Source organism: Physcomitrium patens, chromosome 20 (assembly GCF_059467195.1).
Source record: "Physcomitrium patens ecotype Gransden chromosome 20, ASM5946719v1, whole genome shotgun sequence".
In the NCBI taxonomy this organism is placed as follows: Eukaryota; Viridiplantae; Streptophyta; class Bryopsida; order Funariales; family Funariaceae; genus Physcomitrium; species Physcomitrium patens.
In genome coordinates, this window is record NC_143429.1 from 7,530,314 (window position 1) to 7,602,402 (window position 72,089).

The 72,089-nt window shown below is 34.8% G+C and overlaps 4 protein-coding genes and 1 long non-coding RNA gene across 11 annotated transcripts; 2 read left to right on the forward strand and 3 right to left on the reverse strand.

The window, feature by feature from the left end:
* The first annotated feature begins 2,616 nt into the window (after window positions 1-2,616).
* Window positions 2,617-6,315, forward strand: LOC112273475 (uncharacterized). Of its 2 annotated transcripts, none has more exons than XM_024502322.3 (4): window positions 2,617-2,856; window positions 3,579-4,526; window positions 4,904-5,126; window positions 5,301-6,315. In XM_024502322.3, the coding sequence occupies exons 2-4, from the start codon at window positions 4,128-4,130 to the stop codon at window positions 5,810-5,812; spliced, it is 1,134 nt and encodes a 377-aa protein (XP_024358090.1). In that variant the 5' UTR covers window positions 2,617-2,856; window positions 3,579-4,127; the 3' UTR covers window positions 5,813-6,315. The 2 variants fall into 2 exon arrangements, with proteins under 2 accessions (XP_024358090.1, XP_090101275.1); XM_090245149.1 differs by having other exon boundaries at window positions 2,661-3,276.
* A 13,800-nt stretch (window positions 6,316-20,115) lies between these two features.
* Window positions 20,116-22,427, reverse strand: LOC112273621 (putative prolyl 4-hydroxylase 6). Of its 2 annotated transcripts, none has more exons than XM_024502584.2 (2): window positions 22,260-22,427; window positions 20,116-21,268 (listed from the first exon to the last, which is right to left on the reverse strand). In XM_024502584.2, the coding sequence occupies exons 1-2, from the start codon at window positions 22,386-22,388 to the stop codon at window positions 20,306-20,308; spliced, it is 1,092 nt and encodes a 363-aa protein (XP_024358352.1). In that variant the 5' UTR covers window positions 22,389-22,427; the 3' UTR covers window positions 20,116-20,305. The 2 variants fall into 2 exon arrangements, with proteins under 2 accessions (XP_024358352.1, XP_024358353.2); XM_024502585.3 differs by having other exon boundaries at window positions 22,302-22,379.
* Window positions 22,428-22,548: 121 nt separating this feature from the next.
* LOC112273194 (uncharacterized) lies at window positions 22,549-27,354 on the forward strand. Its single transcript, XR_016499127.1, has 3 exons — window positions 22,549-25,669; window positions 25,914-26,073; window positions 26,443-27,354. It is a non-coding gene; the product is annotated as an uncharacterized LOC112273194 (long non-coding RNA).
* Window positions 26,945-33,490, reverse strand: LOC112273121 (cilia- and flagella-associated protein 73). 3 transcript variants are annotated; one of them, XM_073529608.2, is made up of 10 exons: window positions 33,349-33,490; window positions 33,074-33,102; window positions 32,364-32,883; window positions 32,059-32,200; window positions 30,667-30,844; window positions 30,171-30,264; window positions 29,941-30,009; window positions 28,800-28,960; window positions 27,677-27,929; window positions 26,945-27,394 (listed from the first exon to the last, which is right to left on the reverse strand). In XM_073529608.2, the coding sequence occupies exons 4-10, from the start codon at window positions 32,072-32,074 to the stop codon at window positions 27,215-27,217; spliced, it is 951 nt and encodes a 316-aa protein (XP_073385709.1). In that variant the 5' UTR covers window positions 32,075-32,200; window positions 32,364-32,883; window positions 33,074-33,102; window positions 33,349-33,490; the 3' UTR covers window positions 26,945-27,214. The 3 variants fall into 3 exon arrangements, with proteins under 3 accessions (XP_073385709.1, XP_073385708.1, XP_024357306.1); XM_073529607.2 differs by lacking the exons at window positions 32,059-32,200; window positions 32,364-32,883; window positions 33,074-33,102; window positions 33,349-33,490 and adding an exon at window positions 31,990-32,048; XM_024501538.3 differs by lacking the exons at window positions 32,059-32,200; window positions 32,364-32,883; window positions 33,074-33,102; window positions 33,349-33,490 and having other exon boundaries at window positions 30,667-32,052.
* On the reverse strand, window positions 33,305-43,439 carry LOC112273120 (dual specificity protein kinase YAK1 homolog). 3 transcript variants are annotated; one of them, XM_090245483.1, is made up of 18 exons: window positions 42,848-43,438; window positions 41,215-41,681; window positions 40,787-40,986; window positions 40,359-40,512; window positions 39,440-39,549; window positions 39,065-39,134; window positions 38,712-38,791; window positions 38,382-38,460; window positions 38,056-38,219; window positions 37,574-37,721; window positions 37,341-37,449; window positions 37,077-37,159; window positions 36,806-36,883; window positions 36,524-36,598; window positions 35,884-36,289; window positions 35,080-35,548; window positions 34,097-34,854; window positions 33,305-33,878 (listed from the first exon to the last, which is right to left on the reverse strand). In XM_090245483.1, exons 2-18 carry the CDS (start codon window positions 41,392-41,394, stop codon window positions 33,796-33,798), a joined length of 3,246 nt encoding a protein of 1,081 aa, XP_090101609.1. In that variant the 5' UTR covers window positions 41,395-41,681; window positions 42,848-43,438; the 3' UTR covers window positions 33,305-33,795. The 3 variants fall into 3 exon arrangements, with proteins under 3 accessions (XP_090101609.1, XP_024357303.1, XP_024357299.1); XM_024501535.3 differs by having other exon boundaries at window positions 41,215-41,701; XM_024501531.3 differs by having other exon boundaries at window positions 33,452-33,881; window positions 41,215-41,701; window positions 42,848-43,439.
* Between the last annotated feature and the right edge of the window lie 28,650 nt (window positions 43,440-72,089).

The window sequence follows — 72,089 nt, forward strand, 5'->3', positions numbered from 1 at the left end:
GTAGAATTGAGTGTTATTTCCTATATAATTATAACAAAAAAACGCACTATAAATAGTGTTCTTCGGATAACATAATGTGAAATATTCAAATGTTCCAATCATCACTTTTTGCAGAATTTTATTTAGCAATTCTACTGGTGTATTTAACTGAATATTGAACAACAATTTTCCATTTCATGTGAATGCGATTGTTGTTTGTTTTGGCCAACAAAACTCATTTTGTCCACACCATATTCAGGCATTGAACTGTTTCATTCAGCTTTTTCATCATCCATAGAATAGAACGTTGGATTCGTTTATTCATTGGTTGCAATTGTTTTTGTTGTAAAACTTTCACGAAGAAATTACATTCATTAACTACTGTGCATATCAAGTTGTAGAGTTCAAAAATGATGAATGTGCTATATATTAGTCTAGACAGTTATTGTCTCACTTGGTCACCCTTAAAAGTCTCATGATTTACTCCATACAAATAAAAATGAAATAAATAGAAAGTCCCAATAAAATAAAGTAAAATAAATTTAAATAGATTGTAACATACACACAAACAAATAATCCCACCAAAGTATGTTGGTAAGAGCATAGTAGTACAAAACATCAATATGATGGCTACAACCACAAACATAATACAATCATATCATACTTTTTAAAAACATGTTTCATTTAAAAACACCTAATCAATTGCTGAAATTTAATTAAATAACTTGTCAAATGCTTGATATGAACCAAGTATGGAAAAGCTTTGAATGTGAGCATGACATCTTTTCTGTAGTGCTCATGTTGGTATTTTTATTTTCTGTTTTTAATTTTTTGTATAAGCTATTTACAAGTTAGCAAATAATTATGAATTTAAATAAAAAACAAAAACAAAAAACAAAAACAAAAAACAAACAAAAACAACAACAACTATTAACAATTTATCACATATTGCAAAAGCCATGCACAAGCACTTAGAGTTTAACATAATTTGTAAAGAACTCAAGCTGTGTAACAAAACAGCATCAAATTTTGTTAAACAAATAAAACATATGAATTTAGGATGGTGTGATATATGACAATTATATTATAGTATTCTGTAACTGAAACCAAATCTTACATTGTGACATCTTACTACTGAAATTTACAGCAAACTTATGACACAATGATCAAAATAAAAGTAAAATATGAAAAGAATAAAAAAAAATCAAGAACTTACAGTCACTGAACAACAATCTGTTTGTGCATTTGTATGCGTTTGGGTTTGTTTTAAGAATAAAGTTTGAATGGAAAATTACCACATTGATTCCCTCTCTATAAATACACGAGTTACTGGTAATATATATTCTATAATGCGAATGTAATAATTTTAGTTCTGTAAGACAAATTCGTGAAACTCTTATACGACTGGTGTAGATTCGCAAATGTTTTTTGTTACCTAATTTTTCATGAACAAAATATCGTGGCAGAGGAAGTGCAGGCCATGATTGCAAAATAAAAAAATAAAAAATAAATACACTGTGTCACGCAGCTATGTCATTTTATCAACTATTTCAGTGTCTCATTCATCATAGTCAATGGTATAAGAAACTCTAAATTCCTCATAATAGTATAAAAAAAGAAAAAAGAAAAAAGAAGTGGTCAAATTAAATAAAACCCGAATCATTACAACATGTCTTCTACAATGGCAATAAACTATTTTTCAACAAAAAGATATAAACTATAGTAATTAGAATTGTTTCATATCATTATATATATATATACGGAATTGTTAAATTAATCCACCCACCATCATTGGTTGCCGATCCAACCATTTTTTCATTGATTTTCAACCAATATGGATCCAACAATGGATATTTTTTTGGCAATAGTTAGGTTGGGCGAGTCGATTTAGTAAATGCCTTAGATATTGAAAAATTGGTCTAATCCTACAATGCAAGTATTTCGATTCATTGGATAATTAATGATTCTAGGTGATATTTTACATTACAGTTTTAAAGTCAAGGCTGTAAAGTGCAGTACTGGATACAAGGATGTCTGTAGAACAAAATAAGGAACAGAGATACCTTTTCTAGCCGACAAAAATGGTGAATCGCCCCACAGAGATTGCCACCCTTCATTTTTATTTATTTATTTTTTTCATTATGGCTGTGAAACGTTGACACCTGCCCCACTTGCAACCTAAATTATTAGTGGACATCGTTCAGACAAATAGCTGAGGTGAAACAAAATCAAATATTCTAAAAGAACCAAATATTATGATTCGCTTTCCAAGGAGAGCATAATGGAAACCCCCGGGCAGGAGTCCAAACTCAGCGGGAGCCGTTCTGGTCCGCGTACCGCTTGAGAAAAACTGACCGCGGGCAGTTTCCGCCACCTGTCAGAAATTTGAGATGATCGAGCTGACGTGGAACCGAAATTATAATGGACATGTAGGGTTGACTAGAACATTCCAATTAGCGCTCAACTAGCATCCAATTATCATCCAGTTAGCTCTGCGGAGTGGCATAGGGTGGCGACTGGTGAGGAAGTACTCGGCGACGAGAGTGTGTTATCATCTGTCTACTCCGTGGGGAGAACATTCGTTCGTTCGGGGAACACGGGTGGGAACTCAAAGCCTATGGCTAGCTTCACTTCGGGTCTTTTTCTCAGGGCTATCTCTACAATTGCCTGGCTCCGCCATCGCTCCTCTGCCTCTCTCTACAAGCACACTCTCGTGTCACGTCTCGTTGTGCTCGTTAGCGAAATTTTCATTTCGGTGCAACTGCGGCTCGAATTCTGCGCGTCGCGTGTTCCCGAGGTTATGCTGCTGAAGCTTTTCGCGGAGTTTGACTCAGTTTCTGTTGCATTTTGTCGAGCTGTCAAGAGTTTTGCGCGTTGGTAAGTAATGGCCGTGGAAAGGGGCGGGGAGCGAGCCAGAGAGGGAGAGAGAGAGGGAGAGGGAGTGAAACAGTACTGTGCGGCGACCTTGTTTTGGTGGTGTAGTATCGAATTTTATAGTTGCGTTTGGTTGGCATGCAGTTGCTTTTAGCGGAGGCGAGGTAGGTAGGTTTCGCGGAGGCTCCACTTCAGTGGTCATTAGTGGAATTCGAAAGGGCGTCTAGTTTCATAGTTTCGGAATCTCGTGGGGGCGTGGTCGTTAGGTGACGGATTTTGCGTTTTTACCTGCGAGGAAGGTTTTGTAAGGAGCGTTTTTTTTTTTTTTGAGTTGCGGAAGTCATCTTCATCGAACGTCTGGAGTGGTAGGTGGCGTCGTCAAGCGAAATGTTTCTGAGATGGTACGGTCGGAGTGAGAGCCAGGTGCGCCAAGGATAGATCTTAGTATAGCTGCGTTGGCTGGGAATGACGTATGTATCTGCATACAGGCTTGGTACTCAAGCATTATGTCTGGCCTTTATGCATGTCCGATTCGAAAGCGTTTGTGTGTGTGTGTGTGTTATTTTCCTCTCCCCCCTACTCAAGTATGGAGGGAGTTAGCGCTGAAGATGTTAGCAGAATCCTTCACTAGGAAGACAATGTTGAGGTTTAGTGCAATGTGTCTGGGAAGTATATGTCGTACGCACGAGCCCTCGAACTGAATGTTTTCTTGTTTTGAAGTGCAGAACCATACTTTCAGGACAAAAAGGGCTTGATTTCTTTCTTTTCTACCTGGGGTGTTTCTACCTTGAAACGATTGCAAATGCCGCAGCGCAACTGTTTTGCTGAGTGAAATACAGGATTTTCAGCATAGCTTTTCAGGGCGAAGCATATATCCTGTGTCGGAAGCGTGACTCCCGAAAGATGACACATACTCTGTTCCTTACTATTGATCAATTGCCTGCTTGAACCTGTAATCTATGCTCATAGGCCGCAGTGAACCCGATCCTCTCTCACAGGGCGTGGTTTTAGTCTCAGTACATTCTGTTACATATACATCCATTTCTTGGATATATTTGCACCCGGTGCACGGATCTGGATATTGGTCTCCTTTGTATAGTTTCGAAGAAGAATTCCCCCCTTTTATTTTCAGAAGCCTTACAGTATACCGGCTAATCATATATATATATATATATATATATACATATATTGTCAAGTAATTTCCACACATACAAGGGCTTCGCTAAGCCATTATCTCAAAAGAGTTCGACAAAATTGCGACACCATCTGTAAGAATGCCTGGACTGCGTTGCCCCGAGCCGACGACAACTACACCTCATGGAAGCTTCAATGGTCGAACGCCTACCGACTACGACGCTACATGGGATCCTGTAGACGTTCACTCTTTGCATTTTCCAGCTGTGGAATCAGTGCCCTTTGTCCCTATCAAGCACAAAGCATGCCGTCCGCCTCAGTGGATGAAAGGCAAATCGGGTTCTGCTTTCAACGTCTTCACCAGCACAGGTTGCCCTTTGAGTGTCAGTGTACCTGCACAAGGCAGCAGTTACAATGATAGTGACGACCTTGCAGCGATGGTGCACGATTTTATTGAGAGCGACTCTCCTGCTCTCCTCGACGGAAACGAAAGCGACAGCGGACCTCCCAGCGTTTTCAAGCGTGGTGACGCCTTGCAGGTACACCGAACTCAAAGTTTCCGTAGGTACACCGAAAATAGAAAAAATATGTGTTTCATGGCACACTAGAGAATTTGCCGTTATTTCGCACTGCATAAAGCAAAGCATGGTCGTTGGGAGAAGGTCGAATATCGTCTAAAATGTTTGAGTAATATCATCATACGTACTTACAGTCGTCTTGGTTCCTTGCCATGTGGAAGTTTTTGTTTTTTCTATGTAATCTATTTCGTTACATCCATTCCCGATGCATGGAAGTAAGTTCTGTGATGGTAAACGGGTGGTTCCGAAGCGATCCGGGTTGTGATCAAGTTATCTTGCTGTGCGAACGTCTGTACTTGAAAACATGCCAGATTCTCATGTTCTGGTTGGTGGTGCAGGTGCTGACATCTTCGTATGGAGGAATTGAAGGAGAGCTACTGAACGTCGTTCGCAAGCTAGTTTTAGCCATCGACGTTGACACAGATTTAATTTGCAACTCCGAAGGTACCGACTGCCGGGGTGGATGCATCAAACGCCTGGTTGTCAACCAGTTACGTGCTGCAGGTTTTGATGCGGCTGTTTGCAAATCAAAGTGGGAAGGTTCTGGACTTGTGCTCAGAGGTAATTAGCAGCCTCCTCTTTTAATGTTAGGCGACGGGTCACGTTGTATTTTGAAGCAAGACCTCCTTGGAGATTCTTCTTTGGTATAACTGGAGCTGTTTCATGCTACTTATGTGCTGTATTTCTGTATGAGTCTGATTACACATTACTGAGGTTCTCTGTTGCCTTTTACAGGTACGTTGCACATGGGTGAGTACGAGTATATCGATGTGGAGGGGTATGGAGAGCGTTTGATAGTGGATGTGGATTTTCAGGAGCAATTTGTACTGGCGAGAGCGACTCCTGAATACCTCACTACACTGAAGCTCCTGCCCACTGTTTTTGTGGGCACGACGAAGAGGTTGGAGCAGATTCTTCAAATTATGTCGGAAGCGGTGAAAGTGTCTCTGAAGCAAAATTCCATGCCGCTTCCGCCTTGGCGCACTCTTGGTTTCATGAGCTCCAAGTGGCTTTCGCCTCATGAACGCGTTGTAAATAGGTCGTGGTCATGTGTGCCTGGAGGTTCTCCGAGCTTATCTTTGAAAGGAAGGCTTGCATGCATGCCTGAGACCAGGCCATGTGATGTCCATTTACAACGTATTAAAGATTCCCTCCTTTCGGATATGGATGGCTCAACGCTGAACATCCTGGGACCAAGTAGAACTCGACAATACTCAAAGCCGCGTGCGAAGCGAAGCATCCTGTGAGTCTGCATGTCAACAGGGCTGGATATTGTTCGGAGTGCAACAACGAGTTACAGATTTTACATGCGGCAACCTTGGTTGGGGTGACAACTTGGACTCAAAACTGCCAGTTAGTTTCTTAGAAGAGGGTTATTTTCTAGACCTCACGGCATCCTGGCTTAATCTAATATATTGAGCCCCTTAACATTTTCCTAGCCACAGTAAAGATGTGAGGATTTGGAGGCTACGGACAGTCGAAGACAGCGCGTCTGGCGGGTTCTGTATCTGCGATGTCGCTTTGTATCGACTCTATGTAAGAGAGGAACCAATCAGATGTACCAAGTGAAGAGTTTTATTACGCTTTTTGTATGACGAGGTAACGATGTGTACAGGCACCAACCCATGATCCTATGAAAGTGTTTCCATCCATAACTGGAGTTTGATAAGGTCGTGAGAAGTTACTCAACAACTGTGTTTTCCTGCCGGATGCTATAATTCGATACCTTCACCCCCATATATTTCACTTTTATGCATTGTGTGGGTTCGCAACCAGCTTGTAGTGCTGTAAAACCACAGCATTGTGAATGCTTTTTTATGCTGATGGGTGTTTGGGGCATGTGAACTTTGTATTCATCCAACTTCACTGCTGAGTCTGCTTCATCACATATTACTTGCCATCTCATGTGGGTTTGATTGGTACGTCATCATAATTGCAGGCTAAGTACACTCTTGAGCGACACCATCTTCATGACATGACAGTTGGTTTGAAAGGAGGACAACAACATGATGGGAGGAACCCTAAGCCCTAAACCTTGTCCTCAGGCATGTCGAGGCCCTTTGGAAGCTTCCTCTTGCTACTTTTGGTTAAATTCGAGGGTAAGACCTAGCATCGAAGGGAGGGCAGAATCCAACTCCAGCCAAGCAAGGCTCTTGCGTTGTGCGCGAGACATGGGCCTCACTCTCCCCATTTTTGTTTTGGTTCCTTGCTTGCTGTTGCCCAGCGCTTTGCTTGCTTCCAACAATACAGTTGCTTCGTGCAGCACGTGAAAGACACTATTGTGAGAGACTTAATTTAAGTCTTATCGGGTCCCCAAAAGATGGGAAGCAATCTCACTTTATTGCAGCTTTTTCTCACCAAAGTGGCCACTATTCATACTTCCAGAACATTCTGTAATGTCTGTAATCAAACGCCTTCTGACCCTAAAACTGGTCAGTAGATGGCAGCTCGCCACTGGAGCAGTTTTCTCCAGGCTTTTACTCAAAATCTTAAAACAGAGTTGGTGGTGATGATTGAATCAGACCAAGCATAAACTGCTCACCTCCAGACTCTGCAATGATATTAAGAAAATTAAATGCATAAATTTTCATTTTAAACTAAAAATAGTAAACATTATACACACATAGACATATACATTTGAATTTTGAATGATGAAAATTTATAATATCAAAATATTATATAGAGAACAGATTGCAAAATTTGCTGTGAGTGTTGTCTCCAATTATATCCGCATGTACTTTATTGATCTTATGGACAGTTCAATGCCTTAATTATCTATCTATCTATCTATCTATATATATATATATATATATTCATTGATATCTATATACATATATATACATATGTATAATTTGAAAGTATAAAATTAATTTTATTATATTTTAAAAAATAAAATTAGCCTTAAATCTTGAAAAATTAAACTATACAATCAAGTAATTCAAACAGCAACATACTAATATTTATGTAAAAGTTAAAGCAAGATTTTACATAATCTATATGTATTTTTGAATACATATTTTTTATTTTTTTTATTTTTAAAATTAAAATTATTAAAGATCTATTTATTTTATTTGAAGTTATGAATATAGTATATTTTATTTATTATTTAATGATAAATTTTATTTGATTATTTTTATAATAAATATTTGCATAAAAGCCATAGCAACATTTTTTTTTTAAAAATGAAACAAATGAATTAGTCTATAATAAATTGTAAACTTAATTATGAAATTTTAATAAAATATACAATAAAATAGAAAATAGAATATTTGTTGAAACCATTTAATTCCACAATGTTAAATAAAAAAAAATCAAGAAAGACCAAATAATAGATACAGTATTAGGATTATATCTTGCTTTATAAATAAAGTGGATTATCCTTTCAAAGTAGCAAATCACCTTCTTTAAATTAATGTTGCTTTCACAATAAATAAATAAATAAATATATATATATATATATATATATATATATATAGAAATATCTAAATTCTTATAATTATAAATTTGTTTAGTAGAAAAAAAAATTAGCATAGTACATATGTGGAAATTTACAAGGGATTTTATGCTTGCTATGCATCAAAAAAGTTTTATAGCCTCAACCAATATTGAGAGTAATATTCTACAATCATAAGTAATTTATGTGAATACAATTGTAGTAACTAGAGAACCAAAAATTTTATTTTCGTAGAAATTTAATAGTATTAGATAAAATTTTTAAGTATTAATCAACTAAATAGAATTTATTTTATCCAACCTCTCAATAATCAAATCTAAATATCTCAAGTTAAATTTAACTTTACTCAAAGGATCAATTCTTTTCAATTCTTAGCTTTTTTAAAACAACAAGTTCTTGTATAAGACAACTTAGATGTATTTTTGGTAGAATTTTTATTTATATATAGAAAACATGTTGCAATTTGTATATCAACAAATAAAAATAGAGTTTTATAACAAAGAAATTAATTCATGTTAACAAATGTATTACAATTTTAAGAACTAGTAATTGATGTCAAACAAGATAACATTGTACTTATTAATTAATGTTTTTAGGGATTACATCATGATGTAAAGAAATTATTGGTGAACTTGATTGATTTGTAAACATTCAATTAAATAATTTATTTTGCTATTAAATGTAACAATTAACTTTTTAAATTCTTATCAAAAGATTATATACTAGCACTTTAATACTACTATACAATTTTTTTTCAAATTCTACCAATCAAGATATATAATTATATATGGAAGATATGCAAATTGGTACTACACATTTTAAATATCTCACTACATAAAAATTAATCCATGTCAATAAAAACCAATGTGCCTACTTCTTAATTTATCTAACGAAAGATCAAAAACAAAAATAATTTCTTGTATCTAGAAAATCCAAACCTCTATTAGTTGGTTCTAAAGCATTTATATAAGCTACAAAAAAAAGAGATTCATTTGTTATTAATATAGGACCAAGTCTTCATTCAAGTAGAGATTATTTCAAAATTTTAGAGTAGTGTAAAGAATATTAAGATTTTTCTTAAAGGATAAATGCTAATAACTAGCTAGATTATTAACTATGTGATTGAAAAATTAATCTTTAAAAAATAATTCAACTACCATTTAGACCAAGTTATAACTTGTTACAAAATGACCTAATTGTGTTGAAGAAATTAATAAACGAAAATATCTCAAGAAATTTTCTTCAATATTTAAAATTATTTAAAAATATATCAATTGTATTTGTAAAGAAAAAAAAATTATATAGTAGTATAAATATGTAATTTATTATAAATTCAATATACTAACTATTAAATTATTTTTATCCTTTATCTTTGAAATTGAAGCTTCTTAATTAATTGAGAGAAGTAAAAGTTAATATCAAAATATATTTATAAGAAGCATTTAATCTACTACATATCTTATAAGGGTATAAATAAAAGATTGAAGTCTAAATTATTTATTGACATTTTAAATCTAATTTAATATCTTTTAAACACATAGATATTTTAATTATTTTTTATGATTTATTGAATGATTTACTTTTAGAAGTATATTAATAATCTAATGTATTAATTTTTAAAAAAATCTTAATTATTTTAAGAATAGAAATAACTACATATTTATTTTGTATTATAAAAACTTAGAAATAAATTATTATAAGCTTTAAAAAACATATAATTTATACAACATAAATATAATTTTTGAGATATATTATCTTAAGTAATTTTTTATGCATAAATTATAAAAAATTATAAGTTTTTATAGATTATACAACTCTAAGAATTGAATGTGATGTCCAATATTTTTGGGATTTGCAAAATATTAATAAATTTTTATCAAGAATATCTTTTAAGTTATGCTATATATAATTAACATAGAAAGTTAAATTGGAGTGCAATATAGATGTAAAATTAGTATTTTAAGGATAAAAAATAACTTACACTTAAACTCCTATTTTATTTTCTTTAAGTTTTTTAAGACATTTATTTTCTAAAAAGGTGCATTAGATTTTAATTATATATAATTTTAATAAAAAATAGATAAAAATAATATATTTTATTCTATTAATTTTAAAATAAAAATTTATTATAAGATCTACAAAAATAAATTATTTTATTATAGATTTATTTCAAGAATAGTATTATTACTTAAAAAGAACCTCTAATCAAAATGTAATTTGTATTAAATTCAAGAATCTTAAATATTTCATGTTTGTAAATGATTTAAATCATTATTAAACTTATTTGATAATTCTTTTGTAATGGTTTGTATTTAATATTATATATCATGATAAGTTATTAATAAAACTACTCAAATATTTGTCTGGAAGTTCTCATCTTGCATCATAAGAGGTGGATGCTTCATATAATCAATGATACATTATTATTTTTTGAAACCAAAGAAGTTTCATCTTTGAACTATAAAATCAACAAATCTAATAGACATAAACTTTTTAATAAATTTTATTTAAGTATGTCAATAAACCATCTTGTTTCTTGTGTAAAAAATAACCTTCAATATAAATCTAATAAATCTGATTTTAAAGACAACCTCTTGTATTATAAATAACAGTTATATACTCAAAAAATTTAAATACAATTATATATATTTTAAGCATCATATAACTTTCTAACATCAAAACATCTAAGATACAACAAAATCTTAGAATTTTTATTAAAATAGTTTTGTAGCTACAAATATGAAAACTATTTAATTATTTCTTTAATTTATTGACACTTATCTTCAAACAAAGACTCCATGTCAACAATATTATAGACCTCTTCAATTTCTACCTATTCTAAAATAATATGTTTATTTGTTTCAATTTATTTAATTTATTGATGTTTTAATTTTAAATTTCTTCACATCTACATTTGTGATGGTTTATTTTCTAATATAAATAGAATTTTTTGTATCTTAGAGAAAGAATTTTATAATTAATAATACTTATTAATTTAATAAACTTCTAATTGAAGTTACTTCTAATCAACAATTCTGATTTGTATAAAGATTTTAGAAGATATTTTTAATATATTAAAGTTTTATACTAATATATATATATATATATATATATATATATATCTTTTCTTTTCTTTTTAATATAACTTCATAGTAATCAATAAAAAAATAATAATAATAATATTAAAGCAATATTTATAATCTACTATTAATTATAAAAAAATCAAATAGATAACTTTCTTTTATAGAAAAATTCTAATGAAAAGAATACAACACATATTTTTACTCAAAAAGAAATTACTACTATCAAAAATTTGAATTAAAAAATGTCTTCGATTCAAAGTTGAAATAATTGGATGGTCTTATCCTGATATAGAACATCATTAATAATTCAAGTGACTTATTAACCACTTTAGTATACATTGTAAATTATAATTTATTACTAACATGCTTTGATGGATTTTAAACTTCATCAACTTGTGAAATAATTTTATTTTATTTTATTTTATTTTATTTTAATTTTAAAAAAAAGAAGAAGATAGTAATGTAATGAATGTCTATAATACTTAAGTAAATATAATTAAATAATAATTAGAAACATATTGGCTAGATAATATCTTTTTGAAGAAAATTTGAAGAAGTTTTTTAGACATAGATTAGATCTTTAGATTCTTGTACATATATTATTTGGCTATTGAAACTTATTCTTTAAATTTCTACTTTTAAAAGTAGTTGAAGAAATAATCTAAAACTTTGGCAATTGGATCATAAGTCTTGTGATCCTTAGAAAGTACACATGAGGTCTTTGTAATAGCTAATCATTCAAAAAAATTGATTAAAAATTTAAAAATGTTACAAATAAATATATGTACTTAATAGAAATAAATATCAATACCAAATTAAGTTTTTAACTTTTAAAAGGAATTTACTCAATTTTTGACATCAAATAATAATATTTTATTCTAAAATTATTTATAAAAGCTATATAATAATGTTTTACTCTTAAATTTCAAAAGATGTGAAATTGGATTGAAAAGAATAGAAAAATTTAATTCACTTTGTTAAAACATGTTATAATTATAAAAATATCTTAAAGAATTATCAAGATTATTATATATTTTTTATAAAATTATTATTATTTATAATGTGTTATATTATTTTAGAAAATTATTTTAATATTTTTAATAAATTTAATAAATTTAAATGATATAAGATCAAATTCAAGACATATTTTTTTTGTTAGACATTTTTTCTAAAATATGAAAATTTATTAAATCTACGATTTTATAATAATTTTTTTCTTTTTCAAAAAATAATTTAAAATTTAAATTTTTTACATAGTTGTTTCTATTTTTGTCTTTTTGACAATCTCTTATTTTTAAATTATTATCATTTGTATAAATTCGAAAGTTCTAATAGTTATAAGTATTAATTTTATTGATTCATATTTTTACAATAAATGAAATCTTGATTATTTTTATAAAAATTATATTATGTGTATATTATTTTTAAGCTAAAAATAATTACTTATAAAGACATCTGATTTTCTGAAATCCTAGTTATCAAAAATATTTTTGAATATCTAAATAAAAAATTATAATAATATTACAGTTTTAGAGATTTAAATTTAGATATTTATAATGATAGTAAATCATTGAGGGCTATTTAAATAGATTTAATAATAAAGAAATATATTCTTAGAATTTTAAAAAAATATTTTATTATCAAATAAAAAATTAAATATATATACATTAATATATTTATTTTACACACACACACACACACACACACACACATATAGATATATATATATATATATATATATATATCTATCTATCTATCTATCTATCTATTTTATATATCAACATTATTGATATTATTATTTTTAAAAAATAATTATTATATTTGAATGATATTTATAGCATTATGTCTTATTTCATTCTTTTAGTATAAAATCTTTTCTACAAAAAACTATCTAAGTATATTTTAAAATTTAATACATAAGGTGATTAATTCTTATATATATATATATATATATATATATATATATATTTAAAATTTTAGAGTATATTTTATAATATCAATTGTTATAAGATTATACTTGACTAAGTTGTATATAATAAAATATAATTTGAATTTATATTATTTAATTATTATCAAAATTTTAATACCTGTTAGACAATGATTAATAACACATTCATTTTTTAGAAGTTTTTGAGGTGGTTTGAATCTTGGTAGATATTTTGTAAATTTTTTTAAAAATAATTTTTTTTCTTATATATTAAGGATTATAGAAACAAATTTAATGTATATATTGTTGAAGAAAAAAAACTTTGAAGTCATCAATACATGGCATCAACAAGGTTGCTCATAAAGAGAGTATGAAATAAGATATCTCTTACTTCCAACATCCATTACTTATAGATGGTAGCTACTTCCGTAATAGATAAGTTCTATCTTTTGATGAATACATCCATCTAACATTCTACTAAGATTATTTATAGCTATTTTATCTATTATAAAAATATATTTTTAGTATATTTTTTATATCCTTGAGATCTTTTGTCCATTCATCTATCTTATCTCTTGGCCTTTTTATATACCAAAAATCCATCTTTTGACCAATAGCAACTTATCTAAAATTATATCCTTTATAATGTAACTTATTTTATATTCACTTTTATTTACTTACTTCTACTTTGTTATAAATTGAAGGCTTTTAATCCTAATATCTTTGTCAATATGTGATATCTATTCTTTACTAATGTCTTTATCAACAAATTAGTAAGCATGTCTTCTGTTGCACAATAATTCATATCAATCACTTCCATTTCAATCTTCTCTCTTATGAAGTCATGTTGAATGTCAATGTGCTTGGTCCTTGAATGATGCTTTGAATTCTTTGCAAATGTAAGACATCCTTGATTGTCATACTCTATTGAAGTTGCTTCTATTTGTATTATTCCAATGTCTTCAAAAAGTTGTCTTAGCCATATTGTCTCTATTGTATTATGGCTTGTTGCTATATACTTTGCCTCTATTATTGATCTTGCAATTCTTAGATATCTCTTGCAATTCCATGAAATACCTCCCATTTCAACAAATAAAACATATCTTATTGTTGACTTTCTATTATTTGAATCTTCAACCTAATTTACATCATAATAACTATACAAAATAATATTATCATGTCTAAGGCATAATTTGAAATGCAAAGTACCTTTAAAGTACCTCATGATCCTTTTCATGGTTGCCTAATAGATTGATTCAGCCTTTGACACGTATTGGCTCATAACACTCATTGCTTATGCAAGATCCATCTTTAAGTCAACAATTGCATACATAAATGAGCCTACTAGTGCCTTGTATAAAACACCTTACATTTGATCTTTAACTTTAGGAAACTCTTCATCCGTGAGCTTCATCAACTTCAAATTGGTCTCTATTGGTATTTCAATGGGCTTGTACTCCTCCATGTTCAATTATTTCAACACTTCTTTAATGTACTTATTTTGATTCATTTTAATAGTCTTTTTAGCACAATCTTTCACAAACTCCAATTCTAAATAATAATAAAATTCTTCCAAATCACTCATCTTATATATTTTTTTTAACGTTGCCCTCAACCAATCTATTATCTTCAAAGTATCGGCTAAGATGATTAAATTATTAATATAGAAGATAACAATCAATATGAATTCACTTGATTATATCACATATATAGAATGATTAATCTTACTTCTTTCAAACTCTTTATTCAAGAAGAATGTGTCAATATATTGATATCAAGTCCTTGGTGATTACTTAAGTCCATACAAAGATTATTTCAACTTACAAATAAGGTGTTGTTTGCCTTCTTTAAGAAATCCTTGAAGTTGATGTATATAGATGTCTTTTTGTAATCTTCCATTTAAGAAAGCCATCTTTACATCCATTTGATGTATCTCTAAGTCTATTACTGCTCCAATTACTACAATAGTTTTAATAGTGTTGAATTTGGCCATAGGAACAAATGTCTCATTGAAATCAACACTTGCAACTTGTAAGTAGCCTTTGACAACGAATTTAGTCTTATATCTCATAATATTATCTATTGCATCCTTCTTGGTTTAAAACACCTACTTACAACTAATTGAAAATCAATTTCATAGAAGTTGATTCATTTTCCATATTCTATTATTCATAAGTAATTTATATTCTTCTTCCATAGCATTCTCTCACTTTATAGCATCTGTGAAGTTCATTGCATTATATAAATTCAATAGATTAGTAAAGAGTGTAACATTGGCATATTTTTTACTTACTTGAGAAAAAATGTGATTCATCCATCAACCACTAAGTTATTTTTTTATTTCTCAAAGGATATCTCTTTTTACTTGATGAAGATTCAGCTTCTTGCACTCTAAGGTCTTTTGCAATTTTCTTCTTTTTTAAAGCTTGTCTCTTCACAATTAATAATTGATACTCCGTATCATCATCATTATCTTCAATAACTTAATTGTCTTCGTTGGTGATTCTAGCAATTGTAGATATACTTTCATCTACCTTCCATGGCTTTTTATCTTCATTCATACCTTTACTATCTTCATTTTCATCATTTTTTTTTATTTTTTTATTTTTTTTTTATTTTTTACACTAGAATTGAAGATGTATTGACAAATACACCATTACTCCTACTTGGACACATCTTCAAGTGCTCACAAGTACTCTTATATTTCAAAAACTCTACATCACAATTCTTGATGACCTTTTTCATTTCTAAATACATAAGCTTATATGCCTTGGTATTTTCACAATATCCAAAAAATACATATTTTGAACCTTTTATATTAAGTTTGGACTTCATACAATCTAATATTTTTGTATAAGTAATGTATTTGAAAATCATGTGTAAAATACAAGGTTTCTTGCTACTCCAAGATTCTTGTGGAGTCATTGATATAAGTACACATGTAAGGCACCTATTCCTTGTATACATTGTCATAACTATTGCTTTTGTCAAATATTTATGCATAAGATTTTGTACTTTAAGCATATTCTTTACTATTTTCATAATGGTGGAATTGTTTTTTAACAACTTCATTTTATTATGGAATATAAGGAATAGATGTTTGTCTTGTAATGCCTTGAATCTTTAAAAAATCATCAAAATACTTTGACACATACTCACTTCCATTGTTTCTGTATAATATTTTGATCTTGTACTCACATTGCTTTTTTACAAATGCCTTAAACTCCTTAAACCTTGAAAAATACTCATTTTTGGCTTTAAAGATATAAATCTATATTTCTTTTAAAGAATCATCAATAAATGTGACAAAATATCTTATTTTTTCAATTGATGGCATCTTCATTCGTCTATAAACAATAAAATACATAATCTCTAATAATTTTCTAATATGTATTACAACTCTTCTTGGAAATAAAGTCCTTTGTTGTTTGCCTTAGATACAACTTTCACAAGGAAGTGTCATGGCATTATAGCTGAATTGACCAAGATCTAAGCTACTTACCATGGATTAGAGCTCTTTCATGTTGTTGGTATTTAAATGACTAAGTTGTTGATACCAAATTCCAAACTTATCTTGATTTTGTGAAAACTCAACAAATGCCATCACTTCAACTATATTTACTTTCTTACAATTGATGAAGTAGAAGGTGCTATCTTTTAGACCTTTGGCAACATGTTGTCTACCCAATGTCTTCACAAACATCCATTTATATCAAATTGAAACTTATAACTATGTGATACAAGTTTACTTATCAAAAAAAGATTTATCTTTATTTTTAGTACATATAAGTCTTCCTTCAATTTGATCCTCTTCATTTGGTTCTTCATAATAATCTCTACCACAATAGAGTCAATTCCAATGGCTTGTACCATGCCATTGTCTTCCAACCAAATATTTGTTGTTAGAATTTTTTCATAAGTATCAAATGAATATTTATATGGTGTCATGTGCTTAGTAGCATCCAAATCTATAATCTACTTGGATATGGAAGCCATGGAGGCTCTTTCACTTGCCATAAAAGCGCAATTATCTCTACTAAAATTATCACTAGTATTATTTATATTTTTCCTATCTCTTTTCTTAATTTTTTAATAATTCATAATAAAATAAATTATTTTTTATAAATATAATAATTTTTTATATTAATTTTTGAATTATTACATTGGTGAGAATAACTATTTTTTTCTTGTCTTAAAAATAGAGCCAAATCATCACTTTGAAGCTCCTATTCTTTTCTCTTGGTTACTTCATGAACAAGTCTTGATGTGATATAATTCATGATAAGCTCTTTCATGTCAATAGACTCTAATGCCACAATGAGATAGTTGTAGGACTTGTAAAGTTTCATGAGCAATACCAACACAATGTCCTTATTATTAATTGACTTATCAACAACTATTAATTGGTTTGCAAGTGCTTTTACCTTGTTGACATGAGCCATAAGGTCATCTCCTGCTTTCATCTTTATTTTTAAGAACTTCTTTCTTATCCATAGAATGCTAGTAAAGTTTCTACTATCATAAATGTTGTGAAAAGTCTTCTAAGCTTTTGCTAGTTTATTGCTAGCAATCACATGTGAAAAGTTGGCATCATCCAAATTTGATGCAATCATACCAAAAGCCTTCCTTTCATAACATTTGTACTGCTTCTTCACCTTGACATCAACATTGTCACTTGCAGGCTCTTCACTTTTATCAACAATGTTCTAAAGGTCTAGTAAACTCAACAAAAGTTCCATTTTCTTCTTCTAATGGTAGAAATTATCACATCTAAATTTTTTAATGACTCTCAAGCCCTCATCCTCACTTGAAACCATATCTAATTAAGAGGTGTATAAAAAAAAATGAAGGAAAGAAAAGATAAAGCTTTCTAAATAAACAAGGACTTGCTACCTTAAAAATCCATAATGCCTCATTTGTAAATAAACTAGTGATTTCACTCTTTAATCACTCTCAACTCTCACAAAAACATATCCAATCTCACAAATATCTTCTTATTACTATAAAAAAAACCTCTTAAAATATTTAGCACACAAAAGCACAATATTAGTGCATCAATGATGTAACTCAGCAAAAAAACACAACACTAGTATTCTATAACATCATTCTAAGGTGATTGGTACCTTCTAAGATAATAAATGCACTTAACACTAAATAAGAGTAAAATCTTAACATCAACAACAACCATAAGATCTACTCCTCACAAGAAGAAAGACTTCAAAGAACATCAAAACTCACAATTAAAGGTGAGTAGGCCCATAACCTATTGAAGAAAAAGAACTTTGAAGTCATCAACACATAGCATCAGCAAAATTGCTCACAAAGAAAGTATGGAATACAATATTTCTTACTTTGAACACCTATTATTTATAAGTGGTGGCTATTGCCCTAATAGACAACTTCCATCCTTAGATAAATACATCCATCTAATATTCTACTGAAACTATTCATAGCTATCTTATCTATTAATAGCAAATTTTATAATATATTTTTAGTATATTTTCTACATCCTTAAGATCCTTTGTTCATTCATCTACCTTATTTCTTGGCCTTCTTATATAATAAGAATCCACTTTTTACCAATAGCAATTTACCTAAAATAATATACTCTATAATATAACTTATTCTATTTTTACTTTTATTTATTTACTTTAATATATATATATATATATATATATATATCTTTTTGTCAATTTTTTTTCTAGAGCCTTGTTAATCTTATAATTTCAAATCCAACTTGTATTCAACATAACCTTCTTTAGTTTACTTTATAAGAATTCAATCTTATCTATTTGATTAATTAAGTATGTAATTAATATTTAACTTCTATGATTTCTTTGTAAAATATCGATTTGTTTCATTAAGTTTTTAGAAGTATGTAATCACAATCTTTATACATATATATATTGAAAAACATATATCAAATTAAAATTCATATAATTAAATAAATTCTATACTTTATTGATGTATTTATCTTTGTATTTTTTTCAAAATGACTAAAAATTACCAAATTCATTTTTAAAGGTAAAAATCGATTTATTAGATTTGAAACTAATATTTGTGGATATTGAACTAGAGGAGGTTGTTGATAGTAAACACAAAAGAAATTAATGAATCATGCATAAATTTATTGGATTTAAAAAACTGAAAGCATGCAAACTAAGAAGCACTGTATTGACTTTGTTCCAATGTCGGTTTTTATATTATAAGCATGGAAAATAATAAAATATCTGCAGTATCAAAATGTTTTAGAAATATGTATGACACAAATCATTTTAAAATTCTGTAATTGCTATTCTATTCTCTTGTAGATCATGCAACTGAAAAAACATAGTTCTCTACATATTACCATTTCATAAAATACAGTTGCGAAGTCAAAATTACTAGTTTGATCAAATGATAAACTCAATAAAGTAATTTCTAGTATCATATTTTTAGTTAACCTGATATTACAAACGGTCATAATTTGAGTTTTGCTATCTTAAAACAGCATATTCTTGAATTTAACCTTTGATGGTTGCAAATAAATTTAAACTGAAAAAAGCAGTTTGAAATGAACTTTTATTTATTTTGTGTTGTTTTTATTTGATACTTTGCATAAGCAAAACAGAAATCAAACTTTCAATATAAAAATATTAATGTAGCAAAGAAGCTTACAATTAAAACATTATAAATAATTCTTTGATTTTTTTTGTTTTTGTTTTTTTGTTATAAGTGACACAAACTTCATCGACTTGATCCAAATGATGAAAATTTGAAGTTGGTTTTGAGTCATGAAAATTTATTATTTGACCTCAAGAATTTATGCAAATTCTTTGTCTTCGTTAATTAATCCACTTGTTTTTACCTTCATGTAAGTGAGTTTAAATAGTAATACTTCGGTGATAGTGATTTTAAGAACATATACCATGTTTCAAAACAGAACGTATCAAGCTGAAAGCTACCGTTCATAATGTTTCTCTTTTCATGATTCTACCCAGGTTGGCACTGGTTCACTAATTGCACAGAATATCCGGAGCTACTAGAGTGCAACAATCTACAATAATGACAAGCAACGCATCCAAGCATACACAGCGTTACATGAGATATTATAAAGTGCATCTCAAGGGTCACAAGCCTTTTAATTAGTACGTAAGATCTATAATACTTCTTCAAAAGCCACAACTCTGATTCCTTGGTTTGGAAACTGACCTAATACTTAGATGATGACACAAATACATTAAATATCCTACCCTAACCCAACAGAGTGCAACCAAGAAATACGGTATATCCCTACCTAGCACACATGGCATGCTTTCCGGCAATAGCCTGGCCACTCTTTTGTCCCAACCATGTAGGCTGGATTTTTCTGACATTCCCCATAAGCTGCCCACTCTTCGCAACTGTCGACCTCATTTACACATGCACCATTCTTAGGACGCGGCTTTTCAAATGCAGCAACATGGATCCACTTTGTAGCAGACCATTTCTCCCCTTCGATAACTGGGCATCCTGTGTGTAAGCTTGACTCATCTGGAACTGCAGAGGGGTGTAGGCTGAAGAAGAGCAGGGCATCGCCTTTCCTTGGTTTCACGGCCACCCCAGTTTTCCCACAAGCAGACCACGAATCATCCTTGGGACCACCTCGATCTTCAGAAGAAGGAAATACTGTCTCTCCACCTTTGACGACGTCGGAGAGGTACATTAACACAGTGGCAATGCGGTGACCTCCAAGAGCCTGATTGTTCTTATCGTGGAAATAATCAAAATGTGGCTCATACTTCTCCCCATCTTGGTACCTCAAGACCTGGATTGCCTCCCCATTCTCCTTCGGTAGAAAGGTCCATGCAGCAATCCTATCCTCAATCCTTGATATGATATCATCCTGACCCTTCATCAAAAACATACCTGAGCTAGTGCGAATTTCACTCTTCACACTCTTCCCAGATTCATTATCGGCCACCATTGACTTCTCCAGCTTGTCCTTTGCCAACGATATCATATGATCACACTCTGCATCTGACAAAAAGTTTGAATATAGAAATGCACGCGGTTTCCACGAAAGCTGCTTGACACGAGTGGGATCAATCCTAGAAACTTGTTGAATCACGCCACCCTCAGCATCCTTCACCTCATTGATTTCTTCCATCCAACCAGGCAAGTCTTCCACACGAGCTCCCAATGCTTGTAATCCCGATAGTAATAAGAGAGCTAGAATAAGACTACATCTTCTATCTCTCAACGCCATGCTGTGGATCCACTGAATTTTCCAAACAAGCGCTACGGTATGAGTACCACGTACAGGCCTGAGAGCAGCACTAAAGACGCAAGAACAGACTATTCACGTTAAATGTATGAAAAGTGAATTAATTAATTAAGTACATGACAAAGGGGTCACAGGGATGCGTAGAACCAGTACATTATCCTTGTTGTGCGCATTACTTAAGAGAAATGTCTCAAGAATAATAACAACGGGTCCAACATTCTACGAGTGATGAAGCACAATATTTCCTGATCACATAAATAGGAATCCTCACTCTTCCTAATGCTTCAATCAAATTGTACAAACAAGAACAGGGAGCAGAGATTCACAAATTCACAAGGAAAAACCAGTCTACATTATGACAGGAAGAAACTCTCAATATACCGCTTGTAACTCAAATACCCTAATCTGCGAGAATACCACACTTCCTCGCACTAGCATGTGCTATTCACGATCCAAGTAAAGTAATTGAGCAACACACGAGACCGGATCAGAGCTATAATCCAAATCTCCGAAATATAATCAATATCTCACATCATGTCCTAGTTCCACTATAGCAAAAACCTCCACAATTCAAGTTACACCTAATCGACTTACAGCACTGCACTCTGCTACAGAGGCCATCAAAAACTTAAACCCGCAGGGCAATCACATTGCGATCCAAAATAAAAACAAAATAGAGAGAGACGAAAAAACTTCCATTCTCAACCCAACAACCAAATCATCACCATCATCTACCACTGCATCCAGGCTACAAGTGCAAGGAACAATCCACCAAATACCCCAGTGTCGGTATACAAGGCCTAAACCACCACACCGTGAAACTTCGAATCATGTAAATAAGCAAATCAACTCACACGAGAGTTAAAACCCTAAAAAACCATGACAGGCAGCGAGCAACAACGGATCGTCCCAAACCGCCGAGAGCCGCATCAACACACCACAGCACACCAGATCCCGCAAACACGACCGGTTGAGCCAAAATTACCACCAAAAGACGCAGAAAATTCCCGCGGAGATGTAGACAAACCTCCCAGTACGATGCAGAAGTTAACATCAACGCCCTTGCCCGATTAAAGTCGGTAAAACCCACGCTCAGCAGCACAGGATCACGCATCACAACCCCACGCCGAAGGACCGAGTGGGAATGAAGGCGAAAGCGGAGACAGTGAGGAGCCTGAGACCGTGTAACCAATGTGAAACCGTGGCGTTCCCAAGACCGTGCGATGAAACCCAGTACATAATCGCCCTGTTCGTATGACTGCTGATCAACCTGTGACCGATGCTTCTCCTATGACCGAACCTCCGGGAATACTCTTGTGGCTGCAGCGTTAACAGCTTTGGAGGAAAGATTTTTTCTGGCTATTTTGCTATCATTCCATCGCGATTTCACTTCCCTGATGCTTCAATTTTGTATTCTGTGAGATTGTATGGTGAAGCTCGTTGTGCGATGCAGTGTCTTGATCGGTCGAGCTTCTTTCGGTCGTGAGCTTTTGTAATATTCGTGATTAGGGTGCGGGAGGCTAGCGGATTAGTAGAAGCGGTTGTTGTTGTTGCTGATTTTTGTTTTTTTTTGAAGTGTTTTTGGCGTTTTGGTGTTTGGAGGATTTGCAAGGGGTAATTTGAGCTTGTGGTAGAAGGACGAGAGGTGTGTTACGACTGTGTATTTATTAATCATAGGCGTTGTTAGTAACTGGCAAGTCATTCTCTGACAAGGGAAAAAAGTCTAGGTAAATGACGAGTCTGTGCATAGTGGTCTGTTTTCTTTTCTCGAGGATTCTGCGATTGCAGCTTGAGGATTGGTATTGCAGTATTCTAGCGTCTAGGTTCCAATTGTAAGTATCTGAGTCATGTTATGAAAAAGCCACCAAAGTTTTGGATTGCAAATCGCTCGTACGAAACTGAGCGAGGGAAAGACGACCATATGGTGTAGTCTTAATCTAGATTGTTAGTGCCATTCCTCTCAAATTCCTCCTCTTGTTGATTCTGTCAATTTTTGTGTAAGCATTTAATTGTAAAGAAGCATAAACGGCACAAATGCCAGTTCCAATCATCTTCAAATTAAGATAGCAGGTGACCTTGTTATGGGAAATAGCTGAGGAAATACAAACGTGTTGCATTTGCAGCAACCGTTGGTTTGCAATTACAGGGAGTGTTTCGCACGTGTAATTGGAGACTATGTAGTAACATGGATAGATCTTTAGTTTGCAATTTAAAAAATAAATAGTAATTGATCATTATATTAGCTGGAAGAATTTGTTAGGCTGCGGACATGGAAGCAAAGACTTACATCATGGAGTCGCTGCCTAGAATGCTTGTGACATCAACAAAACACACCAACTTAGTCTAGGGTGCTGACTAAATAGCGCGTTGTAGACCACAAATGTTTTGTGATCCTATCTATGTTGTGGTTTGATTGGGTCCGTGAGTGTAGGAGGCAAAAATATGAAGGTATACTTTTGGTGGACTCACTTACTGTAGAACTATTTTCATCGTCTTGCTGCCTGGCGTGGTGAAGCTTATGGATCCACATGACAACCAATAATAGAATACCCTTCCACCTGAAGAACGTCACGGTAAGGGTCTGGTGTGACCACGGCATCACGGCATCAGGGAACAAAGGAGGTGTGTTAACCGACTTGACTTTTGGCCGGTTCACTGGATATAGAGAGGAATAATTCAAATATTTTGAACTCTTCATGAAATTTTTGTCCTTTCATCTACTTCTGCTGATTCGGCACTGATAAGTGCTTCAAAATATTTTCGTGATTGTACACTTAGCCTCGTCCACCTTTTTCAAGTTGCTACCGGTTTCTTTCAGCTCATTTGACATGAGCCTTTGTAATCTTGTGTTTTTCTTAATTCACTCTAGCGCGTCGCTTGCATCTGACAGGCCTCTGTGGCTGTGCCAAGTCCTATGACCTTCTTCTGATTTGTAATGATGGTTATTCCATTGCTCTAATTTTATTTCCAGTGTCAGAAGGAAATTATGAAGCGGGTATAAAAATTTGATCAATTTGAGTTTCTCGGGTCGTTGGTTTCTCAGAGGATTGGGTTTTGGGTTTTGGCCTAGGCTATACGATCCATTCTGACATCCTGAGGCCATTGAGGATCTACGTGATTTGTGTGTGTTTGAAGAGAATTGCAGACTCTAAACAAATTGAAAACTTTTTGCATGGCATGTATATTCCGAGATTATTTAGGCATTGACATGTCACCAAGCCCTTGAGGTTACATCAACTGCAGATTTGAGGTCACAATTGACGTAAGTTTGTTGTGACCTATTATAGCATCTTTTTGCAATTCTTTTGCAAAACCTTCTAATTGTAGAATGAGTCATTTTGCGTTGATGTTTTGAACAGTACTGTTTGTTCTGTACAATTTAATAGTAGGCATTTTCCCCTAGTTTTTCCTCTATTCGTTTCATTGAAGCCTTTGCAATTGAATCTTGGCCAGAACCGGTTAATGCAATAAATCTTTTTGCGATTTCTATACAACGTCCTCAATAGCCTAGCCTATTTGAGCAAATGTCAGTTCTTTGCAATGCATGTGTAAGTGAAGTTCTGGCATGTTGTCGTCAACTCCAAGCAACCGCTGCAACCTAATCAAGTAACTCTTTTGCAATGCAACGCAAGAACTGAATGGACTCAATAGCCTGCGAGGATGAGAGTGTTTGTTGTCGCATCATAAGAGGTGATCTCTTTTAAGGGTGAAGATGTGACCAACATTAAGGGATCAAGCACATCATGTGCCGCTGTTCCTTCAGCTTGTCAAGTTGGACAAAATAGTTCCACCACCCGGCATCACGACCTGAGGGCTGTGTAATAGTTGAAGGCTGACGCAACTGATAGTCATCAAATTGTAGGAGTCTAACTCCATAAGTTGGTGTCTGGGAGTGGCCCTTCATTGTTAAGAAAACGAGAGTTACACGCTATGCTTGATGTGTTGAGAGTTCAGAAAGAGATTGTGGAGATTGAACGTGATAAGAACTTATCTGGAGTGAGCATTGAACTTTGGGAAGGTGACTTAACGTGCATGTGAGTGTTGCCTTCCTCGTATTAGCTTGCTTGGGATTCTCGACGACGCTCTCCCTCCCAGAACCAATGCTTCTCTCATATTGCATTTTTACTATTTGTGAGTTTCTGTGACGAATTCATAACATGAGCCAATGTTGCAATTTGATTCCGAAGAGCAATCAAGATAAGCCCGACTATGATTTGTACATGTGAAGGCACACAAAACTTCTTAACGTGTATTTTAAGTTTCGAGTGCATAGAGAGCACTTCATGTTCTTATTTTGTTTGATGTATTGAGGCAATTAAGTGTTGGCTACCATTTGGATTGAACAGCTGCCTATCCTTTCAAGCCACCTAAGATGCAGTTCGTCACAAAAGTCTGGTATGTTCAAAAGGCTCAATGCCTTGTCATGGGTCAATCGAGCATGATTTAGATGAATGTAGATCAACGGACTTTTTATGTGTGTAGAGTTTTGGTTTGGTTGAATAAGGAACAAATTCAGTAACCAATATGGACCTTCTGAAGCCACTTGGATACATATAGTTACACACACGTACTCTTTCAAACTTTGAGCTGAGATTCATTAGTGCTTGACTGAACAAATGATTTATTTGTGTTTATATAGGCATCCAAACGTAAACAGTCAGAACGGCGCCATCTCTTTAGACATTTCAAAAGACCAATAGAGTCCAGCTCGCATTATTAAAACCGACTTGCTCTCCTTGCAAGCTCTTCTATCAACCCCAGAGCCTGATGACCCTTAAGATGCCGTAGTTGCACAACAAGTGAGTTTTCCTTGATACATTGAAGTTTTCTCCATCCTTCATCCTTATGGTTTTATTTCATATGACTAGCCAAGTAATGCATTAAATTATCTGTAACATTCTTCACATTTGGCATGTTATTATATCCTCTAGTGCTTGCAGTAACTACAAGAATATCCGACATTTGTAGGAACAGCTCGGTACTAGACTGACATTTGCTAAGAGGAAATTTCTTGGTATTCAGGAGAAGATGACATTCTTCACCTGCTAACCCACATTCTCAAGTCTTCATCTTTCTTGCTAGAGTTTCTTGTTATAAATTCGTTTATAACGAGTTTAGGTTTTTCATATTTCGTTATCCACTGCTAATGTTAGTCTCTGGGTTTGCAGTTAGCAAAGCTGGTGGAAATGGGCTTTTCAGAAGATGCAGCAAAGACTGAGCTAGAAAGCTGTGGGGGTGATGAAAGCGGAGCTTTGGAGAAACTCTGTAGTGGTTAGAGCATTCGTGTTCTAGAGTATGTAATTCTGAGTTCTGGAGCAGGCCACTAACCTTGCCCAGATGCATAATTTTTGGTTGCACTATTTGATAACAAACACAGCATGCAACTATTCTCAGACCGAAAGTCACGCTGGTGTGTCAAAGTTAAGCTTTTGAAGGCCTTTAGGAGAAGGCTAAGGACAGTCACACACTTGGTTCTGAACCCCAACTGGACGCATTTGTAGGGGAAAACATGATAATCGAATGCTTTTGGGCTGGATCATGTACGTTGGTCCAATTCGATCAACCAGTACTTTGAAGTAAGAACCTTGCTGCTTACATTGTTTTCGCCGTATGGCTCTGTATAGTATGACTTAGAGTGTGCTTTGGTTGTTTGGCGACAAAGGAAACATGTTTGCGAGTATCGCAAAGCTGATTGATTTGAGCTTGCATTTAATTACGCTGTCCGAATTCCCTGACATAATTTGACAATGTGTTTGTCAATAATCTCTACTAATCCAACCATTTCGTGAATATTGGCGTATACGTATTGAATATTGGCTATTGGCCAACAAGAAGAATAGTTTGCTTTGTCCTGTGAGCTCAAGTCGAGCTCTCATCTGTCACCTTGATCCTACACTTCCTACACGATGACGTCAATCTAAATACATATATACCGATCGATCAGATCCCAGGCTTTGGGGACGGTGCCCTAACCCCCTTGTACAATTTGTGCACATGGTTGAGATCAGTAATGAAGTCGGAAACCATGTCGAGGTTCTTGAGGGGATTCTCCTTCGCCGGTCGGCTGATGATCGAAACCTTGTCCGCTCGAAAAAACAAGTTCTCAGCCGCTATGCAGATCTGCACGCAGTTCAATCCAGTAACACCATGAGAGGCACTCCACCATTTTTAGGGTTACAGTCAAAACAAAATTATTCCCTTCTTCAAAACCGGTATCTCACCTTTCAAAAGCTTTGGATTTGAAGAGAACCCAACTTCTATCCCACCTTTTTATTTACACCAGTAATAACACACACCCATAAAAGGGCATCCTCATTCATTCATTCATTCATTCATTTAAACACACACACACACACACACATATATATATATATATATATATTCATGTTTCTGTGTAACTACTTGGTTCCAGGCGAGAGTTTTAGCGGCGGCCATCTGGAGCATGGAGTCGATCTGGAGCTGCAGCTGAGCAGTGTCGGACTTTTTCCTCTCCACGAGCTGTTTGGCCTGACCCACATCGTTGTTGAGCATCATAACCTCAGTAGCGGTGAACTTCAAATAGCTCTGATATTCCTTCCTCACAGCCTGCATCTGCTCTTCGCTTGTGATTAGATGTTGCCTCAGATCTTCCCGGTTCGCCGAAAGCGTCTCATGCCTGCCGCATATCCCCCACACCGACACCCATCACAAAGCATGTTCCAGTTGATCTACTCTGTTCATAAAATTCCTTCCAAACCATCAAACAAAAACCTACATCACACTGTTTCTTCACCCACCATCAACTCCGGCTCTGGGTGTTTATGCTAGGAATAGAGAATTCCACAAAACTGACACAAATCTTAACATTATTTATACATATGAGGATCCATCATAATGGCAGTTTTATAACAGTTCTATTTTATTTATTTTTAAATATTTTCTTTGGAAACAAACGTTCTTCTTCTTTTCTGAATTCTATATATGTGTTTAGTCTTTACTAGTATATGTTCTCTATTGTTGAAGGTCCTCTACTGTTGTCAGCGTGGAAAGGGATAGAAAGAAAGCGAAACTAACAAGAGAGGAGGAACGTTTTAAAAGCATGACCATGTGTTGAGTTTTTGTTGGTGAATGGTTGTAATTTTGAATGAAGATTGCCTACGGTGGCTCTAGAATGATATGGTTCTAATGAATTGCATACTAAAGTAGATATGTAGATAGTCAAAACATACCAACATGATCCATCCTTATAACAATTGTGTTAAATAACAATGATAATTATAAAAGTCAACTTTAATTGAAAATCTTGCACAATCCATTTTTTTGATGGTTGAAAACATGTTTATGGTTTTGAAAAACTGATTTTTTAAATTTTTTTTATTTTTTAAAGGATTCCCAATGTGGATATGTAGAATGTGTTCAACATAAATAAATATAATATTTTTTATTAAAAATGAAATCCTATTGTCAAAGTTTAAATGAAACATTTCCAAACAATTTAACCAAGAATGCAATGGTGAAATGAGGAAATATTGGTAGAACTTCAAACCGGAGAATGAGATCATTGATCTCATGGAATTGAGTGGCTTTTTCAATCACAGATTCCAAATATTTTTGATATATCATGAGCCTTTCCAAATGGGCAAGGGTGTTGGTGCGATGCTCTTTCAGCTTCAACAATGCCTCTTCTACTTGTAAAATCTCATGCTCCTATTCCAATTAATTGAAAATAAAAATAAAATGATATTTAAAGGATTTTGACTATTTTGTATGACATAGTTTTTTATATGAAATTAGAAGGATCTATGATCACATTAACTTGTACAATGTACACACAAAGACCTATCTACACATAAGCACACACAACAAAAGAATTTAAAAGAGCTTATTAAGTCTATCACAAATAAACATATGAAAAAATAATATATATGTATATATATGTATATATATATATATATATATATATATATTTATTTATTTAATAAAGGAGAATGTTAAATAGACCCAAGCTTTTACAAAATTGACCCACCTATTCTAACCAACATGAAAAAAGAAAAAAGAACAATGATCCCTAGATTCATTTCTCTACTATTCAATCTACAACCAATAAAAACCAACTACATTCACCACAATTACCATATTCTTCATCATGGGTGGGTTGATGTAGTAAAAACATAGGTCTATTTCACATTCTCCTATATGAAATATATATTGTAATGTTTGTCACTCAAATTTTTAAAATTACATTTTAAAACTAAAACTTATCTTTCAGAAAAAACCTCAAAAACTTAACACAATACAAAATAAAACAAATATTACGTAAAAATAAAAATAAAAATTTAATGTGGCATCTCCTTAGTTTGAAGAACAGAAAAAATCAAATCAAATGTTAACTGCTAAGACTATGATGGGACGTTTTGGTAACATATTTAACAAACCTAGAAGCCATCAAAACACCAAGGACCCATAAAATTTGTTTCTTTGTTTGGTTGTTTTGTTTTGTTTTTTTTTTTTTTTTGGGGGGGGGGGAACTGTGGGTGTTTTGATTATTATTATTATTATTATTATTTAACACCTCCAACATGCCTACATTTTCCAAAAATTAAATTAAGCCAATTATTTCAACCAATGAAAACATGAACATTGATTGATTGAAAGATGGATTGGATTTATGAGGAAATCCATGGTACCTTTTCTTGTCGAATTCGAATCTCATCCAACGATTTCTTCTCAGCACGTTTTTTCTTAATTGAATTCTCCTACAGCAAAGCATTAAAAAGAAATAGAAAACACATGTGATTGCCAATGAGGTTGCAACTCTAGGTGTATTAATTTAGGGTGAGAAGCATCATGAAAAAAAATGCATAAAAATTAATTAAATCAATGAAATAAAACAAAACAAAATGAAAGAAGTTGAAACCTGCAAGAACCGTGAGAACCCAATGAGAGATTCCTGCAATTTGAGGTCCTTCTCTCGCAATGCATCTTCACGTTTTTGAAGAATTTCTTCCTTTCTTAAACCTCGTCACCCAATGTCCAATCCACATTGTTCAGACACGTCAAATCAAGTTTTCCATTTTTTAAGAATATATACATGTATATAAATATATATATATATATATACACACATTTACACATATATAGACTAACATAAACTATGGAGAAATTAAGTTTTTTCCATGATGCTGTACAGGGATCCTTTGAAAATTTTGGACTTATTATAGTTATTTATAAAAGGAAGAAGAAATGTATCAGTTACAGACCATAAATTATGAATTTTTTGCTTTCAATTCTATAATATCAATAGAAAATGATGCGTTTTAAATTGTTTAAATAAAAATAAAATTTTAGAAGTTTTTTTTTTTTTTTTTTTTTTTTTTTTAATATTTTGAGTTGGAAGAAGGGTTTTAATATACTGCGCAAAATCTATTTTTTGGTTTTCCAATTCTTCATGCACCAATTGTAAAAGGCGCTGCTTCTCGAGCAACCGAGTGGCTGGCAATGCCTTCTCCAAGTGCCGGACTCCGATGGGGAGTAGGATTGGTGGCAGTGCCTCTTCCTTTTCATTGGCCTTGTGCTCAATTTTGGGATCTTCTGTTGTGGTTTTTGCCATAATTGTAGTCATTGTGATCGAAAAAATAATATATACATATATATAGATGTACTTTAATATATACATATATATAGATGTACTTCAATATATGGGGTGTATCCAAATTTATTCATATCATTTGTCAATCATGTTTTACAAGAAAAACCTTTTTTTTGTTTACTCTATTTTTTGCATTTATAATTGTAAATGAAGCCACTTGTTCATTCCTTTTACATTATTTTTTAAGATATATACATGTTTTTATTTCTTCATTTATTTTAATTAATATAGAATTACAAAATATAGAATAAAAAGTTGAAATGAGTAAATATTTTGAGAATAGAAAACATCAGATAATAGTTTCTGTTTCCTCCTCTCCCTTCCTTTTTATTATTCATTTATTTTTTTATCTTCATTGGGTTTCATCATTATTTACACATCTGGAAAATTAATGTAAGTTTACATCTTCGAAATTTCAAACTCAATAAAAGCTATAGTTCTGATCTTCTTTACAATGTGACAACAATCTTTTTTATTATATTGACAAGTTTATGCTGGTCAAATTTTTGACAAATTTATTTTTCTTTCTATTTTTTTTTTAATAAAAAAATAACTCTGATCCAGAAGTCTAACTTCCCTGTTTTTCGTTTTCATTTTGGTAATTTTATCTTCAGTCAAGAAATAATCCTAGTACTTTTTCTAAACTCAAAAAATTATTTGTATTATGAAACTCTATAATAAAACACATGTTTAAGATAAATAGGTAAATTTTAAAACGTAAATTTCGAATTTGAAAGAAATACATAATATACCATTTTTCATAATATGAAAAGTATTACCATATGCATTATTAAACCATTTAAAATATACAAACATGTATTGAATGTAAGTTTTATAACATATCCAATGTGTAGTAATTTTAAAGTATGTACACAGAACTAATAGTTTAAGTGTTTTTTTCATAGTTTTAAAGATAAATTAAGAAATGAAAACAAAGAAACACTGTATGTCAGTACATTTTCTGATGTTGTGCTATACAAATGCAACAAAATCAGTCACAATTTTTTTTTCATGGTGCTCAGTGTATAATAATACAATAATATTTAATTTAATCAAATGTACTTAGAAATACTTGTGATTCATATACTTAATTGTAAGTTGAAAAGAATATTCATCATCAAAGTTTGATTGCAATGAATATGGAGAAGTGACACACCAACATAAATCATCATAGCCTTAATCTCCAAGAGAGTAGAATTATAGCAGTTTAGAATCCAAACTCATATTTAGTCCTCAATCAAATGCTTATTAGAGAATTTATCAACGCAACTGAAAACCAATGCTGGATGTGGAGAAACCTACAAAGTTTTTGAATGAGTTATCACATTTTGAGTTGTCTTTGCAACTAAACTGTAGGAAATAATTATAAAAATAAATATGAAGTTTAAAAAAGGAAAGATAAATTTTCGTATGTGAAGGATGTCAGCAACTTTGTCACTCTTGCTAAGCACTAGAACCAACCCTGGGTAAATCAGTTGAATTTATGGACATAGAAACCCAGAGCATGCAGAACAATGGTCCTTTCTGGGTTGGAACAAAGTGAAAGCAACGATCTAGTTAGACTAGGCTCAGCCACGGATTCGCATCCGCACGATGGATTTGCGTCACTTCAGCAACATTCAGCAGACCCACTTTTCTGTGTCTTCTACTGCACATGTCGAACGAGAAGCCCTTGCACCGTCTAGAATATCTTTCAATTATAAATACTGCTTTCATTAACACCTTTTAAATGTTGTTTGGGAACACACATAACCTTGGCTAATAAACAATTCTAGTGGCCACTTCTAAATTTACGAAAGAGGGATTCTTCGAGCCAAACCTGACAAAAATAGCAGAATCCTCGGACAGACAGCATAAAATTTATCAGTGCCAGGGACAGTCATGTGGTACCCCTAAGCATAACAAGAAACACACTCATTCGGAAGTGAAGGTTACCAAGAACAAATCAATCTGTGGTTCTCTAGTTCGATTCCAATTGGTCCTGAAAGCACCAATTGAAAAAGTTAGGCAAATATCATTTGGAACGAAAAGCGAATGATTCAGTAAGGAACTTAACAAAAAAAAAATGAATAATACGAAAAAAAACATAACGAAGAAGCTCAAGAATGGGCAACAGCTGTTGGATAGAACTCAGAACGCTTTTTACACAACTAAGACAACCGCACACTTACTTCTATGATGTGGCCTTATAACTCTCGTTCTGCACAAGGAAGGCAGCAACAATGAATGTGACAAACAGCAGCCGGCAACACTCACTAATGTTTGACACACAAAAACTGAAAAATACGGAGACCGAACTGAGCGGTCCAACACGTTTGGAGCAGCACAGATAACCCTGAAGCATTTTAAGTTTGGTTCAATATTTCTTTGTCCATGCATAGATAAGTTGATTTATTGCATGATTGGTAGTTGAATTCGTGAATTTCTATTTAAGGTCCACCAATACCTGCAGTTGAAAACTGCATCGAAAGTATACAAACTGTGATATCCCAAGACCTGTGTAAGAGCATCGTCTCTACACAACATTGTATATCACAAAACGTCAAAAGTGTCGTAAGCATGGATATATTAAACTGGCTAACCTGATATTACAGTACAAGACTGGTTCCAACCTCGCAGTTCCAATCAACTTGCAAAACATACCGACCTGGTCTAGCAAGAGCCAGAATCCACAGAAAAATCTATTCCAGCGCGCATCCCTTGCGAAAGACCTCTTCTATGTTCTACAGATGCTGAAGCAAAGCCATATTCCCGTCATCAATGCACTCTGACCCTCCAATAATGGAACGGCAGGAACAGACTATCGACTCCGAAAGTCCTATTACAGACATCGGCCAGCAATTATGATCCACAAAGGATGGAATTGGAAGCAAAAATTAATGCATAGCATGGGCTACTTGGGAAAACGGCAAGCTCCCCTGCCAGTTGCTGGTGGTTTGTTCAACCCCGCCACCAAAGATGGGCCCGTCTTACGACCTGCTAAAGTGAAACACGCAGCTCCATCAACAATAAGTTCCTCTAGATGTCCAAACCTGAACAGAAGTTCAGAGTATACTAAGACTGCAAGAGCTTCATAGGAACATGCGAAGAGACAAATATTGTATGAGATAGTATTATTCGAATCAATTCATTATAAAATTTAAAATCTGAGGATCTCATAGACAAAACCAAAAATCTCCGAACACGATACTCACCTGGAAGAAGGTGATCAGTGGCATAAATTTGACCTGGGGGAAACATAGACTGCTGTGCAGACCATGTCGATCCACCAACTTCAAAAAATGGTGGCGGGCCTAGTCCACATACATTAGGAATAATTCCTGCTCTAACGTAGCCTGTACCACCGGTTCCGATGAGATGTTCATTACTTCCAACCGGAACATAAAAGCCTCTCGCATCCATCTGAGGTAGTGGTAAGAGCCCATTAGAAGGTGGTTTCGCTACATCAGACACCTTCCTGGAACATTGAAGAGGTGAACCAGACGGCTGCTGATGGTCAGGCGAATGATAAGTTGCATGCGGATGATGTTGTCTCTGCTGGAAGTGAAGGACCCCAGCTGGTGAGCTATGACTACTAGACTCTCCAGAAGGATGCCACCGACTTGGCGGCCCAGAGCTATTTCCAGAGTGAGATCCAGAAGTAAAAGAATACTGTGGTGAATGACCATAATTGGTATGGGCACTAGGTTGCTTGTGATGTTTATAACCAAGGCGACTAGAACAGGAAGAGGCTGAGCCATGCTTTGAGGGTTGGCCTCGTTCATATCCTGAAAACGGCCCATGCAAAGGGCCTTTTCTAAGAAAAGAATCCTGTGCGTTCGGTCCACAACCTGGACCAGGCCCCAATCGTGCTCCGCCACACCCCATCACCCCATCTGAAGGTCCAATTTCTGATGGCATGGTTTTTTCAGTCGATTCAGAAATAGGATCATGTTCAAAAAGTTGCTCTTCCCTGCATTGCAATCATGAGAAGTCCTCAATATGCCTAGCCAACAAAGGGCCGAACAAGAAAACAAGTGAAAATTTGCATGAAACTAAGTGACAATAAAATGTGCGCCACAACGTAGGCAGAGTCCCTGGGTTTCCCCGTACAGCTGTAGCAGGGTAAAAATTCTGAAATTCCAAGGGGATAGCAGGAATAATAAGGACAGCTGAAGTTCGAGGAACCACTACCCACCTAAAATCACCATCCCAGTCTCCGGAACCAGCTAATTCGTCGTCACCAGCTTCAGTAGTAGTCTCCGATGTAAATAACGGAGGGCCCAATGTTTCTGAGAGGTACATATTATTTAGTTGGTTCTGGTCAAACACTCCCAAATTGCTACTAGCCCTTCCTGCTCGCCATTGAGAGCTCATATGAGAACCGCCTTGCATGTGGCTAAAATTATCACCACCACCATCTCTGTTACTAGCAGCATTATTTTGATGCAGCCTGGACAAGAGAAAATTGTCATAAGGAACTGCACCAGACCCACTCAAACCAGGTGCTAGCCCAGGAGTTCTTCGCTTATTAAACTCTCGTGCAGCATATGCTGGTGAAGGAGGGCCATATCTAGGTGAACTCTGGGATGGAGAAGCTGGGCCGTGGAAGCTTGACCCTGGCGATATCTGAAACGTTGATCCTGGAGATCCTGGGTACAAAACGCCTGCAGAAAACAGTGGGGGATCAAATGCAAATCTCATCAAAAAAATTCCTGAAATCACGAAGAGCTATTTACGAAACAGAGATTGTTACTTCTCTGCTTTTAAATTGAAACTCAACATACGTCCTCTTTTTCTTGTTCTTTCTTTTTTCCTTTGTTTTTTTTATTCATTTAGTTGGTTAGTTGGTTGGTTGGTTGCGCATACAACTTTAACCACTGTAAACAGTGAGAAGTTTCGAAATCGCTGGAAGAATACGGTCCTATCTTTGCAATAATCGCTCTCAGATGTGTATAACAAAAGAAAAAGCTCGAGTAATGAAAGTTGCAACTCATAATACCTGGTGAGGTTATATATTGAGACCCTGGAGTGGAGATGTGTTGAGATCCAGGAGAGGCCTGAAAGGGAGGTCCGGGTATATGAAACTGATGTGAAGGACTAGCTCCCTGTGAAGGCCGTATTCCACTTGCCGATGGACTCATCCCGAGTTGAGTGTTTTTAACGTTTTGCATAAATTGCATGTGTTGCCGTCTGGCATCAGGTGATCTAGCACTACAAGCAGCATGCCCACTTAAACCAGATGGTAAGCTCATTGACGGCCCTCCACACTCGCCTATACTTCCAAAGCTACTACCCAAAGCAGCGTTGTCCCCGAAGCTTCCAAAACTGGCTGGACTACCTGCCATATTTAAGGGTTGAAACTGTTGACTACCATTGAACTGTGACGATAAGCTCATTTTGCCAACCTGCAGAAATAAGCACTTTTAGTTAGAAAATCCAAAATACATCTGTTATCCAACAAAAAAAACTCATACCGATTATTATAAAAACGCTTGGAATCTCACACATGGTCTGTAAAGTTTAGCAATATTGACCATTTCATCAATCGGTACATCTTGAAGACCCATAACCAACAATTGTTCCCGAAAACCGGCAGCCAACTTCAAAACTATACGTTAACAACAGGTCTGATGACTCACATGAGGAGAGAGGCCTGCCTTTATCCAGTGCCCTGAACTAACTTTGTGCTCTATTGTCACTCTTGAATCAGTAGGCTGCAGAGCAGATAACCAAATCATAACTCATCCTGGCGTAATATTAAGACTACTGAACTCTTTTAACCTCACAGGCGTCCCTAATCCCCTTGTTGAAAATGCAAAGAACTAAAGGACTACAAGGAAGAACCATTTCTTTACCATCAAAATAGTTACTTCAGGGGGCAGATACAACTGAGTCAGCACAAAGAATGAGGTACGACTTACCACACGTGATATTGTTTCTTTCTTTGGCTTAAAGGGGCCAGTAAAAGGGCCATCAGTAAGAAAAGGATGTTGGGAAGCCTGTTAATGCAGGATGATAAGGGGGAACCTTTGTCAGATGATGTTGAAAGATAAGTTCAGGAGGTTATCATATAGACGTAGGACTACAGTAAAATCATGCCAAACCCACATCACTTGAAGTGTAGAACCAGCGAAGGAGCGATCTTGTAGACCGAGAAACAGTAAAGGTGGTACAAGAAGAGAAGAACCACACCTCATAAGGTGTCCACCTCTTGAAAGGATCCACTTCAATTAGCCCCTTCAAAAAGTCAACGAAAACTTTCCTGCTGAACTTCTCTGCATTGCAAGAATCTTGTGATTAGATTCTGGCCTGATAATTATCAACAAGCACTCAGGTGTGCAATCGAGTCCAAATAATAATTTGTCTGAAAGAATAATCAAACCAAAAATATTGCCAAAGTGCAAGAACATATAGCAATTCGACATTGCGAATATGCAAACAAAGAAGACGCGGTACCTCGTTCCACTTCTTCTTTCTGAGCTGACTTCATCGGATAGGTCATAATCATTTTCTCGAGAGTTCCAGATATGTAACGCTTACCAATAGCAGGTTTACTTTTCTCTCTCTGCACAAATTAACATTACAATCTAAGATGCAAAATAAAAAGGTAATGACATACATAAATTAAAAAATAAATATAAAAATAAAAATAAAACAAACAACAGCAACAACAATATTGAAAAACTCACAGCCTCATTCTCTTCCGGAGTGAGAAATTGATAAACTGATGCATTTCCGCTCGTGTGGCCACTTTCCGGATGTGGAGCGGCACTTATTAACTTGAAATACTTATTTGTATTCTTTGCCTTCTGTAAAATGTGATCAGGAGGTTGTTTCCTGCACATCAAGCAAGGCCGGGAATACGATGTAACAACTAAATTTAGCAAAAAAAAGGAGGGGCAATATACATACTCACTAGGAAACTGATTTGCATGCATTTGAGTTGTTTACATGGCATCCAATAACAGAAAAATAAATAAATAAATAAAATAACATCAATTACAACGAGATAAAATTCTGCGCCTTACCACCATCCTCTGTGTCTTACAACAATGCAAGACTAGTCAACTGAGGCTGAACAGGACATGAACAGGACAAGAGGTAATTTTTAATAATAGCAACTCAAATGAGAATAATGATAGAGAAAATAAATAAAAAATAAAAAACATACCCTAATTTTTCAATGATAAAACGGAGGAGATCATACGCACACTGCCCAGGAAATAAGGGCAACCCAAGAAACAGCTCAGCTGCAACACAACCCAAAGACCACATATCGATCGCTGTTGAGTATGGATGCCCAAGTACAACTTCTGGTGATCGATAAAATCGGCTCTGTAGTAAGCAGCACAAATCACGCAATAATATTAGGATATTGTTGTAGGTCAAAAGAAGTGGCAAAACGACTGAAAATACGAAAATTCATTACCACCGTTTACCACTGCGTAAATCAGTATGGCAGAAAATTACTAGCTATAATATCGCAAATGAATGTACCTGGATATACGAGTAAACTGTATGATCTTCCATGCATGCTGACCCAAAGTCAATCAGCTTTATCTCTGCTGTACGCAAACTGGCATTCAACCAACCGACTACTAGAGTCATAAAACTATCAAATTACCTATGAGTGTAGCCAGTGCTATATAGTCAACACTACTGCAAAACCATGTGACAAGAGTACGTCAATAGCAACAAAATCAAGCCAATTACGTACTTGATATGCTGTCTTCTGCAGTCATACAAAACTATCGTAACACTAGGAAATCCCTTGCTTGGGAAAACTGTTCTTAAATGTGCAATAAATAAACATCGTAAAAATAGTACCTAGACAGCAAAATATTCTCTGGCTTGAGATCGCAGTGTATTACACGTGCATCATGTAACAAACTTAGCGCATCCAGCAACTAGCAAGAAGACGTTTTAAGAGATTAGATATGTGACCATGTAATCATCAAGCATATGCTTGTAAAGTAACATAAGGAGAAACACCAAATAATGGTAGAACAACGCTAGTGATTGTACATACTCAAAAAACATAGGATCAAAGCCAAAGAAGTAACCCAAAAGTGCCGAGATGGAGAAAGGAAATAGGTATTACTGAGATGGTCACCACTCTGTAAACCTGTTAATACAAATAATCGTTATAGGCACCGAAAAATTTGGAAGAAAAATGGTACCTGACCAGTGAAGATCCGCACTAGCTGTAAGGAGATCCCTTTCAGATTGTTGGTTTTCAGAAGTTCAAACCTAGAGAGGAGCAGAACGGTCAAAGATTATTCATTAACATTCAGAAAGAAACCTCTAAAGAATACAGACTACAGATTCAACCGGAAGAAGAACAACAATTCTTCATGCAGAGACTTCACGATCCATAGACTTCTTGTGCGAAAGACGACTCTGAAATCTATTCATTTTAATCGCAGTTTGACATCGCAGGCATTACTTTAATTTAAATGATTAGATATTAATCCACCTTCCAGCTTAATTTACGGAAAAAGGGTTCTTTCAATCCTGACGAATATTGAAAGGATGTAACCCCCATAATTACTCACAAGTTAACTCCAAGAAGCTCAAAAACGATGCAGAGATGCCCTTCGCAGCTGAAGTGGTCAAAGCTTCTCACAACATGATGTTCGTTTCTCCTGTCGCGTATGTTGTTCAACTACAAGAACATATTCTTTAATCAGATAATTTGTTATCACTCGTGTGTGCTCGAGACATCTGACCTGGAGCTGCCAGAAGCAACATTCACCACTGTCTACATAGTTACATACAATGGTATGCCAGAACCTCATGCAAGGCTGTAGAAACAGCCACTGACCAGCCCTAAACTTATATAGCTCAATATTCTCCAGTATTGTTCAAGCTCACCTAAATTAATGGATTACTTCCACTAATATTACAATATAAAGCAACGCCTTCCAGCAATAGCGGCAGCTCTAGTCTCATCAATCAAGAATCAAAATGTTTACAACCAAAGTCCAACTTGTAGCCTCTATATTCAAAAAAGACTAACAGGAAGACCAGAAGGAAGGAAGGCAGGCAGGCTAAAGAAGAACAAAGCTTGCAAGTAATTAACCTTCATGACATTAAGAGTCAATCAGTTATTCAATTAATCAGAATACTGCAGAAACTATTGTAGATATACTCTGTACCGATTACATACGCAGTGACCTTGCAGTTTTTAGATACAAAGAACGTTTACATCTATTACAGAATTGTAATGATATTGTTGGCCTTGCACGAGGTTACATGCAGTAGTATGCCTGAACTTAATACAATGCTATTACATAAAACCCTGTGATGTTCAAACCTATCCATTACAACGTAAAAGATCCATTGTAAAGAAAGAAATAATTGAAAGGACATAGATATATCCATACCAGACTAGAAAACTCCACAAAACAATAAAGTAGAACTTCTCTTATTTGGCCATACTATCTATTTCGGCGAGTGCATGTGAAGCATTACCCTATGAAGGATGCCAATTTCTACCCTGGCCTGGGTAGAATACGCACGTTGGTTTTTAATGACTTTTACAGCCACGAGGTCATTAGTCTCCAAGATTAAGCACTTCGCCACTTGGCCAAACGTGCCGCACCCGACAAGATCTTTCACAACATATCTGCAACCGACAAAGACTTTTACCTTCAACAAAAATAAAATCTTGCAACAAGAACCAAGAGAGAGGGTGCAGCGAAGAGTGGATATAATCACTTGTGAGAAAGAAACACACTTCGTCAATCAGGCTTGCATCACCATATTTTGCAGGTCGTTCACAATCCCTCATCCAGTAACTAGTCATCTGACCCTGAAAACAACAAGAAGATGCTCCCAAAACTCAAAACGTATAAATCCCATTACATAAATCAAGCGCCACTTTAAAGGAAAAACCATACCTGCGAGTATTATCATCATTAGCCAGGATACGTCCAAAGTACAGGATGAGATCATGGTTCTCATTGTCTGAACCATTATTAGAAACTCCAACCGAAGGGACAGTTAAAAATCTTTTAGGGTTGCAACTTTCTGTATACTGGAAGCTGGGATTGCAGGCGTGGTACGTGTCCACAATCTCCTTGGTCAACCTCACTGGTAACTGCAAACAACAAAAACGCCGTTGATAAGACATGCAGGAACTACAGGTAAGATCATTTTGAACATCACAATATAGTGCGCCTCAAAAGGCTCCGAATAAATTCGCACTCCGAGAGAGGGTAGTAACAGGAGAGACCAGTATCTCAGAGGCAGGTAACATTATATCACTTTGGTTTTGTTTAATGACTAAGCACCAGCAGTGTGAGATCGAGGTAAGGTCAAAACTTACAGGCCGCGAAACCTGAATGTGCAGTCTTCTTGCTCCCTTTGAACCGCAATCATGCTGCGATTTTCCTCCCGATGAAGTGTAAACTCTAAAAGCAATAGGTCGAGGGAACCAGTGGGAATGCGGAACAGGGTAGAATTGTCGCTCTTCGGGATCTGGCTCCTTTTGCTGATTCAGATCCATGATGCCTACTTTAAAGAGTCAGGCAGCAGGTCTAGAAACAAAAAATAGAGATTTCTTTCTTGGTCAATCACAGCTAGGAATTCATAAAATCCTAGTGCAATCAAAGCATAGTCCTCGCTCATATCAATTCAGGATGTCCACTCCGCGTATACAGCCCCGTTTACTGTTCCTTTTGTATCTCATACTCCAAATCCTTCCCCAGTCTCCGAATATAGAACATCCTTGTGCACTGAAGACTAAACAATAGAACATGGTTCCATTTCACTCTTTCGCTCTTCTCCCCCTTCCTGAGAAACCGTCCCAATGACTGATAAAATCACAAGGAGCTCCATGATTATCAATCCAACTGAAAAATCACAGACCTATGCATGTGAAGTTGTTTGTGAGAGTCATACTATGCCATTTCCTCTCACAAAAGAATTGTCTTTAAAGCGAAATGAATGTAAGAGTGCAAGAAAGAAGCAAAGATGTACTTCAACTTTAACAGAGGAGTATCTGACGGCTGGATCAGTGTGCAAAAACTGGTTTAAGTATCCGAAACAGTAAATCGACTTGATTCGACACTAACTTTCTGCACTAAAGACAAGAGAACGCAAATACGAAAGCTCCATACGCATCAGCACTCAAGGGAATAACCAAAAAAGATAGCAACTACGTCGACAAATCGAACTGAGAAGGCACGAGGTCCGTCGGAGGTGTTGTTCTTCTCCGACACATTGATTTCACCAGGGGATGATGACCTTAAGAGGAAATAGCTACGAAGTAGCTAGACCAGAATAGACAAAAGCGATCGCATTTACGCTACGACATTAACAACGTAAAGAGCAGGAGAACTAGATGGTAGGCAAACAGGATGATACTAACCTGCATTACAAGCCATCATCAGTGAAACACGAACTACCTATCCAAGGCAAGAAACTTGACGATTTAAGAGAAATTTACAACGTTGACATTGGGATTTAAGAGACCCCCGCCAACTAGCAGAGGGGAAAACGGACTGCGCTCAAATATGTAGGGTTTAGAGTGAACAAACGCTGCGATGATCCTCAATCACTCTCCACCATAAATACGGTGCACTAGAAACACATTCTCGTGCCAAGAATAATCTCCGCGATATTCTAACTATCAAAAGGACTAATGAATAGGCCACACTGTATGCAAGTACTAGAGGGGAAACACAGAGGAGGACACGGGCACCACTTCTGGATTCATCGCAGCATTTCTTACCACTTCCGGCAAGGAAACGGCAAAAAGCACAATCACAAGATTCGACACTGAGTCTTCTTCACTCACAGCCACAAGTATCATAACGCCACTGAATATTACAGCACTCAAATCGTCGACAATACGCTAATTCCTTCCAAATTCACGCTGTTTTGATTCACATATGGAGCTGACGCGATGCACCATAAGCAGAGAATATACTGCACGTGAGCAGAAAACGACCTCATACCAGAAATACGACACCTGAAGTGCACCCGCAGCACAACCGAAGTTACGCCCCTGCCAGATGCCATTACATCAGCTTCATTAATCATATCGACCTGCACTCCTCCCTCCTTCCTCCCTCCTCCATTCGCACGCTTTCGCGAACTCCTCAGCAATTTTACACCTGCCGTTGCCGAGAGCCACTTTCTCCTCCTCTACGCACTAGATGACTATCGTACCATCCTTACGTCAGAAAAAATAAAAATAAAAATAACATAAACGTAAAAACCAAATAACCAAAACCTGCTGTAGCCAATTGAACCGAGTGGGCTTTCGCGTCGCATCATAGCAGACACACCTCACCAGACTAAACACCCTTAGCTCTCTGAATTCCGCACCCCATACCACGAGGGCAGGGTCGTTAGACATCGACGGACAAGGCGCAGAAGCAGCAGCCGTGTCCCCGTGCCGAAATGGAGTCCCAGGGGAGGGACCCATGGCAGCAGGCAAACTCTCTCAACCCAACGACGACGACGCGGGGCAAGCACCATCGCTCAAGCCTCCCCGACTCCATCGCCCTCCACTTCCTCTTCCTCTTTCCTCCACCTCCGACGGACGACTAACCAACACAGGGAACGCGCTCCCTCATCCACAGAGAAAGAGGCCACCCCACGCCCTCATCCACTCCTTATTCATCCACTATTCATCCGACTCTACTTCCTCCCACGAAGCGGCCGTGATTGGAGGGCTATGCACGAAACCCTAATTAGCATGTGGCCAAGGAAATTAAGCCAAAGTAGGTACTGTGAAGGTTCCAAAATTCTCCTCTGCCCAAGCAGGATCAAGATCTTCGGGGATTCACAACACTATATATACATGAATATTTTTATATGCTGCCAAAGCGTAAAGGAATCTGGCATCCATCATCACCCACTCCAATGCATCAACACTCTCTGAAGAGACAGAAAGTGAGAGGCCCTTCAGTGTTGGAGGTGCTTTTCTATATATACATGTTTATTTATTCTTGCCTCCTCGCTTAAGGCTGGCCGTTCCCAAAATAAGTCTGCCCGGAGTGTGTAGTGTGATCGTTCGGGGGGGGGGGGTGTGAAGATTCTGGTCAAAAGTGGCCATCGTGTTCTTCCAATGGCGAGGTGCCACCAAGGGGGCTCAGATTCCAGGCTACGAGGGATCACGGATGTGCACAGATTCCACATTAGAACATGCCTCCCTCGCCACTAAGTCGTGCCCAGATTCTGCCCACCGTACCTACTCAGCTTTCAACTTTTTCACACGAACTTCCCTGTCTTCCTTTGTCTTTTACTAATACATATTTTTCTTCTATCTTCATACATTCATGACCGAAGTGTGTGTTTCTACTCCTTCATTGGATAGAGTGGTCCATTCCTTCACCCATCTCTACCTTTCAACAATTTCCCAAATCATATTTGTTCTCATCTACATAAATTTCAATGATTGAATTTGGATTAATAAAGTTTTCCCATCCATTGCATCCTTTTTTTCTTAAATCAGGTGGTTAAGTACAATCATACAAGCATATGTAAAGGGGATAGTGACCCATATATTAGCAGCCAAGTCATGGACCTATGTCACCTCAGCCCTAATCCAAATTCATCATCCATTTTGAAGTGATAAAATGATGAAGCAACAAGTGAATGTAAAATGCCCAGGAAATGTCCCAGTCAGAAAGGGGTTGTGAAATTGTGCAGCCTTGAGGACCCTAAAGTTGGACAATAAACAAATAGTGCAGGTTGTGGTGTTGGAAAAGACATCCTAAAGTGTATTTCATCTTTCAATCCCTTGGTTTTTCCAATTCCATCATGTTTTCAATTGTTTCAAACATAAAAATATGCCAACACTGCCTACACATGATATGTAATGCAATCAGTTTGTTAAATAATAGAATTACAACATTCTTTGTGGGAGATACTTTGCATCAAAACAAAAAAAAAATCCAATAAATACTTATAATTATATTCTTTTAATGGTTTTTCTCTATGATTTTGTTATTGTATTTTGAAACATCTCAAAGTATGCATCAGAATGTTGCTACTGCATGACCTACATGGCTGGAGCTCTTCAAAGGGCAATCCATCTTAAACTCTACAGTGTGCCTGCAATTCCACATGGATGCACACTGTAGCATTGCTTTCCTGCTCTCCTGCTCTGTTTTGCTTTCAAGTCACCCCCTCTTCCCCAGCCAATTCATATATCTATATAAGTTAGATATTTTGCATGGAGGCCTTGTATTGAGCCCCCCTTGATCTGGGAAGGAAATCAATCCTGTAGCCACAGGGAGTGTGTTCCTTCCTTCCCTCCCATGTCCACTGGTCTCACCCAGGTTTGGTCACCCTCTCCCACCCAACTACCCACCTGTTTCCACCCCCCACTCACTCGACCATTCATGGCAGAACTGTCCAGCTCTACAACCGCAACAATGAACATAAAAAATGGTGTGTGGGCCATGTGGGCGGGAGTCTAGACTTTCCCAGACTAAGCCCTCCAATATCAGTCCACCTGGGACTGGGTCCACAACCGTGGCAAATCATGCTGATGTGGATTCATACATCTCTGACATGGAAGTGGAAGTGAAGGCTGAGAAGGCGTGAAAGGGGAAGATAAGGGGAGCATCAAGGTTTGTTTAGATGCCACGTTGTCATGGAAATTGAATTTTGAAGAGTGATTTAGGGTTTCATTTTCATACATTTGAAGAGTAGGCTGTATTTGTTATATATATATATATATATATATATATATATTTGATAAAATTATATATTTTTTAATCCAAGATTATGTTGAGATGTATTGAAATTTGGTATATGTTGATGTTGGATTTCAAATCATAGGATTGGAATGTTTATTATGTTCATTTTTGTTGATGCATGTTAATTTAGGACTAGCATTTTTTGACCCAAAGAATATTTTTCAATACAAACTCAATACAAATAGCAAGAAATAAAACATACAATGGAGCTTTCAATTATGAAGTAGGATAGGTAAAGACGTGTCATTGTCATGGATAATATGCAAAAAAAAAAGCAGCTAATTTTGTTCAAGGAACTACTTGTGAAAGTATGAAAAAATATTAAATTATATTAAAAAATCATAAAATATGTTAAGACATTCAAAGATGTATTAAAGTCAATAAATAAATAAATTAAAATATAAATATAAAAAATAAATTAAAATATAAATATAAAAAATAAATTATTAATATTTATCTAATTAAAATTTATGAAAAAATAATATTTAGTATGGAATTTAAATTGTTGTTTTTAGGAAGAATAATCTTAATAGAATAGAAGGAAGTGCATTGAGAGAATACTACATAAAATTGACCATGGAAAAAAATAGGTTGTTGTAGATCCAAAGTAATACGCTTTATTGATTGTCTTTAGAATTTATTTATTATTATTGCAATATCAAGATAGATTAGAAATTGATTTCTCTTCAAAATGCATGCAAGTTTTTATGTTGTAGAAGTTAATGTAATCCACAGAATGAATATCAAGTTTTCAGCAAATTTTCCTCCAAGAAATTCTTGCTTCAAGAACTCAATCCATTAGTCATGTAATTATCCATCGAATTCCATTGCAAAGTCCTTAACAAAGATCAATATTTCTTAGTAGCATCACCAAAGTCTCAATCTTAAGACAAAGCCTTAATTTGGAAATTTTAGATAGATTAAGTGACTTAATGAATTTGACTGGATAAACATTATTGTTATTGATGCCATCTTCAACAATAACTTTATTGGCACTTGGATCTTTTTGTTCTTCTTTGGAAAATATGGCCATAATCTTATCATTAATATTGTCTACATCATCATTTCATGTAGATAAAATGATTCTATTTCTTAAGAAGGTATCATTTGCTATAGCAACTTTTGCCACCTTTGGATTAACAACATCAACTAAAGACATGAATTGTTGATCAAAAATCATGTAATGAAGAAACATAACTATATTATCCAATAATAAGTTTGTATTGTTTTTACTTTGGCATGTGGCAAATAAAAATATTAATTAATAATAATGCAACTATAAAAATTTAAATGAATTAGCATTAATATATATAATATGTGTGTGCATTCTATACTTGAAGAAGTCAATTAACAAATTCAATATTTGTTTGAAGTGCTTCTGAATTCAACCTCATGTTCTCTTTTAATGAATAGATTTTTATTTATTTATTTATTTATTTTTTAATTTAAGACTAAAGTATTAAACATCAAAAAGATGCTGCTATAACTTCCTCTTGAATTTCTTTCACAATCAGTGGTAATATTTGGCAAAAATTTCTACCAAAAAATATTGTAGTTCTTTCAAATCAACGATTAATATTTCAAATGTCTCTAAAAGAAGGATCAATTGCTTTAAGACAATAACAATATTTCATTGGAAGTTCATTCCAAATAATAAGTAAATTTTAGTGAATAAACTTAGTATGGTTGGAATTTTTAGTAATTGAACAATAAAAAACTTGTTATAATCTAGTAGAACCATGAATGTAGAATGGGCGGTTCTTTCTTCCTTAAGTAGTAATGTTGCAATTCTTAATTGTGCAATACATATGACAATCTTTTGTATCAAATGAAATTTTGTTGCAAAAGTGTTGTAAACAAATGTCTTATTAGTTCTTGTAGGTTCATTTAGAAAAAACATGCATCCATATTCTTCTATTATAAAGGCCACAATATTATCATATGTTTTTTTTTTTAATTAAAGATTCATTTGTAGAATATATTGCTTTAAGTTTTCTTATAATTTTTGAATTTTCTATTCTTTTTCTTCAACAATAAATTGATTTCTATTAACAATTATATTCGAATTTTTTCTTGATAATGGCATTAGAAAAAATTATATAAGCATTCTTTCAGAGCCTTTTAAAATCTATTCCAATAAAAAAAAATCCAAAATTCTTAATCTATTCCTCCATTGGATTGCTAATTCTATATATTCTTTGTAAATAGGCATTGAGATCACCCAAGATGCTTTTTCAAAATCTTTTTCATAGATTTAATGGATTTAGTGGATTTTTGTACAATAACAAAACAACATATAATGCCTTCAATTGAAATCCAATTTATATTCTTGATGCCTCATTTAAACATTCTTGTCAATCTTCATCATTTTTAAGCAATTTTTAAGCTACATATGTACTTTTAAATGTTAGATGGAAAATTCCATGAATAGTCTTTAAGTGCTCAAATAATTGTGAATCTTTAACATGTATTAACTGAAACCATAAATAATATATTTCTTTATTTCCAAATTTATAAAATATAAAATTTCAATAGCAAATCTATATTTTTTTAATGTCTATATCTTTCTTGTCTTATGCCAAACAAAATGTTGTAAAAGTGTTGGTATGTATATTGTCTTGCTACTGTCATTGATACATATGTCTCAAAAAATAAAGTTATTGTTGTCTTTTGTCTTTCAGTACGTTCTAAAATTATAGTTGCCTTGTCATTTGGATCATATATTACTTAATGCATTTTTGGAAGATGAATAGCCAAATAAATAATGTTTGGCATTTCTTCATAGATTTGCATGCCAAAAAGTCTCCAAACAACATCTGAAGTTCTAATGTATCTTGCATCCAAATATTGTTTGATCTCATCTTATTGGTTTTCAAATTGCAGTATTATGTGATCATGGCCCTTATAGATGTACTTGTGCATATACTTGATGGTACAAATAGATACACATATCTCAACATTAATATGACAATTGTACTTCCAAGATAGTTTTGGATAAAATAAAACATTGTTGCTAAATGTCAATAACTATTTTTCAAACTTCAAATGTTCTTCTATCATTTCTTTGTCGATATTGAAGATAAACATTGTTGTTTCTTCGACAAATATCTTTGGATACCTCTTTATATAATAATCATCTTTTATGCAAGGTATTTAAGGATTTTGCATTTCATTGATTATATATCATACATTGTAGAATAACTTCAAATGACTCTTAATTATTGTTTTTATTTAAAAATTCTATAAAAACCATACAATCCATATTTCCAAGGCATCTAATCTTAGTTTCTCTATCGAAAAAAATCAAGATGTGCATATGAAATAGACATCTCTTTTGAAACTCAATAGCACAAACACGTACAATAATATGACTAAAGAAATATATATATATATATATATATATATATATATATATATTATAATTACATGTTTTTTAAGCTCAAATACATAAGTAACCAAATTTGGCCAATCACTTGCTTGTTATTCTTGAATCAATTTATTTTAGATTTTGGACCATCTTAGATTTGCTATCATTGTCATAAAACATCTAGATGCTAATAAAACCTTATAATTGCTATAGAGTCCTGAAATATTTCTATCATATGTCTTATACTTCTAATATGTAATGATGGAAGTAAGATCTTACATCCTAAATTATTTAATTTACATTGTCCTTCTTTAATCCTAGTACTTTCATGAGTTATAATAATATCTACCAATCCTTGGTACAAATTAGCATAAAGATTTCTTTATTTGTTACGTAGATATTGCTAAAATGATTGACCAATTGTTGCATATCCATCAACAATAAATTCTTATAATAACTTTCTTCTATACAAAATTATGGAATATTTGATAGGCCTTAAAAAATTTGATAAGAAAAATAATCCATTTGTATATGATTGTTGCATCTTTAATCCTCTCATCCAATATCTTATCTTTTTTCAAGAATATCCATCACTATATTTTGTGCTCTTAAGTTAAGATGCCATCTAAGGATTCCATGTAAAAAAAAGAAAATATAATGAAAGAGCAATCAAGTAAGACGAGCCTCATGAATCATTTTTAATAGTTTATTATTATATAGATAAATAATAATATTACAAAGTACATTATGCTTCGATCCATTTCTAACCAATATAATAGTAATTTCTTCAAAAGTAGTAGAAAGATTATATTGGTGTCTATCACTTTCATTTATGAAGTGTAAAAAAATAATAAGATTTACTGCTACTACTCTTTTATTTTGTACTTAATATATTATTTCATTTGCTTATTTATATAATCTAATAGACCAATTATTCTCCCTCATTTTTTTTTTTAATTTTTTACATACTTTGGTTCAATAAATCATGATTATGTCTCATTATTTTATCTTGTGTAAATGATGTGTTGTGCATATAAAGCTGTGCATAAATTGTGCTAATACCTTCTTCTAGTAACAACACTTCTCTTAAATGGCACAACTCTCTATTTATTCTAAAATTATATGGAGCATTTTTTTTGAAAAAAAAATCAATTAATATTTTCACTTAAGGACGTAAATGCATGTGCAATATTATATTGATAGATATTTTTTCAAAACTCTCTTATTCTTGCATCTTGGTCGTGAAATAAGAATATCGAAAGCAAAGGTGGAGAAGATAGAAATGGTAGAGAAACTTTTCTTTGATAACAAAATTGTCCTAATAATAGCAATTCTTTTGGCAACTAGACTAAAGATTCATCAAACTAATAGAATATGTTACAACGAAGATACAAAACATTCATCATCTTTAGATTGTGTATGGTTTTAAAATTTGTAACTATTTCAGCTTCTCTTTGTGTTCTCTTACATTTCCTATGCTATTATTGATCAATTGTTCTTTGATTTATTGTTAAAACTGGACTTTTCACAATGGCACAAGTTCCACCAAAAAATTGGAGTGAGCTTGTAAGTGTCAAATTGTAACTTCCCTAAAATTCTAATAAAATCTTATTATTTAAGTATTTTAGCAAAATTACATAGAACTTATAAAATAAAAATGAGCACATAGAGCTTAATTAGTCAACTTATAATGCTATAGTACTTTAATAAAAATATTATTGTATTTATGCATCCCTACTGATTATAATTATATATAATTTTATAACAACTTACTACAACAAAAAGCTCAATTCTTTCAAAATGATATATTTTATAAATCAAAATGAATGAATATTTAATTCTTTATTTACTAAAAAATAATATATCTATATATATATACATAAAAATAATATATATATATTTATATATATATATATATATATATATATAAAATTGATTATAAAAAATTTCATATAAAAGCAAGAAATGAAATTCCTACAATTAAATTTTTATACATCAATTCTTGTTGTAGTTGATAATACTCCTAAAATTCCAATAAAACTTTGTTACTCAAGAATTTTTTTTACAATGAAGATATAATATGAAATATAATATAATAAATGTAATATAAAAACTATAAAAATAAAAGCTCTTTCAATCCATCATAAATCAAAGCATTAATATCATAAAATATTTATTGGTTTGTTAAATAGAATTAAAATTCTAACTTCCTCAAAGAAATATGCATGTATCTTAATGTCACAAATATATATATTTACCTCTATAGTTACTTTTATGATTAATTAGAAGTAGGTAAAATAGAATAATTTCATAAAGTCTTCTAGAGAAGCTTCCTAGAAGCTTTATAGATGCAGTTTTGACTTTAGATGTGTTTGTAGGTTAGAAACTTGGCCAAAAAGCTAACCATGTATTAGTAGCTTGTGGAACAAGTTACCTCCGTGTAGTAGCTTGTGGAACAAGCTAACTACGTGGCACATGCAGAGATAACTTGCCTTGCAAGATAAGACATGTGGCTAGCAAAGTCAACTCATGTTGGAGGTCCTATAGGACATCGCCACGTGGCTCTTAGTTAGATAGTATATATGGAGGCAAGAGTGAAGCCTTTTTCACTCTTGTCAACGCCTTTCTAGTCTTAGTCTTATTTCAAGACTTTCTAGTCTTCTTATTTTTGGCAATAGCCATTCTAGTTTATATTACATCACCTTTTGAGTGACTTTCTAGTTCTCTTCAAAAATAGAAGAGTGTATTGAGGATTTCTTTTCTTCGAGATTCATGTCCTTGAGAGTTTGACAAGAGTGCTAACATATTATTTGTCTTTTGTTTTAGAAGTGAGTGGATTAGTCCATTTCTATTATTATATTTTGAAGGTTGCGGACTATCCACCTTTAAACAAAAAATCTTGTTTTACTAACACTGATCTTTTCTTTAAAGAGAGAGGATTACCCCTCTTTGTGGGATTTGTTTTTAGAGGTTGCTGATTACCCTCCTCTAATTTAACTATTGAATTCATTTGAGTTGTCTATGAAAGAAAAGATTGTAGATGCTAGTCTCAATGGAAGTGAGAATAGATTTGCAACTATAGCAGATCTTCATGAGCTTGTCAATACTCTAAGAGTAGAAATCTCACATATTTTCAACGTTGTCGTATTACGTGAAGTCTTGCTTGAAAATGCTTCGGGCACTCAGCTGTGGAAGGAAGAATAGAAATTACAATAAAAAAACCCTAATTCTAATAGAATACTAAAAATGCTCTAATTGAACTACAATAATGCTAAATAAGCTTAATCAAATTCAAAGAAAATCTCAAAAAAATTTCAAAGAAATAATAAGAAATCTTAAAAAAATAATAGAATAATCACAAATATCTCTCAAATATATCTCAATTCAATCTTAATTTAATGCTAGTTAAAATCCTATTGGACTTCATTCAATATTTAATATTATAATATAGGAACCTTAAATAAATCCTAATAAAATCCTAAACCAAATCCTAATCAAATCCTAAATCCAAATCCTAAATTTTAAACCGTAAACCAAATCTCAAACTCTAATCCAAACCCTAAATCCTAAACCAAATCCTAATCAAATCCTAAATCCTAAATCAAACCCTAACCAAATGTCAAGGACAAGAACTTGATGAAAAAACAATTCAAATAAGTAAACTTTCACTCAAAGAAATGTAACAAAATATAAATAAACAAGTATGTATATTGAAAGAGAAACTGGAATGACTATTCTCAAAAGACAAGAAAACTAGAGACCCTTGAAACGAGACAGGAAGCAAGAAAAGAATTGACAAGAGTGAAGAAGGCTTCACACTTGTCTCTATATATACTATCTAACTAGTGGCTATGTGGCGACGTTCTATAGGACTTCCAATATGTGTTGACTTTGTAGGATACATGCCTTGACTTACAAGGCAAGTTTTTCTACGTGTGGGCCACATAGTTAGCTTGATCTTCAAGGTAACAACATGTGTGGCACATGGCCAACTTGTTGACCACGTTTCTAATCCAAAAAGTCAATTAAAGACACCTATGAAGTCAAAACAGCATCTACAAAGCTCCTAAGAAGCTTCTACATCAAATATTATAGAATTAACTTACTTTTACTTAATTTTACTTACTTCTATATATTTGTATATGTAATTATGAGTATGTCTGTGACATTATCCTCCTTTCTAGGGATGAGTTCCACGAGGAGCAGTCATCATATGTTGAAAAAATCTTTGATGCGACGAATTGTATTCGCCACATACTTTGATCTTTATTTTCTTCGAAGATGATTGATAGGGCCTCTCAACCATCGGTAGTGTCCCATACCAAGGCAGAAAGACCACCCAATTATTAGATCATTGTTGAGGCTTTCATAACTTCCTTCGAATAGAATATTTAGAACACCATCAAGAGTTGTTCCTACCTCTAGCAAAATCACCAAACATCGAAGTCCCTTCCCAAGTCATGATATCAAACGCGTTGTATCTCGTCATGTATTCGAGGAAGAGTATGTCATTCTTGAAGATCTTCATCTCGATTGCGTCGTCTTGAAGGTTGTGACAATCGTAATGTCTTGTTCGGCAGGTCAGAAAATGAAGGCTCTTCAATCGAATCCGCTGGTTGTTGGTTCTCCATCTCCTGAGCATCACAACTACAAAGAAGCTACAAATAAGAATTGAAAGTAGAATGTAATCTTGACTAGATGTTGTTTCTTTTATAAAGAAGGTTTTCTTCTTGATTTTGATGGATGTCGTTGATGAAAAGCCTCAACCGTCTTTGCTGCATTTGCAAGATTCTTTACTGGCTCCTATGTGCGTTGTCGTGTTGTAACACAAATATACAGTGAAAATAAAAAGAAAGGGGAATTTTATTAATATTCAGTTACCTCGAATATTGGGAGCATCGACCAACTCCAGTACAAATACTGAGTGGTCAGGTTCAGTGACTCCGTTACAGTCAGCCGGGGCATACTGAAATGCCCCGTTCGATTCCAATAACGGGAGTCAGCAGGAAGAGAAGGACCAATTCACACGACGGGTTCGAGGAGCCAATTGGATCCAATTTCGATAATCCAATCCGGGTCCTCTTATCCAATATGAGACCTGAATTGGTCGGGCGACTCAATGTGGTCCAATTACGGGAAATCCAGGTCTTACTACGGGTCTTAGCCAATCTGACGCGAAGACCAATTTGATCCAATTACGGGAACATCCAGGTTACTACGGGCATCTTTACCAATATAGGACCTGAATTGGTCGGGCGACTCAATGTGGTCCCGATTACAGGGTTCGATTCTGTTTCAGGCTGTCCTGTTCTCTGTGCCGTTTCAGGGAACGTTGTTTTCGGTAAATGGATTTCTTAAAGGTAAAAACGGAGGAGAAAGCTTGACGGCGAGAGCCAATTTCGGATCCAAGCTTGAGGTGGGAGCCAATTCTGGATCTAAGACGGAAGATTGAAGAAATTCAGAGGATAAGGTTAGGGGGGATATAGTTTTGAGGGGGGGGGTTTTTTTTCGGGGAGAATCGGGGGGAGCGAGTTTTCAAGCTTTTGCAAGGTTACTAGTTCGGTTTTCATTGGAGGTTTTTGGAAGATCAAGGGAATTAGAGAGAGGAGCTTCATGCTTCGGGTCGGAGAAGGAAAGACAGAGAATTTGGATTTTTCTTCTTCGTGGAGTTTTGGGAAGACTGAGGCACTCGCTGCTGAAGTTAGTATTGTAATGGTGAATCGGGATTTTTAAATGAAGTGGGTTTGAATACTCTTGACTGTTTTGTGAAATCGAGTTACGTCTGTGATTGAAGGATTAAAAGGGTGTCTGTAGGATTGAGTATGCGGAGTGAATGAAATTTATTGGGTTAATCTAACAAGACAGTCAGTGGATACAAGATCGTAAGTACAAAGCAGTATTGAAGGTTAACAGTTTGGGTTGTACGGGGTTCTCTGTAACGTCTAGAGACCTACCGGCTGGGGCAAAAAGGACTTCGACAAGCAATCGAAGAGCACCCGTATAGATTTACGGTACATTGTTGCAGTCGTTTATATTCCAGCAGTCAAAAACTGATAGACTGCTTGACTATCGGCGAATCTCCATACTACCTTCTACAGTCAGACGCCCGGCGCGTTCTCGAGCAGGAAAGCACGTAATACGACATAAGTGGTGAATCCGACGTGAAAGCTTGAGGTAGAAGGTATTGGATTTCGGTTGATTTTATCTTTATTTTTATGGAAAACGAAAATAAAAATTTTGAAGGATTTTTGGGAGAAGTTTCTGATGGGGAGTCTTCTAAAGGACAAGGTATGCACATGGATCCGTCTATTGCTAGTTTGTTTCAAGCCTTCTCATTGTCAATGCAGCAACAGCAAAGCAATGATCGTAAGTAAGCTTTGGCAACCAAAGCATTGCAAGCAGTGGTCAATAAAATTGATCAATTTGATGGGAGGAATATTTTAAGGTATTTAAGATGTTATGTTCGTGAAATGGAATTAAATCGGGTTTTTGAGAAGAAAATGGTTGCACTATTTGGACTTGCCACGATACCGGAGATAAGGGACCACATTACATCGATTACGGATCGTTGTGGGAATTCATGGGAGGATTTTTCACATGCATTGAAAGACGAATATTTCTTGAAAGATGCTGATCGCGTTACTAAGAAGCTGTTTTTGGGATGGATTGAACGGCCCAATAAGAATTTGCAAGCAACAGAGCTACTAAGGGAATTTGAGAGGCAGTACTCTCGATTATCGAAGGTAGAAAAATTGACATTGGAGCCGAACAAAGTTGATCTATTTCTTCAAGCTGCTGATGGAGAATTGCAAGAGAAATTAGAACCCCTTCTTGAAGACAAAGAAGAAGATGAAGGATTGACAACGAAGTGGAAGAACGTTGAAGATGCGGTGGGGTTGCTTACAAAAAAAGAAAGGATGAAGGATAGGAGTAATATTCCGAAAACAGTACAAGCACCCAAAGCTCCAGTACGTACAACACCACCGACAATGCCTACAGTTCAACCTTCGACATCCTTGTCAAAGAAAGCAGATATGGGTATGGAAGAAATTATACGAGGAATGCGAGATCTTCAAATCAAATTGGCAAGACTTGAAGAGAATACTTCTATAAACAATTCGAAGAATGTTTCAAAACAAGGATATGTACAAAGATGCATTTGGTGTGATGATGCTTCACACACTAGAAAAGATTGCAATGAATTTAATAATATGATACGGTAGGGAATTATTTGCTGGAAAGATGGGAAGATAGCATTGAAAGATAGGGAGGATCTTCTTCAAACCAATTTTGGCAAGGGAGGAATGAGAGCATTGGTTCAAGATTACTTAAAAGAGCATGAAACAGTAGTACGAGAAAGTGCAAGTTATGGTGCTAGAGTAGAGGATGAAATTGGTGGGAGTATCGAAACTAGTGAGTTTTGGGCTTTTGCCGTTTCTACAATGCAAGAAGGGAAATTACCTCGAGAAGCGTTATTGAGAATTGCAGCTACAATACGAGGAAGAACAGGTTGGGAGGATCCTGTTGAGTTTCTTTCAGTTCATGCATATATTGCTAAGAGCCAACATGAAGCTTTGATGGAAGAAAAAAGACGAGGAAATTTTGATGATACTAGAGAAGGAAATTCTTTTAAGAGGCAAACTCGAGGAGACAAGGCTCGGGAGGCAGCTTCACAAGAATTGCCTGTAAAGGATACCTCAGCATCATTGGGAGAAAAAACAATGGAGACAAAAGATAAGGGCAAATCAATTGCTTATAAGCTACTTTCTGACATTGAAGCGGCAACAAATTTGAAAGGGGTGTTGGAAGAACGTATATTAAACGCTAAGGTGGAATTCACTTTGAAAGAAGTCTTGGAAATTGCAAAGAAGGAGTTTCATGATGTTATCATTGAGAGCATTAAGCGAAAGAGGCAATTAATGAGCGAAACTGGAATGAGTCATGCTATTGATGCAAGAATATGTAGAGATGAAGAAGAGGTTGATATTGGTTACAAGCAACCAACAAATGAAAAGAATGGGTATAATCAGCGAGTACGTTTCGAAGATTCTAGTGACAAGGAAATGGAAACTTTGAGCCATTATACTCGAAAGCATTGGGCAAGGGCAACTACTGAGGTATTGGTGAAGGTAGGAGATATAGAAGAACCAATAGTTGCTTTGGTGGACCATGGTTCTGAAATAAATCTCATGTCTAAAGATCTTTATAAGAAGCAAAAATGGCCAATTGATATGGAACATGGATGGGCAATACGAGCAGCTAATAATACACGAGGCGAATTATATGGAGCTTGTCCAGATGTCAAAATTCGGATTGAGGATGTTGCGACGGAGCAACATTTCTTCGTGCAAGATACAACGTCTTATCCGTTGATTTTAGGACAACCTTATATCACGGCAACACGGATGGAAACAAAGGTACTTGACGATGGTTCTGCTTATGCAAGGGTACGCAGCGAAGATGGGAGGAAAGCTGTACAATTTCTAACAGTACCTCCTAACCATGAACGGAATCGAGATAGGTTGAGGGAGAAACCATTGCCAAAGATTGTTGAAGGATTTAAGGATTTTGGGGAGGTACCACTGTAAAGCGAGATTATGGAGGTACAAAAGAAGAGGTACTCTCGCGAGATGAAGGTGCCTTTGATGCGAGTTTTATTGGTATATTGGAGAATGGAAATATTATGTATAAGAAAGTTGATGATTTTAAAAGAAAAGAAAGAAAAAGATTATATGATATTGAAGGACAATTACGCAAGATAGGTACATTGCAAGATGATGAGAGGATTTTGGGTGTTTATGAAGAAAATGGGCTGGAAGATTCATTGGAATTGATTACATCTATTGGGTTAGGGGATAATGATAAAATTGTTGAGATTCATTCGAGAGAGGTTTATACCATGCTTGAATCTTTTCAAGCACCAGAAGTCACTGTAGAGACGAGATATAAAATGGCAGATAAGAAGGTAAAGCCTGTTGCCGGACCATCACCAGAGGATTCTAAAGAACAAATGGGAGAAGCATCAAAAGAAGCAAGTTTAAGAGATCCAATGAGTATTGGACATCAGTTTACTGAAGAGACTTTTGAAGAATTGAAGATTGGTTCTGATGTTTCTTTATTGCCGGAGGAAATTACTTGCTTCAAAAAGATGTTGGCTAAACAAGGTAGATCGTTTGCCTTCGAATCTCATGAAATTGGGTGTGTGGATCCAAATATTGTAACACCTATGGTTATCTTCACTGTACCGCATGTACCTTGGAATCTAAGACCGATTCCAGTACCGAGGGCACATTTACCTAAATTGATGGAACTATTGAAAGAAAAGATAAAGATGAAAATATTAGAACCTTCATTTGCGCCGTATTCTAGTCGATGGTTTACGGTACCTAAGAAGAATGGGTCACTGCGGTTTATTCAAGATATGCAGCCGGTGAATGCTGTAACTGTCAGGAATGCAGGAATTGGACCTATTGTGGATGAATTTGTTGAGGCGTTTGCTGGAAGGGCGATCTATTCAACGGGTGATTTGTATTCAGGTTATGATCAATTTCAACTTGCTGAAGGAAGTAGAGATATGACAACGATGAGGACACCGCTTGGATTGGTTAGAATGTGCACTCTTCCTCAAGGCGCGACCAACTCAGTTGCGCATATGATGAATGGGATGAATAAGGTATTGAGAGATTTTATCCCGGGAAAGACTATGCCTTTTCTGGATGATGTTCCTATAAAGGGGTGCAGAGAAGGAGACAAGGATGAAACTTTAGATACGAGGGGGTGTCGCAGATATGTTGTTGATCATATACAAGATTGTGAAAAGATTTTAACTCGGCTTGGAGAAGTTCATCTTACATTATCGGGTATGAAGTCCGTATTTGGAGTGCGAGAGATTGTAATTGTTGGACATTTATACGGATCTTACGGAAGAAAACCAGATCCGACTAAAGTTGATGCAATTGGAAGGATTAAAGAGGATTGTGGTTCTTGAACAGAGGTTCGCAGGTTTTTGGGTGCATGTGTATTTTATCAAATCTGGATCCCTCATTTTGCTCACATAGCGGATCCATTATATGAACTGTTACGCAAGGGTTACCGATTTGAATGGAAAGAAAGGCATATTCAGGCAATGCAAAGATTGAAGAAATTATTGATGTCACCTCCAATATTGAGGAAGGTTGATTATAAGTGCAATAGACCAGTGATTCTTACTGTAGACGCTAGTCCAATTGCCATTGGATGGGCGGTGGGTCAAGATGATTCGAATGGGAGTAGATTTGCAGTTCGATTTGGGGCTAAAGTTTTAAGTATTCGTCAGCGTGCATATTTGCAAGCCAAAAGAGAACTTTGGGGAGTCGTTTCGGCTATGAAAGCTGAAAAAAGGCTATTTGATTGGGGCAGTAGTAGTAATTGAAACAGATTGCTTGCCATTGCTTGGAATGATTATTAACTGTTCAACGCCAAATATTGCAATGTTGAGATGGATTGCTTATATTAAGTCACTAAATCCAGAATTTAAGCATATCACTGGAAAGGACAATTTAGTAGCAGACATGCTATCTCGAGCAAGATACGAGAGGGAAGACAAAATGGTTGAAGACATTGATGATGTCGGATTGAAATTCTATTCAATATCAAATCTCAACAGAGAAGACAAGCTATTTCTTGAAGAATCTTATGAAGGAGAATTATTGGATATTGGTCATTATTTGAATACCTTGTCTAAGCAGGGGAATTGGTCTATAGAAAAATTCAAACAAATAAGAAAAAAAGCATATGGATTTTTACTTCGAGATGGATTCTTATGGAAGAGACCGAAGAAAGGAATTTGGATGCCACAACGAGTGATAGGCAAAAGGGAAGAAAAACTAAAATTATTAAAGGAGTTTCATGATAGTTTATGGGCAGGGCATAGAGGAATCTGGGCTACTTTTGCTAAACTCAAGGAACGATATTGGTGGAAAAATATGTATCGAGATGTGCTCTCATTTGTAGAGTCATGTGAAATCTGTCAATCGTATTATAATATCCGACATCGAGATGGTCTTCATCCTACGTATCCTCTGGCTATTCATTTTAAATGGATTGTTGATTTGGTTATTATGCCAGTTGGGTTATGGCAGATGAGATATTTGGTTTTAGCTCGTGAAGATTTATCAAATCAAGTAGAAGGAAGAGCATTGAGGACAAAATCTACAAAGGGGATTTGTAGGTTTTTGCTTGAAGATGTCATTTGCCGTTACGGGTGCGTAGGAAAAATCACTGCAGATCGTGGAGAATTAAATGCACAAGAAGCTCGTAAGTTCTTTGAAAAATGTGGAGTAAAACTATCACTGACTACTGCTTATAATCCGGAAGGGAATGCAAAAAGCGAACGTGGTCACCCGCCGATTGTGAAAGCATTGGTTAAAGCTTGTAATGGGAAGGTTAAAGAGTGGCCACGGCTTTTGTCATTTGCATTATGGGCTGATCGAACAACACATAGTTCGGTGACAGGATATATGCCAGTAGAACTTATGACAGGTCAAAAACCAATTATGCCGATTGAAAAAAAGGTACTTACTTGGAGTATGCTACCATGGGAAGATGGATTGACAAGAGAAGAACTTCTGGCTATTAGGATTCGACAATTGGAGCAAGGAACGGAAGATGTCCAGATAGCATTGGAAAGGTTAAAAAGAGCAAGGTTACAAAACAAGGCGCGATTCGATAAGCAACATCGATTGAGACCAAAAGCAATCAAGGAAGGTGACTGGGTACTTGTTTATGACAATAGTCTGGATAATCAACATAGTACTTTGCGGAAATTTTCAAAACGTTGGTTTGGACCATATGTTGTAACAACTGTTCATGATAATGCGACTTACTCATTACGGGAGTTAGATGGTACAAAATTGAAAATACCAATTGCAGGGAAGAGAGTAAAAATATTTAAATGAAGACACGCAGAGATGAATATGGAAGACCTTAATGAAGGTACAGAGATTCCGCAGCAAGAAGATGAAAGTGATATGGATAATGAAGGTGACGAAGACGAACTGGACAAAGACATAGGGGATATATTCTGAATCAAACAGCAATTGGGTAAATTGGTGCATACCGGAGGATGCACAGGTTCAGAGGGGGTGGATGTCGTGTTGTAACACGAGTATACAGTGAAAATAAAAAGAAAGGGGAATTTTATTAATATTCAGTTACCTCGAATATTGGGAGCATCGACCAACTCCAGTACAAATACTGAGTGGTCAGGTTCAGTGACTCCGTTACAGTCAGCCGGGGCATACTGAAATGCCCCGTTCGATTCCAATAACGGGAGTCAGCAGGAAGAGAAGGACCAATTCACACGACGGGTTCGAGGAGCCAATTGGATCCAATTTCGATAATCCAATCCGGGTCCTCTTATCCAATATGAGACCTGAATTGGTCGGGCGACTCAATGTGGTCGAATTACGGGAAATCCAGCTCTTACTACGGGTCTTAGCCAATCTGACGCGAAGACCAATTTGACCCAATTACGGGAACATCCAGGTTACTACGGGCATCTTTACCAATATAGGACCTGAATTGGTCGGGCGACTCAATGTGGTCCCGATTACAGGGTTCGATTCTGTTTCAGGCTGTCCTGTTCTCTGTGTCGTTTCAGGGAACGTTGTTTTCGGTAAATGGATTTCTTAAAGGTAAAAACGGAGGAGAAAGCTTGACGGCGAGAGCCAATTTCGGATCCAAGCTTGAGGTGGGAGCCAATTCCGGATCTAAGACGGAAGATTGAAGAAATTCAGAGGATAAGGTTAGGGGGGATATAGTTTTGAGGGGGGGGGGTTTTTTTCGGGGAGAATCGGGGGGAGCGAGTTTTCAAGCTTTTGCAAGGTTACTAGTTCGGTTTTCATTGGAGGTTTTTGGAAGATCAAGGGAATTAGAGAGAGGAGCTTCATGCTTCGGGTCGGGGAAGGAAAGACAGAGAATTTGGATTTTTCTTCTTCATGGAGTTTTGGGAAGACTGAGGCACTCGCTGCTGAAGTTAGTATTGTAATGGTGAATCGGGATTTTTAAATGAAGTGGGTTTGAATACTCTTGACTGTTTTGTGAAATCGAGTTACGTCTGTGATTGAAGGATTAAAAGGGTGTCTGTAGGATTGAGTATGCGGAGTGAATGAAATTTATTGGGTTAATCTAACAAGACAGTCAGTGGATACAAGATCGTAAGTACAAAGCAGTATTGAAGGTTAACAGTTTGGGTTGTACGGGGTTCTCTGTAACGTCTAGAGACCTACCGGCTGGGGCAAAAAGGACTTCGACAAGCAATCGAAGAGCACCCGTATAGATTTACGGTACATTGTTGCAGTCGTTTATATTCCAGCAGTCAAAAACTGATAGACTGCTTGACTATCGGCGAATCTCCATACTACCTTCTACAGCCAGACGCCCGGCGCGTTCTTGAGCAGGAAAGCACGTAATACGACAGCGTTCGCTAATATCATATCCGTGCCAATGGACAAGATATTCTAATTTATTTCGGTGCCACCTTGAATCTAAGACTTCTTCTACTTCAAATTCTTCATTATTGTCCACTTCTACATGAGGAAGTGGAGCTTGTCATCTTCTTGGTATGTCCACTGTCTTGTATGGTTCAAGAAGAGATACATGGAATACTGGATGGATTTTCATTGACTCTGTTAGATGTTAACGATATGCAACTGGATTGATTTGTGCAGAAATAGAAAATGGTCCTAGACTTCGATAGTCCAACTTGTCATAAGGACGAGTGGTCTTGATATTACGATGAAGTAGCCATACCTTGTCACTCAAGTAGAATGGTGGTTATTCCTTTCGATAGACATCTGCATTGACCTTTTATTGTTCTTGAGCCTCTTTTAATTGCGCCTTCATCGTTGCATGTAGCTCTGACAAATGAGTCGCCAAATCTTTCGTAGCAGGATTATCATCTTTTGAAAAGTAGAAAGTATCAAGTCATGGATGATAACCATAATTAGCAAAGAAAGGTGTTTGTTTTATAGAAGAATGTAGTATATTATTGTAAGCAAACTCTGCCAATGGCAAAAGAGTTGTCCAATCATCTTATTGGTAGCTGATGGTACATCTTAAATATTGCTCCAAAATTTAATTAACACTCTCCGTTTGTCTATTAGTTTGAAGATGGAATGCCGAAGATAGTTTTATATCCACTTTTAGAATCTTGAAAAGAGTCCGCCAAAATCTTGATACAAATTGAGTTCTCTTATCTGATGTAATATCCTTGGGTAATCCATGATAGTGATAGATATTATCAAGAAAAAGCTTAGCTGTTTCTTCACCTGTGATAGATTTTGTACATGGTACAAAATGTGCCATCTTGGTAAAACGATCTACTATCACGAATATAGAATCATAAGAACCTGAGATTGGAAGATCCGTGATGAAGTCTATAGAAACAGAAGACCATGGTTGTTCTGGAATGGGTAATGGCTGAAGAAGTCGAAAAGGTCGATGACAAGGAGTTTTTGATCTTGAGTAAATATCACATGATTGTATAAAATCTTTGACTACCTACTACATTTGAGGTCACCAAAAATTCCTAGATATCAGCTTTAAAGTCTTGTTGTATCCAAAATATCCTATTGCTGAGAAGTTGTGATGAGCTTGATGAATATGTAAATATACTTCTCCTTCTGGAACATATAGGCGTCCTTCGAAATAGAGTAGGTTGTTTTTGAACTCGAATTTAGAGGGATTATGAGATTTAGAAGAATTATTCTTGATATCATGAACAAGAGGATCTGAAGACATACTTAACTGGACTTGCTTGATAAAAGTTAAATCAACAGTCAATGTTGATTTTATTGCTCAAAGTTGAAATTGCTCCAGCTTCAAGAAAACCGTTCTTTGTTGCTCAAAAGCTGCATCTCTTTCTTTTGGTGTAAGATAAGAACGTCTAGACAAGGCATCGGACAAATCTTGTTGTTTTCCTGGCCGATAAGTGATGATGAACTCGAATCTTAATAAAGACATGCTCCAACGAGCTTGACGATAATTTAATATGCGTGCAGATATGAAATACTCGAGATTCTTGTGATCCATATATACGGTGACTAGACTGGAAGCGCCTTCTAGATAATGATGCCATTCCTGAAAAGAATCCGCAATTGTAAGAAGTTCTTTGTCATAGATCTCATAATTGATTTCTGCTGCTGAGAACTTTCTTGAATGAAAGGCTACTGGATGAAGTTTGTCATCTGATCCCATTTGTGACAAAACCGCACCCAGAGCAAAGTCTGATGCATCTGTTTTCATAAAGAATGCGTAAGAAAAATCAACACGATATAAGATTGGTGGAGAAACAAATGCTGTCTTGAAAGATTCAAAAGCAACTTCCACTTCTTGATTCCATTAGAGTTTGTCTCTACAAGTCAAATGTGTAAGTGGAGCTGCAACTTGAGAGAAGTCTTTGATGAAGATTCGATAGTAGTTGGCAAATCCCAAAAAATATTGGACATCTCTTACCGTTTTTGGGATCTTCTAATGTATAATAGTTTGAACTTTCTTAGGATCCATCATAAGTCCATCATTTGAAATGATGTAACCTAAGAAATCGACTTGAGTAGTGTGAAATACACACTTTTCTATCTTAGCATAGAGTCATGCATCTCTTAATTTTTGTAACACACAACGAACATGAAGTTCATGTTCCTCTGGATTCTTAGAATAGATCAAGATGTCGTCTAGATAATAGACTACAAAATCGTCCAAAAACTCTAAAAAAATATCATTCATTAGATGTTGAAAAGCTGCTGGTGCATTTGTAAGTCCAAAAGGCATGATGTTGTATTCAAAATATCCATACCTAGTTCAAAACGCAGTCTTCCATTCATCTCCTTCTTTAATGCATACTAGATTGTATGCTCCTCGGAGATCTATTTTTGTATAGATCTTAGCTTGATTCAGCTCATCAAGAAGTCTAGATATTCAAGATAGTGGATACCTGTTCTTTATGGTAATCTTGTTGAGTCCTCGATAATCAACACACATCGGTAATGATCCATCTTTTTTCTTCACAAATAGAATTGGAGCTCCTTCTGGAGATTTAGAATGGCATGTGAAATTCTTGGCTAGATTTTCTTCAATATATTCCTTGAGTTCAACCAACTCATTTTGTGATAAACTGTAGATTGGTCTGAATGGCGGTTGTGCTCCATCTTGAAGGTCAATTGAACAATCATAGGGACAATGTTCTGGGTGTGTATCTGCATTTTTTTTTTCAAATACATCTTAAAATTCTTGATATTGGCTTAGAATACCACTTGAAGTCTTTCCACCAGTAGAGATAGGTGTGGCATAAATAATATATGGTGATTCTTTCATAGCAGCATGCAAGAAAGCTTTTGCAACTATAAATATGGGTTTAATTGAACTGGACTTATGACTCTCTACTTGATTAACTATACTGTTAGTTATACTTTTAGAGAAGGTAAGAGTTTGGAAAATCCAATCTATTTGAGGGTTGTAATTTTCTAACCACAATAAACCTAAAATGACTGGATTAGAGGGAGATCTAATGATATTAAATATTATAAAGCTATTATGATCATTGATTATTACTTCTATAGGAAGGATTTCGTGAGTAACATCTCCAGAAGATAATGGACGACCATCTATGATTTCTACATGAACAGGTTTAGTTTTTTTTACTAAAGATATGCTATGTCTTTTAGTAAATTCTTCATCTAAGACACACGCCGAGGCTCTTGAATCCAACAAGGCAGAGGCTTTATAATATTTAGGTCTTAAAATAATATTTAATATAAAATAATGAGAGGGCCCTGAGGAGAAAATAGGACCTTTACTAGATGTTGTGCAACGTTCCAACCGCACGATCCCTATTGTAGCAGGACAAACTCGTTTTCCGACATATTATCTTCTTTCACAGCCATACTCTTCATTTTGTAATTGTGTCATTTCTTTGGACAATATTGAGCAATGTGCTTTGGTTCTCCATAATATAAACATCATCCTTTTTGACGACGATGAGTCTTTTCTTACTCACTAAGAGGTTTGAAACGTACTGCATCAATTTGTATATCATCTACTTCTGAATGTATGTGTTGAAGAGGTGTTGGTGTTGCCATTGAATTATAGTAATGTTGAGATCTACTTGTACGGTTCTCTGATCGAAATTCAAAAAGGTGATTGTCATACTTTACAGCAAAGTTAATTGCTTCACTCAATGTTTGAGGATTAGATAAGTTGAGCATTAATTTTTTTACCTCATATTGTAATCCGTAGAAAAATTGGCTAATAAGTGCAACATCATCCCACTTGATATCAGTTACAAATTGTCAAAATTATGAAGCATACAACGTTACTGATCGATTGCCTTGTCGTAAAAGATAAAACTTATTGGTTGCAATACGAATTGTATCATGTTCTCCATACATGGATCGAAACTCTGCCAAAAAAGCCTCTAGATTATCCAATATTGGATCTCGTCGTTCAAGAAATGATGAAAACCACGATAGTGCTGAATTTGAAAGAAGCCTACCAATGAATCTAACTTGCGATCTTGGAGTTGGATAGCTTTGGGGTTGAAGTTCAATCACAAGTTGTACTTGATTGATAAATCCTCGAAACTTGAATCTAGTGCCATCAAACTTCTCGAGTAGAACAATTCTTGGTTCTCTAACATTAGAAGGGCGTTCCACCATAGGAGAAAGGACATGGTTTGGTGCAGATGTTAAAGCAGCTCCAACCATTTCTATATCTTCACTTCCTGCCAATCTTGTTGCTCCTTGTGGTGGTAAATTGAGTTGATGCATTACAAGCATTAACTCCCTCAATTGCTCTTGCATTTGTGCCATTGCACTCTTCATTTCAAGAAGTTCTGCCATGATAACACTTAGAAGAGAGAAGATGTCTAATATCGCTCAAGACAAATAGAAGAGAGGACTTGCGGACAAAGAAAATACTAAGGACAATATTAGTTTAGAAGAGGGTAATCCGCAACTTCTAATATGCTTATATCTTATCAAGAAAAAAGAGGTAATCCACTCTGAATCAAGATTAGACAAAGCTCTGATATTGTAGGTGTACTCTTGTCAATCTGTCAAGGACAAGAACTCGATGAAAAAGCAATTCAGACAAGTGAGCCTTCAGTCAAAGAAAGGCAATAAAATATAAATAAACAAGTATGTATATTGAAAGAGAAATTGAAATGGCTATTGCCAAAAGACAAGAAAACTAGAGACCCTTGAAATTAGATTGGAAGTAAGAAAGGAGTTGACAAGAGTGAAGAAGGCTTCACACTTGTCTCTATATATACTATCTAACTAGTGGCTACGTGGCAATGCTCTATAGGATCTCCAATAAGTGTTGATTTTGTAGGACACATGCCTTGACTTACAAGAGAAGTTTTTCTATGTATGGGCCACATAGTTAGCTTGGTCTTCAAGCTAACAACATGTATGGCACATGGCCAACTTGTTGACCACGTTTCTAATCCAAAAAGTCAATTAAAGACACCTATGAAGTCAAAATAGCGTCTATGAAGCTTTTAGGAAGCTAGTATATCAAATACTATAGAATTAACTTACTTTTACCTACTTTTACTTACTTCTATATATTTGTATATGTAATTATGAGTATGTCCGTGGCTCCCAATCCTAAACCCTAAATAAAATCCTAATCAAATTCTAAACCCTAAATAAAATCCTAATCAAATCCTAATTCCTAAATAAAACTCTAATCAAATCCTAAATCCTAAATTAAATCCCAACTAAGTCCTAAACTCTAAATCAAATCCTAATCCAAATCCTAAACCTTAAATCCTAAACCAAATCCTAACCAAATCCAAAATCCTAAACCAAATCCTAATCCAAATCCTAAATCTTAAATCCTAAATTAAATTCTAATCCAAATCCTAATCAAACCCTAATCCAAACCCTAAACCAAATCCTAACCATTTCCTAACCAAACCCTAAACCAAGCCCTATTAATTTCTATAATAGATTTAAACCTCAATAACTAATGAATAAACTATTGATCTTAACTCAAATTTTGCATACTTCTTAAAAACTAAGTTCAAAATAAGCACAAAAAAATTAAAAAGGATCAAAAATACCAAATTGACGATAACCTCAAAAATGTGCTCGAGTATTGGCCGGCATCCTTCTCCAATCTTGATGCCAATTTTACAAAGCCAATATCTCTCCTTTACACCATTTGATTGATTTCAAAATTCTCATACAAATAGAAAAATAAGTCTAATATCCTCTCACATAAGTTTCACTCAGTCCAACTAGTAGATTGCAAGAAATTTTAAAAACCCCCACTGGACCTAAAATTCTACTTTCTGAGATCTTGATCCACTTAAACCTCAATATTCCTCAATATAACCATTAGATCGAGGTCAAATTCATAACACATATTAAACAAAACTATAGCCATAAATCCACAAAATTTCACCTATAGATCTATTACAAAATTCTTGAAATTACCCAAAACATAAACCCTATTTTATTTCATAAAATCCAAATCATCCGTAACAAACCTTGACTTTGCAAAGCTCTTACAAAGGCATAATAAGTCCAAATCATCCAAATCAATGCCCATAGAAATCCTATCCAATCTTCTTTCTAACCTTCTTCTTCAATCTTCCAAAGAATCTTTGAGTCGCCGTCAGAGCACGGTTTTGTGCCTCACGGTCTGATTTCGACCTATGTTCATAATAGGTCCTCTTTGGGTATCAACTTTCATCTTCTTGAGGTATTTTTTACTAATTTACACTCCTAACTCCTCTCTATATATGCCTATATTCTTTATTTTTCTAATCTACCTTGTTTTGCCTTATTTATGGCCTTATAAAGTAAATAGAAGCATAAATTGTAAAAAGGCAGTATTAACACCTTTAATTTTTCTACCCTTTGACTAATATCTATTTTTCTAAGATAATTTTCTACAATATTTTTGAAGTGAGATCCTCAAAACATGATATTTTTTTCACCCTTTCACTTGTTATCCATGTTACATCACGACAATGTGAATCATGGAAGTACTATGCCTATGCCTATGAAAGAAGTTCAGAGTCTACGACAAGAAGTTGTATAGTTGAAAGAAGCAAGTAGATCAACGTCACAACCAAATCCAGGGAGTTTTGCTTCTACAAGTATGATAGGGATAAGGATTAGTATGCATGAGAAGTTTGATGGAACAAGATCAAAATTTCGAGGATTTTTGCAACAAGCCAAGCTCTACCTAAGATAGCATCCTTCTCAATAACTTGATGGATTCATCCAAGTCGGATTTATATGCACACTACTATCAGGAAGTGTTCTCTATTGATTTGCATCTTTGATGGAAAAAGATTCACAACTCCTTTATGATTTGAATTCATTTCTAAAAGTGTTTACGGCCACATTTGGAGAAAGTGACCAAGAACGAGTAGTAGAGACCAAACTTCTATCTTTATGGCAAGGATCACAATCAGCCACTACATATGCTGCTGAATTCTAAAATCTTGCTTGTGACATGGACCAGAACAAAAAAGCACTTATCAACCAATTTTGATATGGATTGAAGGATAGCATCAAAGATTTGTTATTAATAATATCGAAAGTACAATTTTTGGAACTTTTTATTATTCAAGCCATTAGGATTGTGTTTATATTGTGGAGAAGCTAAGCACACTACTCAATATTATCCAAAGAAATAATACAATTACATAATGAGGAGCACAATTATCAAAGAAGATAGTGTATCAAAAAACGAGTTTCTCGAGCTACAATAGGGACCATGCGGCTAGAATCATGTCTGATATCTAATAAAGGTCCTATCCTCTCCTCACATCCCTCACCTTGTTTTATAATAGAAGTATATTTAGGACCTAATAATCACAAAGTCTTTGTCTTGTTAGACTCAAGAGCCTCAGTATGTTTTATAGACGAAGATTTTGCTAAAAATCAAAAAATACCTTTAGTAAAGAAAGTTAAATCCATACATATAGAAGTCATAGATGATCGTTTGTTGTATTTTAGAAATGTTATCCATGAAACTATTCCTTTACATATAGCAATTAAAGATCATAACAACGTAATAGTATTTAATGTAATAAAAACTCCCTCTAATCCGGTTATTTTAAGATTATCTTGGCTAGAAAAATATAACCCTCAAATAGATTGGATTTCTCATAACTTTAACTTTCTTGATAGTATAATCCAAGATTGCATTAGTAAAGTAGAAGTATGTAAGTCCAATACGTCCAAATCTTTACTAGTAGGTGCAAAAGCTTTCATGCATGCTGCAAAAGAAAGATCATCTTTTGCTATATATGCTACACTCATTTCTAATGGTAAAACAATGTTGAGTGGTATTCCTAAGCAATATCAAGAATTCCAAGATGTTTTTGAAAAGAAGAATGCAGATATTCTTCCCGAGCATCGACCTTATGATTGTTCAATTGATCTATAAGAAGGAGCTCAACCACCATTCGGACCAATCTATAGCTTGTTGCAGAATGAGTTGGCTGCATTAAAGGAGTACATTGATGAGAATTTGGCAAAGAACTTCATACGCCATTCTAAATCTCCAACTGAGGCTCCTATCTTATTTGTGAAGAAGAAAGACGGATCTCTATGAATGAGTGTAGATTATCGAGGACTCAACAAGATCACCATCAAAAATAGGTATCTTTTGCCTTTGATTTCATGACTTCTTGACCAACTCAATCAAGCAAAGATTTATACCAAAATAGATCTACGAGGAGCATGCAACTTAGTTCGTATCAAAGAAGGAGATGAATCAAAGACTGCTTTTCGAAGTAGGTATGGACATTTTGAATATAATGTCATGTCTTTAGGACTCACGAATGCACCAGTCGCTTTTCAACATCTTATGAATGATGTTTTTCATGAGTTTTTAGATGATTTTATTATTTGTTATTTACACGATATTCTAATCTATTCTAAGAACTCAGAAGAACATGAGCTTCATGTTCATCGCGTGTTACAGAAACTTAGAGATGTGGATTATATGCCAAATTGGAAAAGTGTGTATTCCACACTACTCAATTTGACTTCTTAGGATACATCATTTCCAATGAAGGCCTTATGATGGATTCCAAGAAGGTTCAAACTATCATAGATTGGAAGATTCCAAGAACAGTACGAGATGTGCAATGCTTTTTGGGCTTTGTTAATTACTATCAAATCTTCATGAAGAATTTTTTTCAAATTGCAGCTCCACTTACACGTTTGACTTGTAAAGACAAACTTGAGTGGAATAAAGAAGCAGAAGCATGATTTGATGCTTTAAAGAAGGAATTTATTTCTGCACCAATCTTATATTCTTTTGACTTCTCCAAAGCATTTTTTATGGAAATAGATGCACCAGATTTTGCTATATGTGCTCTGTTGTCACAAATGGGAACAGATGACAAATTCCATCCAATAGCTTTCAATTCGAGGAAATTTTCAGCAACCGAGATTAATTATGAGATCCATAATAAAGAGCTCCTTGCAATCGTGGATTCATTTTAAGAATAGCATCATTATCTAGAAGGCACCTCAGTCCAATTGCCTTGTATACAGACCATAAGAACCTCGAGTATTTCATGTCAGCACATGGCTTGAATCATCGTCAAGCCCATTAGAGCATGTCTTTATCTAGATTCAATTTTAAGATTACTTATCGACCCAAAAAATAACAAGGTCTATCGGATGCTCTTTCTAGACATTCTTATCTTGCACCAAAAGAAGGAAATGCATCTTTTGATCAACAAAGATCAATTCTCTTGAAGCCCAAGCATTTTCATCTTCGAGCTATATAATCAACATTAAATGTTGATTCAATATTTGTGAAGCAAATTCAATCAAGCATGTCCTTTGATCCACTTGTTCGGGATATCTATGATATTTCTTCTAAGTCCTATGATACTTCCAAATTTGAATTTAAGAATAATCTATTATATTTTGAAGGACGCCTATATGTTCCAGAAGGTGAAGCCCGATTACGTGTTCTTCAAGCTTATCATGATTTTCCGGCAGCAAGACACTTTGGATACAATAAAACTTTGGAACTAATATCCAGGGATTTTTGGTGGCTGCAAATGTGGAAGGCAGTCAAATATTTTGTATAATC

Bases quoted from the DNA above. Each gene is read 5' to 3' on its own strand.
- LOC112273475 (XM_024502322.3), top strand. From the start codon at position 4,128: ATGCCTGGACTGCGTTGCCCCGAGCCGACGACAACTACACCTCATGGA. The intron at 4,527-4,903 runs GTACACCGAACT...TTGGTGGTGCAG, and splicing joins AGCGTGGTGACGCCTTGCAG to GTGCTGACATCTTCGTATGG. The intron at 5,127-5,300 runs GTAATTAGCAGC...TGCCTTTTACAG, and splicing joins TTCTGGACTTGTGCTCAGAG to GTACGTTGCACATGGGTGAG.
- LOC112273621 (XM_024502584.2), bottom strand. From the start codon at position 22,388: ATGCGTGATCCTGTGCTGCTGAGCGTGGGTTTTACCGACTTTAATCGG. The intron at 21,269-22,259 runs GTAATTTTGGCT...TGGAAAATTCAG, and splicing joins ATTTTCTGCGTCTTTTGGTG to TGGATCCACAGCATGGCGTT.
- LOC112273121 (XM_024501538.3), bottom strand. From the start codon at position 30,929: ATGTATATATTAAAGTACATCTATATATATGTATATATTATTTTTTCG. The intron at 28,961-29,940 runs GTACCATGGATT...TAATTGGAATAG, and splicing joins TTCGAATTCGACAAGAAAAG to GAGCATGAGATTTTACAAGT. The intron at 27,930-28,799 runs GTTTGAAGTTCT...GATATGCGGCAG, and splicing joins ATCAATGATCTCATTCTCCG to GCATGAGACGCTTTCGGCGA.
- LOC112273120 (XM_024501531.3), bottom strand. From the start codon at position 41,394: ATGGATCTGAATCAGCAAAAGGAGCCAGATCCCGAAGAGCGACAATTC. The intron at 37,722-38,055 runs GTATGTTTTTTA...CTTGATGTGCAG, and splicing joins TTTATCATTGAAAAATTAGG to GAAACAACCTCCTGATCACA. The intron at 34,855-35,079 runs GTGGGTAGTGGT...ATTGCAATGCAG, and splicing joins GACTGGGATGGTGATTTTAG to GGAAGAGCAACTTTTTGAAC.